Source organism: Tinamus guttatus, unplaced genomic scaffold (genome assembly GCF_059628265.1).
Source record: "Tinamus guttatus ecotype Peru unplaced genomic scaffold, ASM5962826v1 Tinamus_guttatus_pri_ptg000115l, whole genome shotgun sequence".
In the NCBI taxonomy this organism is placed as follows: Eukaryota; Metazoa; Chordata; class Aves; order Tinamiformes; family Tinamidae; genus Tinamus; species Tinamus guttatus.
The window spans coordinates 9,669,104-9,724,757 of NW_028288649.1; the positions used below are offsets into that span (position 1 = coordinate 9,669,104).

Sequence of the window (55,654 nt, forward strand, 5' to 3'; positions counted from 1 at the left end):
TGGCGGAGATTTGTCCCCCGTGTGATAGTGCCGGCCTCGCCGCCGTGTCGTGATAGCCCCTCCGTGACCCATCGGTGCCTCCCTCCCAGCCCGCCTTTGGGCGTGGACAGGACCTGCTTTGTGGCTCTAAGAGTGACCGTGGCTGAAAGTCAAGCGAAAACGACCGTTTCTGTGCAGTTCTTGCATTTGCTGGTCTCTTCACTGTACTCACATACCACTAAAAAGACCCATGGGCTTTTCTGTGTGTCTTCCTTGGTGTTGGGGAGCACTGTGCTGTGTCATCTCACTGGGTTACTTGTCCTTTATATTTCTAAATGTAGAAGATGGCTGAACACCTGAAAAAGACCTTCAAAGACAGTCTGGGTGATATAAAAGAACGAATGAAAGAGAAGAGAAATCGGAAATGGATAAAGCTGGGTAAAATCAACTCAATCTCAAATGTGAAGTGCAAAAAAGCAAGTAAGATATGAATATCTTATCACAATTTTTATAGGCTTAAAAATAATAGCTACGTCGAAACACTCTTTGGTGTTGTTGTTGCAGCCACCAGCTCTGTGCAAATGAAGAGTATTCAAGCAAATAACAGAGCTCTAGCAGTTGCGTTACAAGAAGAAAAGCTCAAGCTCAAGGAAGCCCAGGATATGATCCTTCTTTTACGGGAAGAGTGTCAAGATCTGAAGGTTCAGATGTTTGATTTGCAGAGAAAGCTTAGATTTGAGAAAGCACAAGGATCTTTCAAGGTATTTTTAATAATATCTTTATAACCATAAATAAGCTGTTGGTATCTTTAAGAATTTCAGTGTTTCATGAAAAGTTATCTTGATATGCAGAACAAGGTTTTGTTGATTATTCTTTTTTCCTCCCCACTCATTCTGATAATTACCTGTGTATTTTTTGGTTGCACTTGCTTTTGTAAGTAAAATCTGTGCTCTGTGTACTCCAAGCAGTTGAAGGTACCAGGTACATGCTTAGTTATAATCCTGGTGAGGGGCTATTACGTGGTAGCTGAATAAAATAGTAGCAAATACTATTTGCCTTCTTGCTCTGCTAGACTCGACTGTCAGCCTTGAATGAGATAATTTCCAAAGTTTCCCGGAATTTACTGGACTCTGTTGATCTCCTTCGTCCGGCAAAGGACTTGTGTTTCACAGATGTAGTAAGTACCTCTATGCGAGGGAGACTTCCTGTTAATTATTTCCCTTGCCCTACTTTCCTTTTCCTCTAGCATATGTGTGCGGGGTTTTTTGTTTGTTTGTTTGTTTTGTGTGTGTGTGTGTGTTTTGAGATTTGGGCTTTAGGTTGGATGCAAAATTAGTCCCAAATTTCCCAACATGAGGTGGGGTCCCACTGCGGTGGTGCCTATAATAGACTGTGGGACTGACATCCTACTAGGAAGTGATTGAGGCACCCTGTTTTTCTATGGCTTCCTGCCTCATGTCCCCTGTGTTTTCTTCCTTTTGCTGCTGACTGATTGGTGTGGTGGTGGTTACTTAGTGGAGCTGACTGTGTGAGATTTCACAACACTTGTTTGCCAACTGGTTGCTGCATAGGCAGATGTTGAAGAGATATGTTGCCAACTTTGAAATTTTTACTTTTTTTTTGGAATTCACTGGCCACTATCAAGCAAATATTAAAAAACAGGATTTGATTAGATAGTGATAACTGCAATGTCTTTAGGAAATAAGAGAAGAAAGTACACACTGTCATGGGATTCTGGCCTTTCTGTGTTTAACTTAGCTCTTGTCTAAAATGTGTGTATGATGCACTCATGCCTCAGGTGTTTAATCACAGCAAGATCTATTTTGTTGACAGAACCAGAGCGTGTTTTCTTCAGTGCTTGAGAATAATTCTGGTGCTATAGGACAAATGTGTTCTGTGTAAGTACCATATGTTAATGCAAACTTATGTTTGAAAAAATGGGTTACAGTAAGGCTTTCTGACTGGAAAGGGCAATAAATCCAGTGTAATATAAGCAACTCATTGTTCTATTTTCCCTTTAAAGAAGGAGCCCGCCATTTGTTAATGGAGATGATCATTTACTTCGAAGGGAGGTGGAGACTGCTGGTGATGGAAATGAGCTGGCTCAGTCAATGTCAGAGATCTGCCAGGAATCTGAGAATGGCATTTCATTAGTGAAAACATTTCCGGACAAAGGTACCTAAATCTAAGTAGGAATTTGATATTATTCCCTTTTTAAGCTTTTTAAAAAAAAAAAAAAGGCATTACTGGTCTTGAAGTAATTTTGAAGCAATTTTCCATTGTTATTGTAAAGGGTCAGCAAAAGGTAAGCTTTTTGAACAGAGATGCCTACCAAAATGGGGAAAGAATTTGTAAACGTCTTTTGTATGCCTGCAATTGAGTTTTATTATTGAAATGTTCTCCAGACTAAATTGATCCTTACTGATGTGTTAGCATTTATGCAGTCAGTGCTTTCGAGCAAAGAAAGACGTACAGGAAAATAAATATAAAACTAAACAAACATTTTTAAATTTTATATATTGTCATGTAAAATATTACAAATATTAGCCTAAGTACATGTATATTTCTGTTCATTTATAAATCTACATTTCATAACTTATTTATGGATAAGTAAATATGAGGAACCTTTCCAAACTCTAGAAGTCTAGAGGAAAAGCTTCAAGCTGCAATGTACTTAACCTTTATGGCAGCCTGCGGAGAGCAGGTCTTATCTTGGTTGCAATATACTGGGTTGCACAAATCTGTTGATAAAGGTTTAATAGACTAATTGTTGACAGTATCAGAACCTGAACAAGACTTCTCTAGGGTGTTAATATTTAGTTTAATATGGCTTTTCATCTTCAATTACAAGGACAAACCTATGATTTCCATCTGGATAATGCAATGTCAGAGTTGGAAGATGTTCCTTCAAGTGAAAAGGATAAGCAGCTTGGTAACATGTTACCAAAAAGTGTGTCCACCAGGCGTCGCTATTCAAAAATGAGAACTCAGGATGAACTTTGCACTGGTGCCTTGGACCATACCGAAACCCCTGATTCAACAAGAGTGCTTTCGAAACAGGATGAAACTAGACTTCTGGAAAGTCTAGAGGAATGTACTGTGGAAAGCATAAATTCAGCTATTTCTCCATTGAATAAAAACACGGTAGATTCAGAGCTGGTCTTGAGGCAGGTACATTCTGCAGCTGCCCAGGTCAATTCAGACAATTCTGATTTTAAACAACATGAGCATAAAAGCAGAGAAGGCTCTCAAGCAAGGAGAGAAAAGCGTCCAAGGAAGAAACCGGAAGAGACTAAAAATACATCCAGACCAAGATCAAAGAAGAGGCAGGGTAAAGAGGCTTCCAAGGAAAAGTCAGATTTCTTGGGCCGTTGCAGTGATGCTTATGACTTTCATTTTGAAGAGTCCATCCATGTTACACCTTTTAAACAAAATAGGGTGAATGACACAGAAGCCAGTATGGATGACAAAAAAGCCTTACCTGAAAATGATAGCAGTGAATTGAGCAATACTGAGGAAGATTCAGATGATAGCATCTATGTTCCTTATAAATCGAAAAAACGGAAAAGCTCCGTGGGCCAGAATGACAAGTCACCAATCCATCCAAGACCAAGATCTAAAAGATGCCTGGCACAGCGTGAGCTGAAACTCCAAAATGAAAAAGAAGCTAAAAGTAGTAAATCAAGTGACAAGTCTCTCGGTAAGTTTGGAAGTTGTTTTGTAATTACTGCTTTATGTTTTATCGAAGCATACTGTTTCAGGGGTTTGAGTTTTTAAAAACTAATTTATGTGATAAAAATACTTGAAATTATCTTATAAAAATGATTAAATTCTTTTATTTTTCGTCAGAACAAATTAAATCAAAAGCTTGAATGTTTTTAAGTTGATCATTTTTCTGTTAAAGTGAGAGGAAATAAGAGGTGTAAGTAATAGGTACTGCTGAGAGTTTAGTTCACGTCTAGTTTGCTGGAATTATCATAAATGGTAACAATACAGTGGTGTGGGGTTTCCTTATTTGTTCATTTTTCATATTTTCAGGAGAGTCTTTTGAACCATCTCGTGGTCTCTGTGATGTTACCAACACTGCTTCATCACTCCTCCCAGGAAACGCGCTCGCTGTCCTACAAGGCCAAGTGTCTCCAGCTCCAAAACGCAAGAGGAGCTGTACTCTTGCTGTGAGCTATAAAGAACCAAGCATTGCAGGGTAGGTGTCTGAATTTCAGCTTGATAGGCAAGTTAAGGGGGTTCTTATCAAAACATTCGAAGAGGGGGTCTGATGTTAGTAATATAGTTATGTAAAATTGGGCATGCTAGTTGGAAATTAAAATGCTTTAAATGGAGTGGGGAAAGGAAAACTCAATCTTGTTGTATTTTTTACAGGAAGCTTAGGAGAGGAGATCCATTCACAGATACATACTTCTTGAATTCTCCAATTTTCAAGCAGAAAAAAGATGCTAGACGTCATTCTCTTAAAGCATCCTTGTCAAAATATAATGAGAAATTTGTTGGTTGTCGTTGAGAATTTCTGTCACACACGCAAAACCATGAAGAAAGGAGTTTTTGACCCAAGAAACTATCACACAACACCTGATAAAATATTCAGTTTTGTTGAGATGTCTAATACTAAGGATATAAAATTAAGGTCTTGTGTTTTTAACCAAGTGAGTTGTTCTTAAATGCAATTTATCTTGAAGACATAAGACTATTTCTGTCTCTTTAGATGATTCTGTTCACACCCTTTTGGGAGAAGGCATTCCTGCAATATGAGTCTGTGGGTATGTCAGAAATAAAGTTATCTTCACTGTTCTTTCCCTCAGATTACTATGTATACCCTCCTTGATGTCACAGTGACTAGCATGAGTGAATTTTAAGTGGCTAAGATCACTAGATTTTTTTTTTTAAATCATGTTGTGCATATTTTCTTTATACCAAGCTTGTAGTTTCATATTGAAGCTCATAATAAATGTTTTAGTACTGAAAACTCAGAATTGATTTGCATTCTTGCATAGCTTCTATTGCTGCTACAACTGTAACATTCTAAAGGGCACCATCCGCTGTAGATACACTGCAAAACTGTATTCTCCTTCCCTCCCACACTTCATTCAGTGTAAGCGCATTCAGAAGTAATTCAGTTGTGTAGTTGGACCTCAAACAAAACAGTTGTATGGGGTTTGTTAACTCATGTTCACTGCAGTACCAACCAACTTACACAGTTGTTTCATCCTGGTTAATTTTTGGTAATGATTGTGTAAAGAGTGGTGTGTTGTGGTTTGGGGTTTTTTGGTGGTGTTTTTTTTTATTATTTTATTTTATTTTTTTATTTTGAGAGACTTGCAGGCATAGGGTGCATTACTTCAATGCATTTTTTTTTTGCCCTGAAATTGTAAGTGCCTCTTGTTTAAGATCTACCACTGTTACCAGGTGCTACTGCAGTAGACAGTTTGCTTAGAAAAATTCTTACAGCACCTCCACCACGATGTCAGGGTTGCACAACACTCAAACTGGTATTTCTTTGTCTATTTAAAAAAGTTCTAAAATGTATAAATGGGCTGCAGCAGGAGTACAGGAAGAGGAAAGCTGCATCCCATTTCCAAGTAAGTGGGGAAAGTCTTGCCAACCTTACTTTAAATCTGATCCTAAATCTTTTGCACTGTAGGAAGTTGGGTAGAATGATTTCTCAGCTTTAAGGTATTACATTAGGAAAAAGCCTTGCAAGGGTTGTTTACTTAGTGCATGAGAAACAACTCAACATACAGTGCATGAGAAACAACTCAACATACAGTGCATGAGAAACAACTCAACATACAGTGCATGAGAAACAACTCAACATACAGTGCATGAGAAACAACTCAACATACAGTGCATGAGAAACAACTCAACATACAGTGCATGAGAAACAACTCAACATACAGTGCATGAGAAACAACTCAACATACAGTGCATGAGAAACAACTCAACATACAGTGCAGCTCAAAGCAGGTGGACTTATTTTTGGCATGAGGAATCACTGCAGTCCAATCTCATGTAGAAGGATTTCAAGTGTCAGGTGGGTGGTGTTCCTAAAACTGTCCTAGAAAAAAGGCTAAGCCTTTTCTGAAAGCTACTTGCTCTACTCAAGCGCCATTCAGTGTATGGCCTGATGTGACATCTTCACTGGTAGATTAAAAGAAGGGGAGGGGGGGAAATCTTTCTACTCCATCATTACTTGTCAGGTAGTGGACAGATCTAGCAGTTTATAATATTCAAAATAAGTGTACCCCTTGAGTGACAGTAGCTGATGGGAGGTAAGTATAAGCTCAGAAGGGACAAGATTTAACTTTCAGAGCTCTTAATAGGGGGTACTTTGGAGGGCCACCAACAACAAGCATTTTCTGAGAGAGAAAAAAAACCCAAGCTTTTGAATAATCTTTTTTCTTCTTTTTCTGAGTTAAGGCAAGTGTGGTAAGAAAGCCCTGTAAGAGCACTGTCGCTCAGTTAGTTTGAAGCTGGAGTGGTAACTGGATTCTTTTACAGTATTTTATACTGAATTCTCAGCTTAGTTTATTGACTGCACTCATTTAATTGATCCCAGTGAACTCCTAGGCTTCCTGCAGAGTTCAGCTGCTGCACTCTTGTGGCTTCAGTGTGTTCAGTTGTGAAATTCAGTGCATGTGTAGTGCAAAAAGCAGTTAAATAAGAGACCAAAAATAGGGTTTTGTGTGTATATATATATAATTTAAAACTATTCTGTACCAATACAATATATTAATTTTACAAATGTAAAATTCATCAGCTGTTAAAGCATTTGCAAAAACCACATCCTACTGTAACTTTATTGCACAGTATCTATGAAAATATTAATTTTTAAATTAGAAAACAAATGTTCCAATATAGAAGAGACAATCTGATTGAAAGACAATAAGAAAATCTACTCTGAAAATAACAAAGTTTCACAGGATACCAAGCTTAACAGGTGCATCTGTAGGCCCAATCTACAAAATAGGATTATAGTATCCAATACTGGCTATAAAACAACTCTCTCACTGTACCTTAGTTATAGATCCAAATGTAAGTCCAGCTAATTTCATATGAAACACTGAGGCAATTCTAGTGTTAACAGTTTGAACACCGTGTGTACCACACTACTTCCAGGTAGGTTCTGACATGCTTACTGAATCAACTTGTAATTTAACATTGCACAGGCATTTTACAGGACTATATTCTTTGATAACAACATAAGGTGTTTTTTTCCAACCTTATCACTACTGAACTTTACCAGTGTAACACCTGTAAATACAAAACACCAAGAATAAAAGTAAAATTTATTCTTCACAAAAGCAGTTATAAACTTTAATTAGAAAATGTCAAGTGACAGATTTTTGGCCTGTACTTATCTCCATGAGGAAGTTAGTTAGGTGTACCTCTTAAATGTAGTGTAAGCAACAAAATATATATTATATATATATATGTGCTTCATTTAATGATATATGATGATTTGTTAACATGAGTTGTAAAATGTTAATATGCTCCTGGCTCTAAATAATCACAGTTACTAAGTATTTACAATAAAGCTTGGTAGAAAATCCAGTTTACCACAGAGGGAAATACAACCTAGAAGCTGTCATATATTGACTAGTTTTGTGTACAATCCTCTTATCTCTGCTTTCACAATCTAAAGAATTTACCAGTTGAGAGTAGGAAATGGCGTGAATCGTGAAGTGCATCAAAACCTTATCCCCTACTAAGCCAATTAAAACTAAGCCTAGTGTATACCAACCAGATTTTCTGAAGTTATTTTGGGTACTTATGTCCTGCATAAGCCAAGTCACTAAGACATTACCCATCTAACCAAATTTTTACTTCATTAGTGGTTATGAGATTGGAATTTGCAGGTAAAATGCTTCTCAAAACCCCAAGTCAATAGAAAAAATTGCATCTATCAACGTTTCCAGCAGTTCTTTCTCAGAAGTGCCTGCTTTTCTCTCACAGCTGCTGCTTTTTTTTTCTTAGAAAAAGTGTCTTACTAAAAAGCAAAAAAATCTATAACGAAACAAATGTTTCAAACCCTCACCTTAACTTATTTTTCCTTTTTATTTTTTTTTAAACTGGAAAAAAAATTTTTTTTCAAAGAGAGATTGTAAGCTAAAACCTTCACATTCATTGTCTAGGAATTTTCTTCATATTCCCCCAAACATGTGCACTTTCCCACATGTTCTGAGGCTGTAGCTCATACTGTAATGGGCACACAAAAGAAATTTTCATTGATTTTAAATACATCATAAAGCATTTTAATAAAATAATCTTTCTAACTAACTTCAATATAATACAGGTTTGCAAAACTAAAAGGGTTTTTAAAAGTGCTAATTATTAAACAGAAGTTTCTTGAAAACTTGAAGTCCCAACAGCTCCAAAATATAACGGCTTCCTTTGCCCATATAGGAGGCACACTGATTGGTTGTAAAAAAAAAAAAATAAAAAAAGACAAAGTGTCACTTGTCAATTAATCCGGCTTCTTTAATTTTTGTGTAGAAGAATTTCTCCAGTATATTGGCACATTTGTAGTATTCACTCTCGGGGGGGTTGTACTCTCTGCAATTTGTAAAGACTCGCTGCAAGTCTGCCATGAATAATTTCTTAGACACGTAGTACCTATTCTTGAGTCGTTCACTCATTGTTTTGAGATCTGTACAGGAGAAAAAGAGATTAGCACTGCTTGATTCATATATTTTGTGTAGCAATAACCTTTAATATTTCTTTGTCCTTTAAAATGAACTGATGGCAAAGTTAGGAGCTGCAATTATTAATTCCCCTCATCTAAGCCTTGATCTTGATACCTTGTAAATTCACGCAAAAACTTTTAACGTCAACAGCATCAGTTGCACTCCTAGAGATAAGGTTTTTATTATTTTAAAAAAAAAACCTATAAGAATGATTCCACGGAGATCTTAAAAATATAAATAAAGCATCACATTTCTATTCTCACACTTTGTGTTTTCTGTATCAGGTGTCCTTAACTGCTGTGTGAATATGTGGGGCAAAGCTACTGCGAGCTCTGCTGGAGGGGTCTTAGGAGTATATAGGAATTCGGATGACTTCACAGGATATACATTAACTATCACATACTTTTCCACAGTCTTCATATATTTTAGTTACATCTTCAAAGTTACAATTATGCATCCCTTTCTGAAAATGACACGAGAATTGAGCTCTCCCACCTTCACAGTGCCATAAAACTACTATTGATAACAAAACATTCTTTAAAAAATGTTTTCCTTTATACTAAAATCTGTCATCCATAAAGCACCTAAATCACCTCTGTTCTCCACACAGTTCATCCTGGTAGCTCCTCCGAGGCATCTGAGAACTTGGTCTACCCTGTAAGTGCTAGCAATGAGTTCTGCTGGATGCCTTGGCATTTCCCAGCTCAGAGGCTCCAACAACTCTTTCACAGCAGTATTTGAGCCCAGGCTACAGCACCACATTTGTGAATCTTAATGCAAATATCTAAAATAGGAAGATCTTAACGAACACTGCTAGCAAAGCAGAGACTGAAGACCTCCACAGCAAATAAGATACTTCCCAGACCACAGCACAGTTTTAGAAGTGATATGTCTATGAAATTAGAGTGATAGTCCCTTTATCTCCTACTGTCTTTTCCTTTTTTTACAATTTGAATTTGGAAAAATAGAGAAAAGCATATCAAGATGAAAGCGGGGAATTATTTAAGAAAGGAAACTGGATGCTCTCAAATTTGTTAGATACTCTGAAATACCTATTCCAGTGATATATAACTTGCTATGCGCTAGCTTTACACAATATTTTGCAAAAGGAAAGGCAGTCTAATTTTTTTTTTAATGTGTAATAGCAAGCCAGAAACTCTCAGTTGATTCTTGATACTGTCATTCTGCAACCTAGTAGACTGCTCTGCAGCTGAGGACTTACTGTTCTTGGTAGTACTTTCAGGCGGAAGGAGGGAGGGAGGGAAGAAGGAAGGAAAGAAGGCAGGAAGGGAGGAATCCTTAGGACAGTCTCTGACTGACTTTGCAGACTGTATTCTAGAACACCATATCACTAATTCAATCGCATTTGCCTTAAGTAAGAGTTGATTAATAAGCATCTATACCTATCAAGTAAAATATGTAATTAAAACAGAAGTTTTTGCTTGCATATACAGTTAGCATACAGTTAGGCTTCTTCTAATCAGAACCAATAATTCTTATGTAGGTCACGGATTTACAGTGATAGACTGAGCTAGGATTTCAAGTATCTAAGCAAAATGAGAACAGCAAACATCTGTTTGGGAAAGTGTGAAGCTGCTTAGATGCTAAAGTTCCCAGATTCATAAACCACATGGACCTTTTCAGGTTATCAGATTGCTTAGGTCCATCTCTACAAAAAGTTTGGAAGCATTTTTGTACTTGGCCCTCGAAAGCATTTCTATTTAGCCTTTGAATAAAGCTCATTAAGGTACTAGCATCTGGGAAGTACTAATGCAGTGATTTCAGGTCTCACATAGCCATTATTGGAGAAAAATAAAATCACAGAAACAGAAAAAAATAATGACTCCTCCAATATGTCATTTACTGCTTAGAAGGAAAAAAAACATCCATTCAAATGTGGTACTAGCTCTCAATAGAAAAAAAAAAGTTTTTTTAAAAAAAGTCAGTGCTAACGTGTCACTATTTTTTCAAGCATCCATTCATGCTGAATTGTAATATGCAATAAAATAGCACAAAATTATGGTAATGTTTTAACAGTAACAACAGAGCCATTTTCAGCACATGTAAGCATAATAGAAAAATAACACTTTATTATGAAAAGCACATATTAAAACAAAGGTTCTTCACCTTTCATTTTGCAAGACCCTTTCTTTTAGTTATAGGCCTTTGGAGTCATTCCCTGGAATCCCAAGAACCAAAATGAAAAACACGGTATAACAACTCCAATTTCTGAGCAGAATTTAGGGATTATTTCTGGGCGTTTAATGAGGTATTTGTCATTGAATAAATAAAGAGATTTCTACTTTAGTCTCATCTCGTTTCACTCCTGCTTTATAGAGAATCAGAAACTCAAAGTCACCGAAGTTAGATGCTGCACTGCATCATAACTGCTGAGTTAAATCTGCTACGTTTGTCCAGAAGTTCTGTGTACGGACATTGAAATCAGTTTAGCAGTGATCGATTTAAGAAGATGCCTTATCATCAGCAAACACAAAGCCACCTGGCATTGCTAAAGCATCATAAAGGGGCCTGCTGCAAGGAACCGCACTGATGTAGCTCAGTGAATGCGAATGGGTGGGCCAGTAAAGTCTGAGCTTGTGAAATAGTTGCGTCAAGTCTGTGCTTCAATCATCACAAATGCTTTTCATTTGAATGTCTAGCTAAACAGTTCTCTCCCTTAAAATTGTCTGCAGCCATTTTTTGAGAACGATGTTTATACCTCAAAAGTTCACGTTTCGCCCCAATATGCTTGTCTGACCAAGGCTCAAAGCACACTTACAGCTGTAAGGAAGAAACTGCAACAGAGATCCAACTCCCACTACAGCACAAATGTAGATGCCTACATATGAACTATATGTCTAATGCCTAATCATCGTATGGATGCTGGAAAACTTCATCACCTCACTGTAAAGCAGACACTGGCTGCTCAGTGAAATCTCTCTCCACTGACTACAGTGAGAGTTTGGCTGCATCTCCCGCTTAACCCCACAGCTTTCATAGCACAGATGAACAAGGGGAGAACAAGGGGATAAAACAGCACTCCTGAAAACAATAGACTGCAAGAGCACTTAACAGCAAAGAAATCAATAAACACATTAGAAGCCTACGGACATAAGAGGTGACCTTAGGAGGTAGTTAAAAAAAACCTTACAGACCTTGCAAACATCTTATAATTTAGTGTCTGCAGAAATGTAAAGGCAAAAATTAGCTTTTCTATTAGTCAGCATTGTTACTTTTTAGATGCTTTTGGGATACTGTTTGTTTTTCACTGAATTTACGTCATGAGCTTTGTACAATAGCAGCACACTGGTAATGAGCTGATCATGAATCAAAATGTGGGTTAGTTGTGCTGGGTTCCTTGGTTGGAAAAACAAAGGAAACCAAACAAAGACCTCAGCTTAATCCTAAAATGAGAGCTGCTTTCCCCCTCCCCCCTTGCCTCTCTGGGCAAGGAGAGCACAGACAATAACCCAGGCAGCAAGTTCTTCATAACCACTGAAAGGTTTATTCAGATTAAACAGCCATTTCGCCTCTGCTCAGAAAAACAGAGGAGGACTAATTTGCCACGTGACGGCGCAACACGGTTCTGCTTCACTGGTGGAGGATCCGTTTGCCTCAGGGATGCAGGAAGCTGACTGCGGCTCTTATAAAGTACGCATCTATCTGCTCTTTGGAAATGATTAGGTGAATATAACCACTAAGCCAAATTAGTAGGCACAATCAAGGACTCTACTAACATTCTCCTTCTCTGAGAAACTGATTGATAATAATCTGTACTGAACTCGAATTTCATTCTCTAGTAAGATTAAAAACACAGAAACTGTAAATAGAGAGATGGGGATGAATATTACACAAACAGTGAAGAAATACCAGGATTCAGTTAAATCTGTTACAGTGCAAATCAAAACAAGTATCTAATTAGAACTGCACTGAATCATCTAAATTATCTAAATCATCACCATCTAAATTATTTGACATACCAGTCAAAAGAAAAGTAATTAGCACTTGTACACTTCCCTTTGCAAGCAAAAATGCATAAACACTAGCTGTTTGCAAAAAGAAAAAAAATCCAAAAGGTGCAAAATACAAAACTGAAAGTTGTAAAACAGGTTCTTATAACTAGTTGCATAAAGCATTTTGTTAAACTTCATAAATGAACTCTATACTAAGTGCCAATTAGAATAACCAGTACTTTGGAAAGGTTTCCTCTATGTGATTTAGGAAGCTTAAATACCCTTATACCCTTTCAAAGCAATTCAAACCCTTAGTATTCCCGAAAGTTTGCCTCAAGATTCTTTAACATATCAATCGCCCCTGCAATGACAAGTTACCACACAAGAGATCATATTCTTACAGCTCTCAAACTAGCTCAATCCCCAAAGCTTCTGACTGCATGGTTTAAGGGGACTCTGTAGGGTATACACTAAGATTTCACATGAATTTATCATAAATGCTTCACAAAGGTCACAAAATAATCATAAATTTCAAACAGCAGCATTGTATTCTTGGCACTTCAGGGCTGCAAGTATCTTTTAACATATGAACATATGAAGTATGTTAATATCTTTTAACATATGAAACAATCATATTGCTATTTGCCAAGTCTCTGGCTATAAAGATTTTTAAACTCTATACTTAAAAAACGTTAATGTCATTACCCATGGGAAACCTTATAACTTCATAATATCCAGGAGCTTCTGTTCTCTTCACAGGTTCCATGAAGGGCCAAGCGCTTTGATGGCTCTTTGGTAAAGAAAAAAGTAAGGTATCTAATATGGAAACTCTATATTATAAATCATTTAAAAATCTTTACAGAAGGCAAACTAGAACTAGCACTCACCTTCACCTGCTGCAGGATAGTTTTTAATGTGCTGTAAAGCTGATCTGGATCCTTGGGCTCTTTACTTGAAAGAAAATATTAATACAAAAAGATTAGTTTGAAACTTCATTCCTAGAATCTACCTCTCACCTGAATGAAATTCCAGAACTTTATGGAAAAAGAAAAACAAAACAAAAAAAAACACTTTCACCTCCTGCAGATTATTTCTGTCTTTCAACGGATAGAAGAAAATTTCAAGTCATTTTTCCCAATGTCATTTAAGACATTTCTCAAACTCTGGAAACTGCTTCAGCACTTTTCTTTGGGCAGCACTTACCCTCTCTCTTTTCCACTTGGTTTCCAGCCAGTCTCTCCTGTACATCAAAAACATTGAACAGTATATGAGAACCACAGGAGGTCAAAGCATTAACTGAGTTAATGCAACTCTAAAGCATAAGCCATTTCTGCTCTCCCACAAAATAAAATTGGTTTGTTTTAATAAAAGCTAATCCTACTAAAAACACAGCAATCTAGCTTCCAGGCCCATTTCAATTCCTACAAGACCCTTTCTTCAGGCAGCTGCAAAAGATTCTAAAATATTCCTACAAGAAACACACTGGATTTAAAAAAAATACATATTTTATTACAGTCTTTGTAAAGATAAGTGATGTTAAAATCATCTTATATGTTTCCACAGAGACATAGAATAAATTGCAGAAGAGACAGCTGAAAAAAAGATGACACTTAAAATTTAATTCTGTTTTGTCCTGTTCCAAATAGGTCCCTATTTAGCATGGAATTCGTCCCTGTACAGGAGCTCAGTGCATAACAGTGGTGCCAGAGGGAATTTGCTGACTATACTGTGGTACAAAGCAAGAAGCATCACATGTAAACAAAATTAAACGTGTACATAAAAGAGCACTAGTCTGGGATGCCATAATACTTGAAGACAGTATTATGGGTAGAAACATAACAATCTTGACAGAAATCAAATTAACAGACTGAAACAATTATATCTTATGAAAAAGCAATATGTGGTTACATTAGTGTTTGTAGTCTTGAATCTTTTTTTTAGGCTATTCTACTTCTGTTCTACATCAAAATAAACCGATACGTACGAATTCCAGGAATGCTTTCTATAGGAATCTGTCGTACTCCATCTTTGAAGCAAGAAAGGCCAGGGTAGACCTTCCGAATCTGAGCTTGTTTCCTTTCTATCAGCTTCTTAATTATCTGCAATAATGAAGCAGAGAAACAAGAAAGAGTTTGAGAGGCAAGACAAAGAGTTTGCTAAAAGGTGAAGAATTCAATCTAACACTGACTGAAAACTGAAAACACTGACATTTTAAAACTAAAATAATCCTAAATGTGACATTTTGGAAATGTCTGATGATGATATTGTTCAGTTTTTCATTTCAGCCTTTACCTCTTTTTGTTTTTTAATGATGACAGAAAACTCTGTGTAGGGAATCCTTGGATTTAATTCACATCCCATTAACGTGGCACCTTCATAATCTTTGATGTAGCCAACATATTTTGCTTTTGGTACTTTAATATCTTTGGAGAAACCCTGCAGAAAAAAAACCCGATAATAATAGTAATAATTTGTGATTATGCCATTTTCCTTTTACATTGGTTTGAAATGAAAAACAGGGAAGACTTACAACATCATAATGTTAAAATACAGAGGATATTTTGCAAAAAAAAAAAATTACAAACCATGGTTTACAATATTGCAACAACCTTCTTAAGGGAATCACTTGATACAACAATTGCTTTTATACACAGGAAGAGGAGAAAGGAGGTAAAAAGATGGAAGAATAGATTTTTACTCCAGACAAATTTACTGGAGTTTTCCAATAATTTTATATTTTAATATTAAAAGATCCCAGTACTGCAGCCATGAGTTAAGAAAAGCCTCTGCTGAAGTCAGTGAGCCCTCTGTCCAAAGGCTGCAGTAATATCTGGCTCAGAAAGAACAATGACTATTGTACATGTGTATTTTAAGTGGGGAAAAAAAAAAAAAAACAGACTCTAAGTTCTATTACAGTCAAAAGTTCAAAAGTTAAATGAAAAGAAAACAAAACAAAATATCTACTCTGAGTTGTACTAGTTATATTCATAAAATCACAGAATAGTTGAGGTTGGAAGAGATCTCTGGAGGTCATCCAGACCCACACATTGTTCAGACAGGGCCTAATGACATCAGGTTGCTCAGGGTTGTGTCCAGCTCAGGTCTGAACACTACCCAGATATTCCACAGCTTTTCCAGACAATGTCTTCCAGTATTTCTCCACCCTCACAGTTAAAAATAAAAACTAAAAGAATCCTTATACCTAATTGGAATTTCCCATGACCCAACTTGTGTCCGCTGCCTCTAGACCAGCTGCCGTACGCCTCGGAAAAGAGCCTGGCTCCATCTTCACTGTATGCTCCAACCATGGATTTAATCTGCTGAATCTATTTGACAGATTAAACACCATACTCTTTCCTGAACTTGAGCCTCATGATTCAAATCACAAGCAGCTGTGAGCACAAGTTGAGCAAGTAGTAGCCTGTAACCAGTATGTCTGGTCCAACCTCACACTTCTTGCAGAATCAGTGAAAGAAGCAAATGAAGCAGGTCCAGAGGCAGCCTAGCCATATTTTACTCTGTCGTTAAGTAAATTACAGGCTATACAGTACACTTACAGTCATAAGATTCCCTCAAAATAAAATGTATTAGAAGCCAATGTCATACTAGATAAACACAGAGTATATTTTGAAGGCTTAAAAAGAAGTATTTCTTACACAAAAACACAGCATGTATTTTATCCAACTTCTGCAGTATGCCAAGTTGCTTAGCTCGTCATTACTAGACGTTTACTTCTTGCATGGAGTTATTTCTTAGATTGACTTACTTGTTTTTTGAAGTAGCCAATAGCATATTCATCTGCATACGTGAGGAAGTTGAGAATGTTGTGCTTAATGTGGTATTCCTTGAGATGATTCATTAGGTGAGTTCCGTAACCCTGTACGAAATGTATGAGGAAAAAGCTACTATGAAACCTTTGTATATAGTAGAAGCTGTGGATGTGGAATATTACATACTACAGAGCTTTCAAAACGCAGTCTTGCCTCTAAATCCCTTTCTAAAGACCTTCTGGTATGTAACTTAGTGAGCTGTGCCCAAGCTCAAACTGTTTTCAGCCTTGAAAGGGTATCTTTATCATCCAATAGGGAATACAAAATGTCACAGTCTATAGTTTCTGATTCCCTTTTAATCTGAAAGGGACCACAGCCCTGACCCTCTCTATGTGCAAAGTGTGACTCTGAAGAGGTATGTTGCTCTGGAATTTGTACTTCAAGGTAGATGCAGTTTTTTTCTCCTTAAAGTTATATGTCAACTATTTATGATCACATATATCACTGTTAGCAAAACTACGTATCCTTTAATAAGAGGGCATTGTTTCTTAGCCATATCATTTCCAAATTACAAGGCAGCTGAAATGCCAGAACAGTTGCTTCTCGAAGAACCCCAGTCTGAGATGCAGCTTCTGTTTTATCAACTTCTTCACACCTGTGATAGAAATAGCCTCTTCCCCAAAGATTTTATTAACTTATCATAAGGCATAAAAGGCATACTGAGACAGTTATTACCACAATAAGCAGCACAAAATTATTACGTCCACAATCAAATAAATGCCTTCAGACTGCACACGGGAATGATTTCCATTTTAATTTAGTCCCCGAGTAAACAATAGGTTCCGCTTATTCATATTTCCAAGTAAATTTAGTTCTCTCCTCCTTCAAGATGAGGAAATGTAAAACACACAGGAAAGATGTAAGAATGTGCTGTTCCTGTGTATGTTCCAATTGTTAACATCATGGACAACAATTGGTTACTTACAAAAACAAACACAGAATATTTTGGAGTACTCTCTTCTTGAAAGCTGGGAGAAGTTTTTACTTATTTACACATTTACTTATTTTACTTTTACTTATTTACATAAATTTTCCTTAAATTTAAGCTAGAAGTACATGAGTTAGCCAAGTTCTCTATTTTCCTCCCATAAAAGGGATGAAAAGAATAGTGCATGACACTGCCATTTTATTTACACCTGAAACACAGCAATGCACTCCAGTAATCCTCAAGCATCTACTCTCTGATAACAAATGTCAACTTTGTGGCTCAAGGAAATTCCAGAAGTGATGACAATTAGCTCAAACATTTTCTGTTCATCCTTTAAAAATTAACTGTAAAGCAAAACAGTACTCATTTTCCTTAGCCCAGCCTCAAACTGAATGAAAATAGGAAGTTCTTTCTGCCTAGAGTAGACAGTGAGACCCAGGAGTGAATATCTACTTTTTTTTCCTCATGTACCTGCTGTTAGGGGCCACCTTGCTCAGAACGGAATGAGGGAGGGCCAGCAAACACACTTTGGGCAGTTTAACTTGTAGTGCAGTTGGTTTGTGAGTTTAAAAAAAAACACCATTCATGTACGATTTAGGCTTGGAATAGGCGTACCTAAAAAATGTTCTATTATTGTTCACCTTTGTTAAAACACTTTGGTTGCTTTTATTATAAGACCGCTGCTAAGTATGCATTAGTGTTTCTCTCCAGCATTGAAGTTTGATAAAAAAACAAATAGAACTACTAGAAGTTGTTACAGGCTTTCAACTCCCACTACATTACTCTTCCACATCCAGAGTTCTTCCTTTCGCATTCATCTGTTATAAGCTCTGAAATAATTCACATCTCAGCTATACCAGTTTCAACTGAAAAAATACATGGCACCATCTAAAGGTAAAATCCTGAATCAAATAATCAAAGTTAGATCTAGCTGCAGTCCTCGGCCAAGGAGACAACGCTGAATGTTTCCTCCTGTATTTAGTGTGCTCTATCTTTTTTCCAAATGGCAGTCACTTCTTTTGAGAAGATTTTGCAAAAATGAACTCAGAAGAGTTTATAGAATGGTGTAGGTGTTTATTCTGAGATGCAAAAGTATCCTTTTTTGAAAGGAACCTCATTTTCACAGACGTTATTTAACATCACAAAGTAGTTTAGCATACATTACTATCACACACAATCAGTACCTATGTCAGTCAACCCTGGGCTGTTGCACTACAGTGAGAGGCAATTGCTGAAGACAGAGGAGTGAGTAGTCCGGTAATGGCAGATAAACTAGCACTATTTTTGTGTCAAGGAAGATGTTTTTAATACAGTTAATCCTGCTAGACTGAAGTTTGCAGATATATTTAATCAGCGCATAGTACGTTCGGTGACACTCTTTCAAATTCCACTTACATACTAACATATTCAATATGCCTAACAAACTTAGGAGCATATGCATTGGTGAGAACTCAAATATATTTAATAAAATCTACTTGTTGAATTGTTTTTACCTTGACTTGCTCATTTGAAGTCACAGCACAGAAAACAATCTCTGTAAATCCTTGAGAGGGGAACATCCGAAAGCAGATGCCACCAATAACTCGACCATCTTTTATTAATGCAAGGGTCTTGTGCTTCCTGAGTAGACAAATATAACAGCCATTTTAGATCATGCAAGTAACCCAGATATGTCATTTTTTTTACATAAGCTTTATTCACTTCCTTCTGTGACACTAGTGCAATTGTTTGTACCTCTGTTAAGTTAGTTGCTTGCATCTACAGAAGAGTATTTTATCACTATGTTTTGAATTTACCATAAAATTCATCATTAACTTTCTCTTTTAATAACATTAGTGCGATTAAGTCCTGGCCTTGCCAATACTCCTAGATGTTAGGGTAATACAAATAGAGTTATATTGCCTTCATTGACTCTGATGCTGACAGCTATACTATTGCACAGTTTTCAAAATGATTATACCCTAAATTAGAAACTAATGGAGTTGCAGGAAAGAAAGACTCTTCTAAAACATTCTTGTACTCTGCAATAATGATCAGTCTTCAGCAAGCAATAAATTATATTTTGTATTTCTAATAATCCATTTCTAGTGGAATCAGTACCAGAAGAAATGTCCATTTCTTGCACTTACATTGCTTGCTAGGAAAGACATAATGAAGTTCCATGTAAACAGTTAAGGGAAAATTTGAGCTATATCTGTACTGTAGCTTACTCAATATTCTTTAAGTTGTATAAGTAATAAAGCAAATTTACAGCAGATAGATAATTTTTATGTTTGGGGCAGATATTGGTGCCAAAAGTGAGCCCCTTCCAAAACATGGGCAGCCCAAAGAGGAGTTATATTTTATGTGTCACTTCTGAAGGAGATTTTCTAGGAAATTCATTTTGCTGTTATAAATCAAGGTTAACCACCCATACTTGTTTTTCATTTTCTTGCACTTATTTTACTGCTTTTTATCGGTGGAATGACAGTGACAAAATAATAGCTTGTGCTTTTAATTTTATTTCTTCATGCTTAAGCTGCTCATTTTTCAGTTGTTCCTAGGATCCAGTGAAGATGGCCATTTTGGAAATAAGAGTATGACAGATGGTAATAAGGTAACAGCTGAAAGAAACTTGGAAAGAGTTCTGCTGCACTCCCCCTCCTACACAACGTAGGTCTGTGTGTACTGCTGCTCAGTGTAGTAACAGTGTTCCTACACTCAGTTAACTCAGTATGTTACTCAGTGCAGTAACATGAGCCCCTGGAAATGCCGCAGATACTGGAGTTCTCCGCTGTCCACCCGACGTGCTTTGCTTTTTCTGAGTGAACTGCTTGCCAAAGGCATAAGTAAGGGCATTTTTTTTGCAATAACCACAATAACCAGACCTCTTTCTCAAGCCCAGACTATTCTCCTGACAAACACCCAAACAGCAGCAGTTAAATCCCAGCAATTCCTCTTCATCCACTAAAAAGCAGTGTCGTCCAACAAAGGACAGCCTCAAGAAACACGAGGGAAGGCCGTGGCTCAACATCTGCTACTTCAGCTTGTTTTGATGTTTGGCTGTCCCTAACCCTGGCTTTTTCAATCAGTGGCCTATCGGTTACAACTGGTCTTCTTGCGCTTCAGGGAATGTGTGGACCCATCAGCTACAGAGTCTGCTGGCACTGAGGCAGTATCAGAAGGGAAACGCCAGCAAGCCTAAAAGCAAAGGAAACGGTTGCAGTGTTGCTTTCATGAGTAACATACTGACCACAAGGACAGAGGCTGGTAACACCAGTGGTGAAGGCAGAGCTCTTGAACAGACTGGGCAGAGCAGCTGGCAGGGGTTAACTCGCAGTTATCTGTGAACCTAGCGAAAGAACCTCCTCCTTGTCTGAGCAGCTGAGGCACAGTCAAGCCAGGACACTAAGGCTGGGCAGAGGTCCAAGCGCACACTGTGTGCGCTGCTGCAGCCCAAGTGTCTCTTTTCAAGCTCCCGCGGTGTACAGTTGCAGCCAAAGCAAGAAAGACAATGTACGCTATGACTGAAAGAGAAAAGCAAGATACTTCTGTGGGGAGCGATCCTAAACTTCCTCCAGCATTCACTTACATGTCGTTGTTCTTCACAGATCCTACAAGTTCTTCTCTTTGAAAAACTTCAGTGTCTTCTGCCATGTAGTTCTCCCTGCTCTGTCTTTGGGTTACGGACAGAGAATGGAGCAGCCTACAAGTCAGTATAGGGCCAAACACCATGCACAGGTACCACAGTTATTTCCCATTTTTTATTTCTAATATCTAGAAGTATAACATATGTAAGGATTCTTCTTCTGGTCCTCTTCCCATACTAACAAACCACTTATTACTACAGTCACCTAGATTAGACTGACCAGGAGTTACAGGGGCTTGAAAAGGTGGGAGAAGATGGAAAAGAGTGGCACACGCAAAGCTCCAGGTCACATCACCTTAGTATCCCACTTCTACACTGCTTCCGGGGACCAGGACCAAGTGCTCTGTTGAACTTGCCTGTGAAACTCCTCTCAAAAGGTACTCACGGATCAAAGACCAAGCGTGTGATGTACTCCTTTGGCATCCTGGGTAGCTGATGGGAGAACACATTCTGTAAACCAACCAGCCACATCATGATCTTTTTGTTCGGCTTCTGATTCAGGGAATTTCCCACCACATGGAACTCGATCACTCCCCGTCGTTCCTCCAACCTCGCTGCTTCATCCCGGGCTGAATGAGCGGAGAGGAAGTTGGTCTATGATAGAGAAGAGAAATAAAAATACCCTTTGGATGTTTCATATGCACTGACAGAACAGCCTTAGAAGAACAAACATACACCCTTCCTTTTCAAGCTACCCTTTTATAAAAATAGACAGAGCTGTCTTTCATCTACCTTTTTTTTTTAGATGAAGTGACACCATTAAATAAGCTGATTATAAGTCCAAACCACAGTATACAAAGGCTTACACAAGTTTCTTTTAGTAAAAAACAGATAGCAGCAGTGATGGTATGACTGAACAAGTGACAAAACCCCATGGAGGGCAACACTTGTGCAGTTGAAGCTTATTCCAGTCTACCATAGCGGTTTCTTTAATCTAGCTACTTCAGACACTAGCAGTAGGAGTTCCTTACACATACTGCAAATTGCAAATGATAACGGCAGTGCAAGTACTATTATGCCTTTTTTTTCCCCTCATTTTAGTTGTACTTTCCACTATCTACACAACTATCTTAAGAGCTTAAAAAGAATATTTCAATTCCTGACAATTCTGCTACTATATCTGGCAATCACATACACATATATCTGAATGGAGATGAAATTAATACAATTTATTTAACTTTTTTTTTCAACATCATTTTACAATGCCCAAATATGTCTTCATGCATGCTGACATCATTAAATCTGGCAACAGAAACTGCTAGAGAAATAAAGGAAAACATTTTTGAACAGTTACAAGCTTGGCTATTTAAAGAAAATGTTACAATATAATACTATATTAAAAACAGAAAAGTAATGCTCTGTTGTTACACAAGCCAAGCAATCTTCAAGACCTGATACACAGACATTATCAGATTTCCCTCAGCTCAAAGAAATCGAAGCACAATTATTGGTAAAATATCTACATTATATTCGATTTTGGAAAGTAAGATGCTTATATAGATACATGAAAACTGATTCCAATTAATTCACCACTCACACAAACCTCCCCCAACTACAAGCTGTCCCCAAGCAACATTTCTTTTGCAGGCAGTAAGGCCATCTTTCCCTTGCTGTGTTCTTTTGGGGGCAAAGTTTGGCTTCTGGGTATCTGGTCACTGCCAGCCCCACTGCCCAGCTCGGGACAGTGTTTGTAACACTCAGCCACGAGCCGCAGTTCATCGTTTCAGTATTTCGTTAACAGTATGTTGCTCCAAACCTTCAGCAGCCTCTAGCTAAACTTGGCAAACATAAAATGCTGGCAAAACATCGGCTGGCAAAGGAAACAGTAGGAGGAAAAGCCAGGCAAAAGAAAAAAAAAAAAAAAAAGTAGCAAAGTGCAATTCCGCACATGGCACAACTCTGCAATTCTGTTTGTTTTGTTCTCCAAACACAGGAAAGAACAACTGTGGAAAAAGGGGCAAATAACTGCTTAGATTAGCCCTTCTGCATTAAACAGGGGTTTAAAATTTGGATCTTCCATTCTGCTGCAAGGTTTGCACCCAATTTACTGCGTCTTACATGCTATATCTGGGATTAACAATAAATAAAGAAAGAAACAAACACACTATATTATGGAACCGTCTTGTGACAAAAATACCATGAAAAACAACCTGGGATATACTTCTTCACTATCACTAATCTCCAAGTCTCTTTACAATCAACACAAAATGCATTTAAAAAAAATGTGGAACCATTCTTCATGCTAATCATATATTTTTTTCAGTATTTTCTTCCACACATTTCTATTATCTTACTATTCTCACTCACAACATGGTAAGTTTTGTGGATGCATAGCTTATCTTACATGATCCACATGAAAGATTTATTAAAAACAGACAATTTACAAGATGTTTCTCACCTCTGGCCCAAGCATTGCAGCAGGATCTGTAATTGTTGACATTACTTCATTGATTAATTCAATAGGAATATCTCCTACAACCCTTGGCCTCTTAGAATCCTCCAGAGAATAAGGTTCATTATTTTTTCTCTTTTCCCCTATAAAGCAAAAACAGGGCAAATTTAAAACCATTAAATGACCAGGGACAGTTAAATCATTGTATTTATAAAACAGGAGCAACAAGAGCAGAACACTAACACGGAACAGCTTAAACATTATCAAAACCAGAGGTTAATCACTTTCTTAACTAACTGTTTTCTGATAAAGAACTAAGATTTGAAGTTCTCTTGTTGATCCAAAATTTGATTTGCAACTTAAATACTAATACTCCATCAAAGTTGTTAGTAGGCCTGTCAGAAGAATGCATTAGCTATTCAAAATCCTGACACAAGCCTTGTGGGTGAAGTATTGCTTTGAGCAATACCAGATAACACCACAAAACTGTAAGTTATTTCAGACTCCTTTTCTTTGTTATTATGAATGCTGGAACAGGACACTTTCTGCTGGAGGGACCCAAAACAGAAGTTAATCTCTGAAAACCACTACTCAGGGTAATCTAAAGCAACACTAACAAAGTTTAGACTCTCTAGCTCAGCTAAGATGACTATTAATCCAGGGACAATACTGGCATACAGAAAAAAAAGGATATGTATGTGACTTTTAGTAAAAACACCTCCACGTTGCTATTGCACAATGAACGCAACGATCACCATCTAATAACTACCACCATCTGTAACTATTGACAAGAGAAGCCAAAAAGCGAGTCCCCTTCCCTCTCCATTACCTAGATTTGGATCAAGGGCAGAAGAAACTTTGCAAGCTGGACTCATATTTCCACTGTTGGGTTGTTCCAGAGATGAAGGACTTGCACTGTATGAAACAGATCTTGCAACAGGAGGAGGACTAATGACTGCAATGGCATAAAAGACAGAGAGATTCAGGACAAAGAATGAACTACAGTGCTAGCTGAACCACTGGCACTACTATGGACCCAACTCCACAGCCATCCACTGCAAAGTTACAGAGAACCTTGTGCAACTAAGCAATGTCACTGGTGGGCAAGCAGAGACTCTGGAGTATCATCTCAGTGGATTTTTCTAGACTGGCACCTAATGCAGGTCTGTATCGACAGAGTTAACTGGTTGACTGGGCTGGTTTTACTCCATTGCAAGTATCAGACTTTATTATTCTGCAGTGCTGGGCACAAGTTAAGAAAAGAAACTTCCTTCACATACCTGCCAAGCCAGCTGGTGTTCAGCCTTATCAAAAGACTTTTTGTAGGGGTCTATTGAAAAGTAAGATCTCATCATTCAACTTCAGCTGTCCGCTTAAACAGTGTTCAAAGACTGGCTGCACAAACCAAACCCAATAAAAGGGGGCAGCAGTTAAGAGGATGAAATTATGCTTTTTAAAGGCTACACACTATCATCTCTCTCACTACATAAAAAAAAAAAAACACCACTCATCCCAAAATATCCATCTTTCATTTGTGTCAGAACTTTGTAAGGGCGATAAGGTGCCAGCTCATACTCTGAACACCTGCAGTCTCTCTCCTTGCATGCATTTATCTTGATGGCATCACCAGTAACAGCCAGCCTCATGAGCAGCCTGTTCATGTTATAATCATGCTGAGAACCCAGTGCCTGAGAAGGATACATTAAAATCTGAAGCACTGTTGGAGACTATATGACGGAATGAACTTTGTGAGAAACATTATTTTAGAGTTGTACTGAACATGTGCCTAAGGCAAAATTCATCAGTTTATGAAGCAAACCAGAAATTTCTTGCAAAAATCTCTATCTGTCACAGTGGAAGTTTTTTCACTATGCTAGAAAATCCATTATCAGATAAAATGTCAGCAGTCAGCATGGTGAGCATGAACTGATTATCAGCAATTGTTACAAAATATGGAATTAAATTTCTCCAGGCTTCACATCCTAGCATACTAAAAAAAACTGAAGTCACAGCTCCTGAGCTGTATGAATGAATTGTAAATACAGTTGATCAGAAAGGAGAAGAAGAGGGAAAAAGCAGAAGAAAACCATGGTCTTCCTGCAATTTTAAGTATGACTTCTAGACCTCTGAGGCCTGACCCTAACTCGGAGGGTGATTATAGCTGCAAAATAGCTGATGGGGTAAACACAGCACACATGAATAGGAAACAAAAAAAGGAAAAACTCCACAAAAACAAAAATGTCACAGGAATGTGTGTAAAGCATATCTCATCAATAATAAGATACTGCTAGAGAGCTGAGGAAGTAGCAAGGGTCATCGTGCAAATAGATGATGATTTGTTTCCTATTCATGTCATCCATATCAGCCATTGACTTGCTTATAATTCTCATTTGCCAGTATGCATTGCACTTGCACCACCTGAATGGCATGCCTCAGCAGCCATCCTGCTCTGCAGACACACTCATATGAGTTGCATTTCATCATCAAAATATGCAGAAGCACCAGAGATTCGAATACCCATGCCTGCTTGATATGGACTGATTTTAGCACAGCCTACATGTAGGAAAGCAGCACATCTAAGATGCCTTGCGTAGAATTCAGTACTTGCACAGATGGATTGGGTTAGATTTTATGCTCTCAGGTATTCCCCAATCCTTCGCTAAATGCAAATTACCTGTCTGAATTCCCAGTTGGCCAGTGCGGGAAGTAGACACCATGAAATCTTGATCCCAGATAGGAGAATTCTGGCTGTACACTTCTTCTTCCAACATGGACAGAAACCTAGGTACAAAAACAGATAAAATATTAACATAATATCTTTAAAATAAATAAGTAAATAAATAAAGCCAGACTAAACATCCGGCTGGGTACTGTACTTCTACCTCTGAAAACTGATCTTTGATTATAAGCAATAATTATTGAATTTGAAAATGCAGAAGTAAACAGAAACTAACTTACAGAACAAAAAAGTGCATTAATAAGAACAAGTTCACAAATGGGATGATACTGATATCATACAATGATGACAAAAAAACCTCAGATGTACTTGCTTTCTACTGCAGGCAGATTTACAAAATCCAAGCAGTGTTAGTCATTAGCAATGCTCTTAGGAGGACATTTTCTCTCCTTTAAGTGTGCCACCAAAACAATGAATTGCACAAGAGGGCTTGCAGGACAGTATTTTTAATTTTAGTGTGGTACACTTACAGACGGTGTGATTTTATACCGCTCTTCACACTACACAGGAGAGCGAACCCACAGATCAACATCAACAGGACCGCTCAAGTAAGACTTTCTCCATACAGCAAGGACATTCAGGATGAAGTCCTACTGTTAGATTTTACATACAGCACGGTCATACCTAAGCATAGCACATGAGGCATTAGATGCTATCTACAAGCTGACAAGAGCTTAAAAATTTACAGCAGCTGCTTGACCACCACCGAGGAAGCCAAGGTGCGAGCCCCACCTCAGCAGGGCCGCACTGCTGAGCAGGAGCTGCTGCAGCCTGCACTCTCCACAACTGCTTTCCTGGGCACTGCCAGGCACAGCATGTACTTCCCCCAGCACTGCTGGGCAAAGGGGCTTGGAAAACCCCAGTCCTGAAAATCCTCCTCTGTTAAAGCTTCTCTTTTATCTTGAGTGTTTAATGTCTGGATCAGTGAAATGGGTATTAGTCACCTGCGCTGCCGACTGCCCATGTGCAGCCGTGTCACGTTACAAGTCTTGGAAAGACCATGAAACCCCCGTCGGGGGCTGATGTGGGGAAACCTGGGCTGGCAGGGCTGCTCCAAAAGCGGAACCTGGCTCTGCACCTGCCATGTATCTGTTCTTCACATAAGCACAATGTTACACCCTTCCCACACCTGTTTCAGGACAAGATCACGATCCTACAACCAAACACTCCTGCATCCATAATCACCCCACACACAGTTTACCCTCCTTGAAGTGGTAAAAGACATTATTAATAAGAGTAAGGAACAAAAAAAATGTCCCTACCCAACATTGGCAAGTCCATGTTGTTTTCATTTCATTATCATGAAGCTGCTCTAGCACCAGGGAGCAATTTGCCTAGACCCAGAGTCACCATCCTGCTTGTAGCCTTGATTCCCTTGGTGTTAAGAGAGGATAGGTCTATAAAAAACTGGACGGGGGAGCCAAGTCACCCTCACAAAACAAGGATATTTCTGAAGAGATAGACTCTTTTGACAGAACATGTGCAATAAACAATCTAGTCACCAGCCCCTCTTCTAACCACCACCAAAACTTTTGCCATTGAGGTTAGCCAAAGCTGAGGACATCCTGAGACAACCCACTTCCCACGCAGGCCAAGATGGGATTATTGTTGTTTAATTGTGGGAGATTCTGTCATCAATACGTCAGTACCCAAACAAGCTGTTCCTAGTTTAGGGTTCATAGATCCAGCTTTGTATTGACAACTTTGTTCTTTGTTAAATAAGCAGATCTTTTCTGAGGGCAGGGAGAGGAACTGCTTTGTTCCCCATTACAATGCTGAATGGAAATGAAATTCTTCACTGTAAATAAGCTGCAGGACAACTCTTGAATTATTTTCTACTGTTCTTTAATAAAGAAGCAGAACGAAGAGAGAGATCTGGACATGTGCTGCTTCCAAGGTCTGCTGAAATGAATATAAGTGACAGCAATAAATTCTAATTGGCAATGATCATAATTCCTCAGGCACAATAAATAATTTTACTTATAAAGTAAAGCCCTATGATAGAACCAAACAGCCATCATGTATTCATTACATATATTACAAGCTATTGCATATATAAAATAGACCAGTTCAAGTGACAGAAAAAAAGATGCAATATCTATTTGCCTCTGAACAAATTAAAATAATTTGTAGGTAAGAGAACTAATCCTTTTTTTTTCTTTTCTTTTCTTTCTCTCCATTTCCACATCAAAACTGCAAACTACTGGTTAACTTTGAATACAGCTGAGCTGTGAGCCCTTACTTTGGAAAATGGGTGAGGATTAGTGTTCGTTTCTCTTGAGGAAGTTTGTCCTTCTCTTGCCTAGCCTGCTCCAACAGTTGCCGTCTCATTACAGTAAAAACAGAGCGAAGCAACGTCCTACCAAACACCTGTGTGGTTTCATAGCGAGGTAGACTGTCGCAGAACTGAGGGACATTGCAGTAACAAAGCCACCTGTAAAGGAGAGAAAAGCCGGATAATTACCACCACCTAAAATACATATTAATAGCCTGCTGCGATGAAACCACTACCTGCATCATTTATAATGCAAGTGAAAGTTAAATGACTGTATAAATTAACTCCACATCATGTCCACAGAGCTAAGAAACATTTATATTTTGGCCAGCTTTTTAGAAAAATGACAGCCAAGTTATCTTAAGTCTCCATATATTCTTTTTCTCTGCACTTCAGTTTCCGCAAAGTGCTTTTGGGCCAGACAGCAATTATATATAGCACAAAATTCATGTTGATGTCAAGAATTTTCTCCACAACTCATTCATTTGGCTTCCTGAACCTGCCTGTGGCTCCGAAGACTTCACCCTTAGTTTGCTCTGTGCCTTGTTTTCTGCCCTTTCAACTCCCACATGTTCACAGCTATATGTAGAAGGGGTGACACTTCTAATTACTTCCAACCCAATCTGACTGGACTTCCAGCCTGGCCTCCCACAAACTAGCTTCTTCCTATTACAGCTTGACCTGATACTCTTTCATATACTACCATCTCCCCACAAAATGAGTTTTGCATTATATATAATGGCCTGTTAAAGTTCTTAGAAAGAGATCATGGCACTGAAAAGGTACCCTCATTATGTTGGGTCACCATATCTGTTAATTCTACAACGAAGATATTATTATCTTGGTATGAGTGAACAGAGTCAACAGCATCTCAAGCTTTAACAAAATGAGATAGTAACCATTACCAAAACTCTATCCATGACAGAAGAAAATATATATATAAAGAATTGAATATCATTGTGTGAACAGATTATGCTGGATTTTGCACTGTGTTCTTCTCATCCAGATCCACAGCAGTGTTTCTCTAAAATCTCTGAAATTATTACCTTCCACAGAGCTGTATCCTCTGCAGCCATAGCAGTGCCTCTAGCAATACAGTGGGGAGCGAATCTGGGGAAGGGGGAAGCTCAAACTAAAATGAGAATTAGATGGAGAGTAGCAACACTGCAGGAGCTTTAGGGACTGTGAGCATGAAGGTTTGAGAAACTGCAGTTGACAAAATAATCAGCAATAAAATCACCAACTGGAGCCCAATGTCAACTACTGATTCTTAATAAAAGTTGAATCCTACTGATCCGGGCTACCAGACATCTTTATTACAAAAACAAATGGAGGACAAAAACACAACAAGCAACATTTTAAGGGTCCCATTAGAGTATGAGCCCTTATTATAAGGGCTCTCTTTTGTGCCAGGTAGTTATTTGAAGTGATACATCTGCACATGGCCACATCTTCCAACATCACGAATGCAATCTGGACCATTCGGTAAACTACCGCATTTTGTTCTAATTACTCAGCATACCAACTTCACACTGTGCTGCAGAGATGAATCTCGCTGGGTTAATGCTGCCCCGACTGGCTTCATGGTAGGTGAGGGTCCACCAATAAGCAATTAACCTTCAACATTTTTTTTTGAAATTACATGGATGAGCAAAGTGAACAAACATAGACTAGCAACTTGCCTCCTAGCATCACAGATTTTTACTGATCTGATACTAGAGAGCCAAAGCAAACTCTACTGCTACCAAAGACAGCCTCAAATCAGCTTTACTGATACAGTTGATGGAGCCTAGGCTTTACAGGAGAAAGGTCACCGGAAAATGGATATAAGTCCATACTCTTTGTCATTCAGAAAAAATATTTCTAACCAGTTCCTGGAATATATTTGCTTGTAGAAACATTATGTTAAGTGAATAAGTTACTATGCTATTTTTATGACAAAAAAATAAACTTCAAAAAGATGTATTTTTTTTATACTAGCTCCTCTTCTCACAGGGATGAAGTTGCTCCTTCAAATTCTGAATAAAGTATTAAAAGATCATATAAAAACTACCATTTTAAGGAGCCTAATAATATCTAACAGTTATTTATAACTCAAACACTTGTGAATTCGTTTTCATTTTCCATGCCTGCTGTGGTTTGGTTTCAACCTATAATGCTTTTCAATGATTCATTTGTCTGTTTTATTTTAAGTTGAATAGCAGCCTTCTTGAATTTTAGTACATGAAATAAGGAGTTTATGAGGCACATACCTTAATCAGAGGGAAAACACCTTTGCAAGCACTAGAGTGCACAAAATTGTTCGATATGGCTGACAGAGCCCTGTTCCGTGTTCTTGGCTAATAAAGCACACACCACAAAGAAAAGTGCGTGTAAAACTCTGATGGCCAATGACCACGAGAATTCACATGGCTCAACTATGGTTCACAGGTACTGGTGCATTCCTGAAATGCACATACGGTGTGGTTGTAAGCAAGACTTTTAATAAGCAAAAGCATCATTACCTGGTATAATTCACTTTATACTCCGCAATATCATCATTGGGTGACCTCAGTCTTCGCTGAGAAGGAGTCTCCAAGTGCCAGTAGTTAATGCGATTCAGAAACATTTTGGCCAGTTCAACTATTGTTTGCCTTTCCTTTGAGGGTAAATGGCTGAATTTGTACTGCACAAAGTTATTTACACCCTTGAAAGAGAAAAAGAAACTGCCATTCAATTATTTAAACATATTTTTAGTAGGCATGTCCTTCAACTCCATTCACTTTTATTAATCCCGAACTTGTACTGCATGAGAAAGAAAACAGACATGGGAAACTGAACTCCTTGCACTTACATATGTAACAATGTAACAAAAAAAATCTCCTGTACAGGCCCATTCATTTGTTTTCCTTCTATTTCAGCAGTTGACTTAGAAGTAGAGACAGAAAATTACTTTCTCTTGCTTTTCAAAGCAGAAAACTTTTGATGGGAAATACAAATCAAGAGGGCTTTTTTCATGTTCTTCCATCTGCACAATTTTGCTGATAACCACACTGCATGTTTTATTAATTTCCTCTGTAAATAGAGTATGCACTTTCTCATCACTTAAAAACCTCTCCAGCTATCTTTAACAGTACACTCAAGCTGGGGGATGTCTGCAAAAGTTTTTGTCTACAGTGTGTATTATTTCTTCAAGAAATGTCAGTATTGCACAAGCATGTCACTTGATTGCACTTCACATACTGCCAATTTCAAAAGCAGTATTAAGGATAATTAAAATGTGCAACCATAGTAACTTGCTGCAATATGTACATCTATAAAACACATACAACACTGCTGCTTAGCAAATAACTTTGTATGAGTTTGTAAAGTGCCAAAAATAAGGGGGTTAAAATATCAGTCTATCGCAGTTATTTTAATTATTTAACTGTAAAAAGAGTTACCCTTTCATCTTTACCCTCTTAGGCAAATTGATCCATATGAAGAATGTGGAAACAATATACACACACAAACACACATACACACGTACAATATGTATGTGTGTTAGTACAAAACCTTTTTAGTAGTATATTTTAAAGCTTTGTAGTGTATGGTATTGGAGACGCACCTCCTTTGTTCAAATCAAAGAAGAACAAAAGATGAAGTCCTTGTGGCAATTCAGCAAAAAGCAGTCTTGATTTTACTGAGTTACAAAAATTGATAGTTGTGAGGAAGCATTTCTGCATGTAAGAGTCTTCACATTTTAAATACCACATCTACCAATGCAAAAACATACAGTTCCTAATTTAGTGAGGTATTTAAGTCTCTGCATAGTCTCACTGGAGTTAATGAGTCCACTGGCATGTCAAAAGTACATTTTTAGACACTTAGTAAATCAAAATCTGAACTTGTCATAGGTACTTTTTCCACTGAGAGATTTATAAAAGCCTCAGTTATTCTTTGTTTTTAGCTGGTTTCTGCTACATACACTTTGAAAGAGGAGACTATAATCTCGCTAAATTGGATTGTAACATTTTCATTGATTTCACTGAAGACAAAAGTCATTTTAATATTGAATTTCAAAGTCTCAGCAGCATTTTTCATCACTCAGGACAGAGAAAGATTAGAACTGCCAGGCACAAAAGTAGCATTTTCAGTTTCATTATTTAAAACTACAGAAAACTGCCAGTTTTATTAAAGCATAAGATGAATGATGAGAGAAGTCAAATAATTTAACTATTCTACCAGTATTAAAAGAAGAGCAGAGGTTTCCTTCATATTCAGTCTTTCTCTGCAGTAATACACAACAACAACTGCAAACTACCTAAAACACTGTATTTTCAAAATTAGTGGTTACGGAAAAGCACAGCATTCCCATAAATAAATAAATAACACCCAAAAATTCATTGCTTACCTGTTCAATACTGGGTTTCTCAAACGGGGGACTTTCCAAAGATCCTTCTACTACAGGTTTTCCCATCTGTAAAATGCACTTCCTCAAAAGCTGTTAAAAACATACATTTTTGAAAATAAGCATATTGCATTCATAAGGCCAGTAGAAGTCACAGTTGTGCAACACTTCATAAACAGTGTCGAAAATCTGTTCTGCATCTGTCAGCTTAGTCATCAAAATTTGCAGCTGTGTATTGCTTCATATACCCCTTGAAATGCATTTAAAAGGCTGCTTCGTATACACTTGTGCAGCTATGTTAGCATTTACGTCTACTGACTTTTCTTGATTTGTAAGTGAAGAAGGCAAGGTTGGTAGATGGAAGCAGACCTAGTTTATAGGTGGGACTTAGGATCAGCTGCTGACACCATCAGGATGACTTCTGGTATAAGATACGGTACATTGCAAGCACCTCAGTCTAGCCCAAGGTATAGCTTTACACCAGAGCAAAGAAATACTCTCACAAAATAAAGTTAATGCATGCAATAAGCAGTCAGTGGACAGTGCATTAGATAGGTGTGAAAGAATGAAATAAAATGTCAACTTGCCATGCAAGTTCAGCTTACTTTGAATAGGTAGAAATAAACTTGCTTAGTGTCTGCATCTTCTTCCTTGTGGACACAGGTGAAGAGATACTCCACATCCAGCACAATCCCTAGGAGCCTGTTCATCTCCTCTTCAGACACGTTCTCCAGGTGAGAAACATGAGCAGCTACACAAAATAATAAAACAAGCCAACCTGTAAAAAGCCTGAAAGAACCAAAAGCATAACTATTCCCTGAAATATCTGAAACTGAGACACAATTTGTGAGGGTATGTATCCTGAAGGAGCCTCTACAACAGAACTTGTTATTAGAGGCTCCTCAAATATGTCATACCTCAGCAGTTTGGAAAGATAGTCCAAGGATGGCAATTCCCACAGACAATTGACTGTGGGAACGCATCCACGTAAAAGCAGATCCAAAGTCCTGTGTGATTGTATTCATACGTGGTAATACAAGTAACTACTTATAGAGAATTCTGTCCAAGAGCAGCTATGCTTTTGAGACAAAGTTTCTTGATAAAATCCCCTTCAGTTACAAAACCCACCTGCTGATACAAGTAGCCCCCTGCTCTGTGAAAATGAAAAATGAAAAAATAAATCAGCTCAGCAAACAGCGGACTGTTCACATACACTTTCATATCAGGTAAGATGGAGTGATGCTTTGCGCTCATTATGTTGACAAAGCTTTTGCAGCTACACGTGCCCATTTGCTGAGAAGCATCTCTCAAGATTTCATAATTTGCATATAACAAACTTTTCCTGTCACCCTCAAAGGCAAACGTAGTTCTACATTTGCAGTCTTTTGAGGTTTGAGGTTTAAAGAGGGACAAAGCTAGTTTGAACAACTAGCCCCAGGAAGAGAGAAGAAAATTTAAAATAAAAATCAATTCCTGGAACAAGACATTACAATAAGTAATAATTTTAGCTGACTCAGAGACAATGGAAATGCCATGCATATCTTTTCCTCTAAAACATCAAGAAAATATCCTTTAAAACCAAAGGAAAATGATTGAAAAAATTAAACATGTTGATTTTTATATCTTTTAACAGTAATTACTTACTGGATAATTATCATATCATTATAGACATGACATCGTTGCTATGGCTCGTAAGACATTTTCAAAACAAATCTGATTCCTTAAGGAGAAAGGAAGTGGAGAGAAACAGATTTGACTTGAAAAAGATCGCTTTTGTTGGCCACTCAGCAAAAATGTTTGTTTTGGAAAGTTTAGTATGATATTTGTCAAAACATTTAAATTCAACAATTTTGTGCAGCTTCAAATAGCAAAGGACAGCTTCTATGGCTCAGAATATTAAAAAGGTACCTGTATTCATTTCCGCTTAAATAAGCATTTATGATATAATCTCTTAAGCTCTGAACAATTCCATCTGTGAGCAAGATGGTCAGCATGGACTTTCTTTAATTACAAATATTCAGCATTCTAGGCAGAATAAAATGATTTCATTTCAGCCCTTGAACAAGATATGAAAGTTTAATAATCCCAGCTGTCAGTACTGATCTTGTTAAGGTAATGAATTCCCTCCTAGCAAAGCACTGCATTAGATAACATGGTAAGGAAGTCTTGGACTCAACTGGCAAATGGAAAAAGCATCAGCATAAGAAGTCATTTCCAACCCTTTTCTGTAACATTAGTGAAAGTTGCCTTGGCTTCTGCATGGCCGTGTTTTAACGTTTACTCATACTCTGGAGTTAATATTACATTCTGCTCTGCAATTTATACTATATTTTACTCTAGAATTAATACCCATGCAATGAATCTAAAAGCAACATAAGCCAAGAGCATTACCTGCACCTATTAACTACAGGTGATCATTTACCACAGTCAAGATACTTGTACATCAGTCCAACAAACTGTCTTACTTGAGATATTCACAACTCGTTCCCAGATTCTTGTGGCTAATATTAAACCTTTCATTAAAGTAAAAGATTTAGTATGTTAACATCAAACACTGTGCCACTCTTGACTTGAGTTGTACAACCCTATTCACCTGCACTGCCCAAACTGCACATTGTTCAGCTGTGCTTGAGCTTAGACTTGTGATCTTTGTTTTTTTTCTTCTTCTTTTTCTTTAATAAATTGCTACTGCGCACAGGAGAAAGAAAGTGGAAACAAAAGGACAATGCAATAAAAAGAAGACCTGAAAAATAGGAAGCTAATTATTTCAGTTTTGCAACTTCAGTAATAAAGTACTTTAGTGCATGAATAAAAAGTCCTTAAGAAACAGAGTAATGGGGAAGATACCTGCAGTCTTTCCCAAAATTAATGAATGTTTGCATACAAATACTAGTAAACTATGAAGGAGGACTGGTAAATAAAATACCTAAAAATGTTACATATAGGTGTAGAGCAGGAACTCAACAGATCGTATGAAGAAAGTGGGAGTCTGAGTATACACTTGTGTGCATTGACACATTAATTAATGAGTTTTAAGAAAGCATAATAGACCAAAGACTGGAAAACATGCCCTGTAGCACAGAAGAAAGCAATTAAATACCAAGAAGAGAAGAGCCTCTCATACATAAACACCCGGGCTTGAGGCTGCTGTACAGCACGTTCTCCCTGCCCACAGCTCAGTTTCCAGTTCACAGAATTATGTTCGTGACTTAACACACTGCCCAGATAAAAGAAATATCTGTAACAACTTCAGAACAGAACCAAGCTGTATGGCTGAGGAAATGCTGACCATAAAGCAAAGGACATGAGAAGCAGTCCAGTGGCAAAACTGAAGTGCTAAGAGCAGATGAGGGTTCCAAGAGTCAGAAAACTCTGGAGCAGTGACAAGGAACAGTGCAAAAGGCCAGCCACAGAAGCAGTGGCCAGCATATTTTGGTGCCACGATAAGTCAAGAGGTCTCAGTCAATAGCAGAGGCAGTACTTGTGCAACGCAACGTGAGCTATGCACGTCAACTACTGTAATTGCTTTGATGAAAGAATGCATGCTGTGCGTAGGTAAACAGAAATAAGCACAGCCATGCACCACTAAGCCCACTTTTGCACCAAAAGCTGCACCATTTTAAAGAACAAACCAACTCCAGAAAGATGTATTGAGTGTGACAATGCACAAGGCTGCCCAAGATCAATTTCTGAAGAAAACAAAATGAACAAACAAAAACCTAACATCTTATTTTTAGAGTTAGCCCATAGAGGAATCCATAGCTATTTCAAAGGCGCCCTGAGGACAAGAAAATGCAGTAGCAGGGGACACATCTGAGTTTGTACATGTTCATCATTCTGGTTTCAAACACACTGAGAAGGAATACACTCTTTTAAAGGTGAATAGGAAAACTACCTGGGAAAAAAATACTGCTGAAAGACATTTATTTTCTTTTGCCCACTCTATGAGGAAGCAAGCAGTAACTCATTTCAGTTATTCCCAATGAGGCACCATGACTGAAAGGACAAGGAGGAAGTTTTGCTCCTGTTCAGAGCTAGATGCACGAGATGGATGCAGAAACAGATGCTGAAATGCAGATGTGTCTGTCTTTGGGCTCAGAACAGCCGCTAAATCCCTGTCTTTGGGTACCAGACTCCTAACTTTTCTTACAGGCTCCAGCAATAGCTTCCCCATTGCTCTGGCACATGATGATGTGTGAAAGCAAATGCACGGCCAGAGCATTTCCAGCTCTTTGCAGAGATGGTGACAGCGCTGCAGCCAGTGTCAGAAAACAGTATCATTAGAGGCAACTGAACTGCTCCTGCTGAGAAAGGCAGTTTTGCCAGAGCCAAGAACACATCCAAAGAGCTTTTGACTTTCCTCATTTCCTTCTGACTACGTACCACAGATTTGATTCAAAACACATTATGGGTATAAATTAAAACAGGAAGTTCCATCTCCATGTGAGAAAGAACTTCTTTACTGTGAGGGTGACAGAGCCCTGGAACAGGCTGCCCAGAGAGGCTGTGGAGTCTCCTTCTCTGGAGATCTTCAAAACCCGCCTGGATGCCACCCTGTGCCACATGGTTGGACAAGATGATCTCTAGAGGTCTCTTCCAACCTTAACCATCCTGTGATTCTGTGTGATCCTGTGATCCTCATTAGCTGCAGTTGGCAGAATAAGGAACTTTACTTTTTCTACAAATAGCAATAAAGTTGAAGTAAATAAATTACACTTTGTTCTTTAAGGCATATTAACAAAACATCTTGTAATACCAAAAAAAAAAAAAAAGGCATCTTTTTGTCATCAAAAGCCCAGGAATGAAAGCGATGGATTACACATGCTACTCCAACCGCAAAGTCAAGCTCAGAGAAAGTGCATGATAAAAATTTGAATAAAGTAAAATGGCTAGAGTCACTGAACTTTCTGTAATGTTATGTGTTTGATTATCTTCTGCAAGCAAATCCATAAATCTGGGATACGAGGAAAGGGAAGAAAACCACTGACAAGCCCATAAATAGATCAAGCATAATGAGGGCATACAATAAGAAGGGAGCAAAAAAGGGAAACAAATTCCATAACAAAAAATAGGTTGACTAATTCCACCCAAAGTGCATTACTACTTTCAAAAATAAATACATAAATAGCATATTTTAAAAATTTTACATTCCTCCCCTCTATTTCACTTTTTCACCAAATTTTAGATTGTATCAACAACAATTAAAACAATACTACTTCTTGGCAAGTTGTTTCAAATTTTATTATGGATTATGTAAGTCATCATAGTCATCACCTTTTCCCTGGATAACCACAGTTCTTTAAACAGAAAGTGAGAAGGATGTCTCATTCTTTTTCAGACTATGCAAGTAAAAATAATCATTATTTTATTCTGCTTAGAGAAAGAAAGGGGGAAAAAAAAGAGTTTGCAGTGGATTTTGAGCAGCTGCTTCCAAGTTATGCTAGCTATCTACACAGCAACTTAAGACAATCTGAAGATGTACAACTGCAATATCACTGCTTGTAATGCAGAAAAGACACAGTTCTTTCTGCGGATAAAAGTACTTGATTTAACAACATCCCAGAATATTTTACAGTTTTCTCTATAGCAAGAAAATGTAATACAGATTATATTCACTAGAATCACAATGTGAAGAACTAAAGCACTTGGCAGATGAAAAAATATGAGGTTGATGTTATATAAAAGATCACAATTATTGGGTAATTTGATAATGCATTTGCATTTTAACAACTTAAAAGATATGGATTTTGGAAGTAGGTTATGGATTTTTAGAAGTTGTATTTCAGTTCAATTTCTTTGAAAAAACACCTTAGGATTTATCCAACATATTTTAATCCAAATAAACTGACACTTGGGTCCAACTGTAACATCTTTTCTAACTCCTGCTATGTCATCTTGAATTTTAACTTGCAACAGAAGAGACTTCTGGGTGTAAACCCCTGGATTTGAGGAGAAAACAAAGGCATACCCAGCGCATGGCTACAGCTGCGACACGGCTCGGTCAGGCTAACGACGGTCTGCTGCAGGTCTGCCCGAGGAGGTGTAGGAGGAGGATTGGGGTTTTTCCAGCCATTGCACTTACAAGATTCCTCAGCCTGAAATCAACAAAAAAGAACGTCAATGCTGTAAAAACAGGAGCTTGCTGAACTAGTGTTACTTCAAAATGAACAGAAAAGCAGCACTATTGATTGCAATTTCTGTTTAGCTACCACATAAGTACACTTTATTTACTGGAAAAAAAAATATTAGCACCCCAAACAGAAAGATTGACGTGATTCTGAGAAACAAACACGGCTAACTCCTTTGCAGAAAGCCCTTATTCTACCTATTTCCTGCATAAAGGAGGTGCTTACTGACATATCGGCACTTACAGATTGTGCCATCTACACACTTATAATGACTTAAATCCAAACAGGACATCCAACAGGCAATACATACAGCATGATGTTACCAGCTGCACCGCCAGCAAGGAATCCTACTACTAAAAATAAGCACACAACAAAGCAAGCAAAAACCGGGAATAAGCACACAACGATTGCACTAGTCAGTGAAGCCATTCAGGGCCAGCTCATCGCAGGCAACGAATGCCAGAAGCGACCCCACCACCGAGACCTGCTGCTTAGGCTGGAAAGTGGAGTTACACACACACTGACTGTGAAACAACACCAGCAACTAAGAAAGAGGTGGCAAACTAGGTAATCAAGTTTCAAATCATTGAAAAGTCCGAAATACCAATTCTAGTCAGGCAAAGTGCAGCTTTAAGGGATGAGATTTTCTTCTGCGTATCCAAGGGGTTTTGGTTATTTTGACAGTAAGGCTCTTTTAACAGCATTCTTGTGCCTATCTGAAGGCCTAATTATAAGAAAACCGTCCTTTTCTACCGCTCAGAGATATCTGTGTGCTGGCCTGTAATGAGATACTCATGAATTTGCAGTGCCAGGACCTCTGTGAGGAAGGTATGCCAACTGCTGCATAATATTTATGGTTCTGAAACACTCTTAGTAGAAAAAAAATTGTGATGTTAATATACCCTGCACTGCCATGTCATTTTTCAAAGGGATTCATACAACCCATTTCAGGAAGCTATTTCATTTTCCTTTTGTGCTCCCAAATTCCATTTTACCTAAGAAAGAAGCACCTAAGAGGCACAGAAAAGAACATGGCCTGGCAATTCCTGAGACTGACAGCTTTGCAGAATGACTGCAAATTGCTCTTCCAAGCCAATTTCAGCATTCAGCAACCTGAGCACTAAGAAAGCTGCTTTCTACATCTTGCTGAGCATCACATGATGCCTCAGCCTCTCTAATTCTTCAGCATTCACCTGGGCAGACTTTGGTCCTACCTCCTGTGAAATCTGCCCAAATTTGGTGCAGAATTTGGCATCTAAGAAGGGAGACGAATAGTTTCCTGATGTTCCCAGTGTTATTTTACAATGTTTTTGTTTTGGTTTTGTGTCTTTTGCAGCTACACAGGCACTGAGCCAATTTTGCTCTTTGTTACTCAAGCCTGTAAGATCCATTAAGGTTCAATGACCAGAAAGACAGGTCAGTGATTGAAAGACATCTGCAAGGTTGGGGACTTTGGACATCTGTAAGGTGACTTGATGACACATTCTCAACTTTTTGGCTTGGGAAGTCAACTTTTTGGCTTGGGAAGAAGAAAAAAAAAAAAAAGCCAAATAAGCTACCCACATTTCCTTTGTGCAGGAGACAATGTTGCCCTGAGAGTTTTCGGGTTTTCACAGCTAAATCAAGGAGAAAAGCTGACAAACATATGACTGTCAGAAAATTTGCCAAAGTAAATTTAAGAGAATCATAAAGAAGTTCTTGGAAAAACAAATGATTGAATATTATTTTTAAGGAAGTAAAATTTGATCCTTCCCACACAGCTTTTGGGACAAATGCTCAACCCTATAAATAACTGACATAATATAACACTCACTGCTATTTGCCTGAGATCATACCACAATGAAACATAATACAAGCAAAGAAACATTACACACACATACAAATATAAGCGTTTTGAGCATTTTTTTCTATGAGGGGGAACAGCATTTCTCAGAAGCTCACCACATTATGTTTACTATAAAGCCTAAACTCTATAAACAGTGAGTAACTACACAAACTTTGGTGTCACACAATAATTAACAGCAAAGATGCAAACAAACAGATGTACGAATCCTGATAATGGCTCACTTGAACTGCCAAAAATAAATTTCAACCCACTCACAGAAGAAGTAAAAAAGAAAAAAAGAGCGCTCAGTGGCAGAATTTTTTCTGCTCTCAGTGGTATTTTCTTGCCAGATCTTTCAAAGCAGACATTAATTCGTACTGTTCAAGTTATTTCAGAGCTCTTTCTCAAACAACTAGCTTTTTTTCTTTTTTTTTTAATCTCCCTAAAACATGAGAATCAGCATAAATGTTCTGTAAACAAAGGAAAAGGACAACCTGAAAAGGTCCTCTTGATAGCTAAGTTTTCATTATAGATCTTGACAGTGCAAGAATTTTGTACTGAGTGCTTGATGTACATTCCTCAGTGGCTTAAATTGCTGAGTTATTTCAACTCTTCAGCAGTGTTTTGTTCATTCATTCCTTTCTTTGACCATCTTCAGCTTTTTTCTTTTTTTTTTTTTCCTATGCCAGTCATCTGCTTTTCATTAGAAAACAAAGTACGACTTCACCTCCTCAAAAACTTCATTTAAGATCAAAAACCGTTTGGAGGGAGGAAGAAAGAAGTATTTGAACTGGTGCATCCAGTCCTTGGAGTCTTGTTTTCTGGGACATCTGCAGTGCTTTGATAAAGTAACTGAAGAAAGTTAAAGACTTTTGCCTTAGTGAAGCTTGCAGGGTAATAAATGTCATCTTTGCAAGACCAAGGTTCATTAGCACTATCTTAACTGGCAGTTTTCAATAAAACTGGATGAGTGCACTATAATAAAACACAACACTTCTATGTTGTTTTTAGTGAGAGCAGCAGTGTGTAAGTAATGTACATTTTGCCTGGTATGCCTTTTTTTTTTTTTGTGTGTGTGTGTGTGTGTGTGTGACCTTCCACGTAATGTGGAGCACTGCAGTGTAGATTTTGGACAGTTTAATTTATTAAGGACAATGAAAACAGCAGGTCTGGGCAAAGAAAACCATTGTTTTCTTTGAAATACTGAATAAACTAGCACTGGGTTAAAATGGATAACAAAATAAAAGAACATATTTCAAGATACAGTGTTAACATCTTTATTAGAAAGGAAAGCATGGGGGAAAATTACAACATTAAACAACTACCCCCTTCTCAGGGGTGTTGGATGTTCAAAGAATGCAAAGGGGAGAAGCCTAAGTAATACATATGCATAATGTTACAGTATGTCTAAAATATTCTTTGCATTTTACAGCTAGTGAAATAAGCATAGGAAGATGCAAGCTTCAGGATAATTTACAAAGCAAAAGATCTGAACACTCTTAAAACTGCGTTTCAAAACCGCTATTGTACTCAGCTCTCAACTCAAAATCACACAGATTGCCTTGTCTAGTAACTGAGATGCAAAACAGACTCAACAGATTGTATATACTCAAGATCACACAGCCTATTTCCACCAAGTACAGATACTATATAAAAATTGTTCTTTTACCCAAAAATAAAAGCTGTGTGGCATATCCTATTATAAAACATTTTTCTCCCATAATCAACACTATCAAATTCATGTTTTAGCCCATAAAAATCACACAAATCACAGAAAAATATAAATTTATTAATATAAATTCAGCCATGCTTTGTTCACTCCAAAGTACAAACACTTAGATACACCTTAGAGATCTACTCATACATATCATAAAATTAGCAGATACAGCTGCATTAGCACTGGAAAATAATCAGTTCAGGGTTCAGCTCTAAGGTCATATTTTTATTCATCAATCCAAGTATTCTAGTCTCTATTTTAGTCTCTACCTTTTCCACTGTCTATCTCAGCTATAGAGTAGATGTAGGCTACCACATAAAGGTTTTTATAGGTAAAAAAGATTCAAATTCCACCCATTATTAAGTTAAAGATAGATTTCTTATTTTACTTAAGGAACTGTAACTGGGTCTGTAAGACATTGTAAAAGAGATCTGACCCACTTAAATATCCTCTGCATATCCTATATACTCCTGCAATTTCTCCAGAAAACAACCTTAATTCATCTTCAATAGAGTTTCGAGGAGCTGTATTCCCACCATGCACAGTCCTACGGTAAAGAGTTTACTTCATTTTAATCTGCTTTAAAGAAGGTAGGAAAAATATATATGTATTTGTTTATGGAAACAGTGGCATATAGTTAGAATATACACATTTTTTTCATATGTAGAAATGGGAAAACAGCAAAGAAGTCACTTCAGGATCAGGATATGAAGTGACAAGTGAGAAGCAGTGCACTCTACCAAAGTTCAGCTGCTGTCTGGGGGAACCAGCTTTTCCTTTAAACTCTGCCACTAACCTGCTGTGTGGCCTGGGCCAAATCACATCATGTCCTTCTCACTCCTTGTCCATGCTTGGAGGGATTAAAAAAACAAAACAAACAAAAAACAGCAGGAGGTCTTTAAGAACACATCCCTCCCTACTATTGTGCAAGTGCCTTAATCCAGTAGGCTCTTCATTACATCTGTAAGCATTGAGGCATTGCTGTAATATGTACAAAACGAGAAATAATCAATTTTACAGAAAAGACTAGTGTCTTTTCTATAAAAATAGCACATACTTGGACTGGTTTACAGGAAAAGCTCCTGGCAGGACTGGAAGAGGGACTATATTTTCAGATACAGTAAACCAATAGGGAAAAAGAAAGTCAGTAAAACTCTCTCCTGCATTTTCATTAAATTTATTTATGGGTGTAAACCACACAGTGCTGCTTTCATATGAATGTGCTGCAAGGGTACATGCAACAGGCTTAGTTTCACCCTGGAAAAAAACAAAAATCATGTGTGTAGCCATTCATATTTCTGTAGCCATAGCAGTGCCAAATACTGTCCAACAAAGCATAATGGAATAGTATGTATTTTCTAAAATTCATGAGAACTGTGCCAATTCTTAATATATAAGTTATTGTTCAAAATACCCTTTCTTGTTCCACTTCTGCCTCTTCCCGGATCATTTAATATGATATTTTACATAGAATAGCTTTTTCTCTTCCTTCTGTCCCTGAGCTCCTTCTTCACGGGGAGAAAAAGTCCAGCTTGACAACTACAACTCTCCTGCCTCAATTCAAGTAAGAACCAACCAAAGAGAAAAGAAAAACCTCACCCAAAAAAAAACAAAATATTTCTAAAGTTTTAGGCCAGAGCAGCAGCTCCCTAAGCTTAAAAAAAAAAAAAAAAAAAAGAAAAAAAAAAAAGGAAAGAAAGAAAAAGAAAGAAACATGGGAGAAGGCCCCCCAACACTAAAGACAGCATCACATGCTTTCCCCACACCAACCTAACTGGCTGTGCACATTTACCCCATTTCCACAGATGGCTGCTACTGGAATGAACACATAAGTTACCTCATTTGAGGACCGTGCGAGTGTTTGATTTCTCTCTCACAAAGAGAAACACAAAATAAACTGAATCAAAGTCTCAGCCCAACATACGAAAGCTCAAAGTTATTCCCTGCACTGCTGCAGCTTCTTGCAGGCCAAGAACGTGGGGAGCCAAGCGCCGCAGTTCTGGAGCACCTGCCAGCTGTTTAGAAGAAAAATAGCATGTTTTTCTGCTCTTCCGCCCCCTTTATCCCACAGGAGAAGCTGCGTGGTTAGTTCACAAGAAGTTTCCTATTTATTGGCTTGCTTACACTGTGCGATGCGGAACAGCGCTAGACGCGGGGCAGCGCTGCGTTCAGCCCAGCTGCCTCCCCTCTGCACCCACGGCTAGAGATGCATGAGGGGAAGAAAGAAGATCTCACCTAGGGAAGGAAGAGGGAGAACTGTCCCCCTTGTCCCTCTATGTACGCACACATCCCCAACAGCTCGTGACAAACCTCACAGCCTCCCTGTCCAATGCTGTTCAACAGCATCGCAAGGCTTGGTAACACTAAAATACTGGGAAGACTTCAAGTTCCAAACACATTAACTGCCCTTTGGAGTTACTGGCACTGCTGGTACCTTGCGATGTCCCACCCATGCCTCAAGCCTAAGGGCAGCTGCCTATGTATTTGTAAACAGCTCAGAAGTGTGTGTGTGTGTGTGTGTGTGTGTGTGGTTTCCTTAACTTGACCTAACATGACTCTGCATGTTAAAAACATGACATGCTAAAAACACCTCACACCACCAGACAGGACTACAGAGCCGTGTTGTGCGGCTTGCTCATGGGTATTAGCCTTTAAGTTGGCCTTGCACTTGACATTTGCCCTTCTGACAGGTCCAATGTAAGAGAACAAAGAACATAAAATACATTTTTTCCACTAACAGCTCAATCATTTCCAATGCCAAACACGTTGTTAGAAGACTTCATAACATCCCGAACATGCCAGACTCGCCGTGCGCAAACGGCCACACCAGCAACAAGGCAGCCCGTGGCCATACGCTGTGCATAGCGTGGTCTCTGTCTGTGCACAGGTGACAACGACAGTTATCACGGCCCTCCTAAAAGGCAAAGTTGCAGCCGCGAGAAGGCTCCCTTCTCCTCCAACAGCAGTCGGGTCTTGCTTTCCTCACCCAGAAGAAAAACCCAGGCAGAGGGAAAGATGCGCGGAGGGAAACCCAGGGCAGCGTCACTAAGTTGAGGGGAGAAGCCGGGGACCGGAGCGGCCACCGACGTGACGAGCAGGGACACCCTTCCCAAAGCGAGAGGCCGCGGTGCCCGGCAGGGCGGGCGCATTGGGACGGGCCCGGCCGTCCTAGCCTGAACCGACAGGGCAGGAGGAGGAGGAGGAGGAGGAAGAGGAGGGAGGTGCTGCGCGACGGGCTCGTTTGCGGCGTCTTTCGGGCTCCTTCTCGCTGCTCCTGCCTGGAAGGCGGCGGCAGGAGGCGGGGAGGACCCACCGGCGCCGCCACTTCCGCGCTTCGCGGGTGCGCGAGGTGCAGCCGGGCCGCCCCCCCGCCCGGCCCTTCCCTTCCCTTCCCCGCCGCCTCCCTCCCTCGCTCCGTCCCCTCCTCTGCCCTCCCCTCGCTCCCCTCCCTCGGCGCCGCGGCTACCTTGCACGCGGAGTAGACTCCCAGCTTCTCCAGCTTCCTGGCCCGCGGCGCGGCGCGCAGCTGCGCCTTCTTGCCGCCCGTGCGCGCCGGGCCGGGGCCGCCGGGGCTCTCGGCGGCGGGCCGCGGCGGCGGCGGCCCCCCCGGCGGCCGGGGAGCCCTGCTGCGGCCCGGCGCCCGCCGCCGCGGCGCCGCCAGGCTCCGCCATGGCCGCCGAGGGGCGCGGAGCGGCGCGGCGGGAGCCGCCCGTGCGGAGCGCGGCGCTGGAGCCTCCCCTGCGCCGCCGCCGCCGCCGGCTGCTCCCCCCGGGGCGGGCGCGGGAGGGAGGGAGGGACCGGCCGCTCCGCGGGCGGCTCCTGCCCCGCCGCGCGGGGGGAGCGCGCAGGCGGCCCCCGCCTCCCCCCGCCCCGCGCGGGGCTCCGCGGCGCCCCCGCGGGAAGCGGCCCCCGCGGGAACTGCGGGGCTCGGGCGGCCCCGCGACCCGCGCAGCAGCCGCGCGGCCCCCCGCGCCCGGAGTCGGGTTCTGCCCAAGCGCCGTTTCTGCCCTCTTGGTGTCACTCGTTTGTTGACTTAACTGCTGCGGTTCCCTCCCCTGCGGTTCTCAGCTGTTCCTGACCAGATTATTGCTATTAATTATTATTTCAGAATCAGTCAACATAAAAATACTGCTTGGCTTTAACTATACGAGAATACAAAGACTCTGCTCAGTTCCTTGCGGGGCGGGGAGTCGCATAGCGCTCTGAGGGGCCTTTCTTTTATTTCTTTCTGTGCGGGAACAGGTGCGAGAGGGCTCAGCCTGCGCATTCAAGGCGCTGCCTCCCGCTCGGCGGCTCGAACGAGCCGAGCGATCCCCCGCGCCCGCGGCGCGCGCGTCCCGCCGCGCGTGTGCGGAGCCGCGCCGGGAAGGGCCGCGGACGGCCCCGCTGCGGCGCCGCTGCCGAGGGAGCTGCGAGTCTTTGTGTGTGACCCACACGCAGCAACACCCCACGGAGGGGCATCCCAGCGTGCAGGGGAGCCCTCGCGGTGCACGGCCCGGCGGGGTCACGCGAGTAAACATGATGACAAATTTCTGCGGGGGGGGGACAGGGGACAGCAGTAAGTGTTCGGGGGGGAACAGTGAGAAAACATCTTCCCCGAGACCTGCCTGCCTTTCTCCTACTTCCATTTTCTCCCTTGATATTTTCAACCTTTCGAAATCTGCGGTGAGCTGGCGCTCTTCATTCAATGAGAGAAAAAAAAATGTGAAGGATGCATCGAGTTCCCTTTTCACACTAAAATGTTTCTATATTTTAATTAAAAAGGATGGAGGGGGTTGGGTTTTTTCTTTCTTTTTCTTTTTTTCCTGAGGTTTTCAAATGAACAAAAGCGGGGCGGGGGTGGGGGCTGATCCCTTTTGGAAAGATCCGAGCGGGGGGGTGACAGTGACCCTTAAGATGGCTGCTGCCATCCGCGGCTGTTTTAAGACAGACTGTTAAGGTGGCGGAGGCTCCCCAGGCGGCGGGGGAAACGGCCGGCCGCCCCCGGACCCTGTCGCCGCAGCAAATAAAAACACGTTTTCTTAAATTACACCCCTTTATTTTCTTCGAGAGTGTTCAGTCACTATTTTAGAATAACCGATAGCTGCTCTATGACAGCATGCCCCTACAGCAGCAGAATAACCTTCTAAAGATACTTGCTTGCCTTTCTTTATGACAATCGCTTCTTCCACTTTCCTCCCAGACTTGGCCACGAAAATAAATCGCTTGGTTTCGCTTTCGGCTTTTGCCCTGCTCTGCTTTGGTTGCAAATGAAGGGAATAGCCCAACTGTAGCAGGCAGTTCCTTTTCTGTCTGCCACTTGGCATTGCAGGCCATTGTCTGCTGCAGTTCTGGGAACTGGCCTTCAGAGACACTCTCTTAGTGTCTTTTCTAAATACATATATTTATTTATGTATATATATAAATCTAAGCAGGCAATTTGATTAGCTTCTCCTCTAAATGGTAAACTAATGTTACCTAACCCAATATCAAGTTTGCACACCCATATGGAAACAGATTATACATTTCAACCCACAAAACACATTTACCATATTTGTATATGCTATCCCATTGATGCATATTGGGACCGTTCAGTATGCATAGATACATGAAAGTACATATGCAAGTGTATCCACAACATCACAACAAAGGCAAAAAATCTTCTCCCAGGCTTATTCTTTCACTTTGTTTTTTGCCTGAGAGGTTTTTACTCCCGCCAAAATAAAGACAAAAGTCGTTATGACTAACTTTTGTTCCATGTCTGCTATTTTGGATCTCTGCTTACACTTCATTGTGTGTTTATGAGGATATAGGGGGAAGAAAGGTTGTTGTATGCCATACAGGAGGACACTGATTAGTATGAATGGAAAAAGAGATTTTTTTTTCATTTTTTTCCTACATCCCCATGTGAGATTGTGGCTCTTACAGTACCATGTCTTCCCCGGGCTCTTTTTTTTTTTTTTTTCCTTTTACTGTGGTGCTCACTAGATAACCAGAACAATAAATCTACCAGCCTGTGGCTAAGGATACAGTTACTATAGTAACATTTATAAACACCAATTTCACTACAAATGCAGAACTGCCTCCTACTGCAAAGAGGAGCAGCTCAAAAAGAAATCACTCTTTAACCGCTAATGGTAAGCTCTATTTTTTTTAACTGTAAGCCTGATTTAAATCTATTTTTCTAAACTTGTTCTAAAATATTAAGTCAGGAAAAAAAAAAAGGCTAACTTTGACTTAAACTGTTCCAGTGACAGCTGAAATATTACGATCACTATTTCGGCAAAAATAAGAAAGGAAAAGATCATTTGCTTGCTGGAAACACTGGGATAAAACTTGGACCATATTTACTTTAGTGAATGTAGTTTTGCTATGACAAGTTACACTGTATTAGGAAAGCAGAAAAAAATCTCTTTTGACATATAACTATACATGTCATTCTCAGTTTCACATCTAAGCTGACTTTATCTGTTGACTAATTTTTTAAGTACCTCAATTATAATTTATGACTCAATATGAGCATAACAGAATAACTCCAGTGCTTATTTTCCTTATTAAATATTCAGTACGAAGGTATTAAATTGAAATTAAACTCAAAGCACTGTCTGAAAAGGCCTAACATATTTCAGTTTCTCTCCTCCTAGGCATGTCAAAGGGCTTGCACAAGTTCGGCTTATTCTGAAACTGGCTTTTAGCAAGCCACAGGAGTCTATCGGGTAGGGCTACCTTCTTCTTAATGGCTGTGGCTTAGCTTGCAAACTTAGGTGAGGCTACATTAAATACATTAAATTAACCAAGCCTGGAACTGGATGAGACACACGTTCCAGCTCCACTCTCAGGCCTGTCCCAAGCTGCTGATAGACCTGAGGGCATTTGTGTTCAGCCTCGGTACTCCCGAGAGACAGCGCGTTTAGTGTTTGCTGGCATGGCCCGATTTCAGTGCGAACTTCAGAGGAGCATAAATGATAAAACGTCCAAGTTAGTTACTCTAGCAAAGCAAACGGATGTGTTCTTGATTCCCAATTACAAAAGAGCAATCCCGATTACAAAAGAGGGAATTAATATATAGTTTAGGGTGTGCTCGACACCCAGTTATTACTAAGCTGTCATTTGAGGATTTGGGGACCTATCTCAGCCACACAGGTTGAAGAATGACTCAACTAATAGCAGCCTGTCCCTAAGCACTGCCTCTGTGGGAGAGACCTCCCAGTCAGCCCAGGGGCTCCAGAGACTTGTCTAGCTCCCCTGGCCTATCCAGAGCTCTGGCTTTCCTTTTGTTCCAGATAGGACTTTCCTCCTCAGCTCCCACCTGGTTTTATACATGAAAAGCAGAGCTCTTCTTCCCCGCCTCCAGGGATTTTTTCCCAAGTATAAAATTTCCTGAGTACTCTCGCATGAGCACATTCCTTGTGGGTTAAGAGGCCTCCCTCTTGGTCACTGCTCATTCAAGCTATCAGTATCTCATGAATCACTGGAAGTAAAGTTAGGTTCATTATATTCTTTAGCATCTTGTCAGCTTCCTAGAGGGATTACATGTGAAAATAATAATGTAGATGGCAGACCATACCATGACGACTTTGACTGCCATATGCAACCTAACAACGCAAGTAGCACTTTTACAAGTAAAAAGCAGAGGGAAAAATGTTATTGTGACACTCATGGTTGTTTAAGAAGCACAGACTTTTTGCTAGTGATTAAGCAGTTGGCAGTTTTTATTCACTTTCTACACAGAGCATGCCCTTCTTGACAAAGTTTTGCCTTACCAAAAGCCAAATGAAACCTAAATACTGGGCTCATGCAGCACAGGATATTATTACTCCCTTTGCCAATACTACGTGAAGTTGTCAAGTTTAGAAGCTGCTTGTCAGAGATATTTAATTATCCGCAGGTGTTACACAGCAAAATGTGGCAGCGAGAGCACTAAATTGCTTGATGCAGAAATAAGATGTACTGTTTATTCTTCGTTCGCTTGCCTGCCCATGGTTTTTATTTATTCCATTTTCTAGCACCAGCTACTCTCCTTACTATTTCGTGTGCTTACAATGTGGTGGGCATCTCAGCAGTTCTCCAGGACCCCATTCCATGTACTCTGGTTATTGCTGGTTTCTTTAACCACCCCAGCACTGCACAGGGGAGGTCCCCTCATGTTTGCAGTGCTGGCAACAGGACTGGAGACTTCTGGTGGCTGGCGTGGATGCAGCTGGCAGTGGGTTGGGAGTGAAGTGGCCTCGTTTCTCTTAGCTCCGTCTAAGCTGTGTGCAGCCTGCACCCTGGCAGTGACACCAGTTTAGATACTAGAATTCTGCACAGAAAATCTGTTTTACTTTCGTAGGGCAACATTACACTGGACAAAACACATAGAATCATAGAATCCTTAAGGTTGGACGGGACCTCCAGGGATCATCTAGTCCAACCCCCTGCACATGCAGGGTCATCTGATGGTCAGAGTCCTTTTCACAGAAATGAAACAAACTAGAAACCTCCATTCCACTTGGTTACAACTGTGTGTATAGTCGGGAAGAGGAGAGGAAAACCAGGGTTCCAGAAGTAATTCCAGCTGTGGATGTAGCAAGGAGAGAGGCAGGTTGTTACAGGGTGGAGAGCGCAACAGGTAGTTGCACCATTGCCTGCTTCCTTCTCAGCGGTTCTCCAGAACCTCACGTGTTGGAGGCGACCTTCCCTCCCGCATCGAGCCTCGTTGCTCCCAGACATGGGCAGCACTCAGCAGCCTCTCTGCACCCTAGGACGCTCCCACATGGGTGATTTTAGAAAAAAGCTAAGCAAGTTAATGCTTTGGCATCTATATGTACATTTGGGTGGACACTACACAGATGTTGCTCCACCGTAATATGCGCTGGTAGGAACAACCCCACACAAAGTGGCCTGGCCTACTGCAGACCCCCAACTGCATGTCGCCTGCATGGTGCGAGGCCCACCCCTCCCAGCTGCTTGGTGGCTATGGTGTAGGAAGACATTTGCCCTATTTTTTACTTAGTAGTTCCATTTCCTCCTTTGAATAGGCACAGTTGAGAGCTGTGGCCAATGTCACAGCTTACTGCCTTCTCTTACGAGGATCTAATGAGGGCAACTCTTTCCACTTCATAGGCTGTCACAAGAGCAGTAGGCCTGGAATTGCAGGATTCCAGTTTTGGACAACACTTATGGAGGTAAATAAGGAGACTAATTATTTAAATTTATTCCGTAATTATTTTAATCACTAATCATTTCCTTCTTACGTGCCTATTATTGGGCCCAGAGATGGGAGTGCTCCCAAGGCCCGAAGGCGGACGCCCCTGAAGGCACGCTCCTGTGACTCACCAGCTTCCTCTCCATCTCCTCCCACATTGTTCATAACAGGACTTCCTTGAAACTGCGTTGCTGCTTCTGGGGATACGGTAAGAAGAGTGCTATGCTCAGCTTATTTGGCTCACTTGGGACAAGACATCTGGTTCCTGGCATCCAGGCCTTTGCATCACTCCCTGAGAGGCTTTTGGAGGCTGAGGCATCCAGCCCAGCTAAAATTGGTGGAAAGTTTAGGACATAGCTGCTAGGTTCAGTGAGTTTGTTCTTTCAGTGGAAGAGCTTTCACAGATCTTACATGCACTAAAAAAAAAAAAAAAAAAAAAAAAAAAAAGTTAATAAAGTTTTTCACATCAGGCATGACCCCACTGCTGCTCTGGCAAAAGGAGACCATGTGAAACTGGGTCCAGATGAACATATGCCCTCTGGCTTGTTGATGAGACAACATCTGCCCAGGCAGATGTGCCCAAGCCCAGTGTGGACTGTGACACAGGGTGTGCATTGCACACCTCAACCACTACACCTGCACTAGCCCCTTGTACAAGCTCCAGAGCAGCATCAGCTCCAGCTCTGTGCAGGGAGAAACTGGAGCAGTGACACCGGGTGGGTGTTTCTCTATGCGGATGGAAGAGGTATGAAGCACTCACTAGCAATTTTCGAGGGAGGTGCCGCTGCCAGACTGTGACAAGGGCAGGGAGGGAACAGCAGGCGAAAGGAAGGAGCAGCCTGGGCAGCAACACGAGCAAAGGGACAACTGGCTGAGATGCAAGGAGAGAAAGACACCTCAGAGAGTAATGCAGAGAGAAAGAAACTGATGGGTGAGGAAATTGGTGCCTGTTCAGCAAGAACTTGCAACAGAGCAGCCTATTTATTTATTAAGTGATAAAATTGTGATGACAAGTTCAGGGAGACTGTGACCTCCGTTTTACATCACACAGCCTTCTCTGCCTCCTCCTGCCCCCTCAGGCAGCCAGGCACGTCCTCAGGGTCCAGCTCCAGCTCCAAGAGCTGACTGCTTCCTAAGACCATAAGCATGCAGCAAATGCTCAATAAACAGATTTTATGGAGGAGCACTTAACACAAGTTAAATGCTGAGTGTGACCAAGGTAGGTGAGAAAGCAACACACCCAGGTGGGGACAGGAATGACATGTATCAGAGGGAGGTGATGGCATATGGGACCCTCCCATTTGGATACAAATCAGATTTTGGATCCTTGAAGCTCAATTGATGACAGCTTCCTTAATTAAATGAATGAGATTGGAGTGTCAAACTGCAGGCACAGAAAATAAGCTCTGCTTGCTATACACACTCCAAGCAACTCCAAGTGCCAGGGATGGCCAGGGTTGTCCAGGAATACAGGATTTCCCGAGATGGTGGCATTTGCTGCCACAAGTCTGTGGCTTCAGGCAGCAGCCTTCAGCCTCGTGTCCTGCCTCAGCTTTGCCAGCTGCGTACATGGGAGCATTTGTGTAACGACACAGAAACTAAACAGCCTTCCATTTGCAGAAGCGTGACCAAGAAGCTCTTTTCTGTGACATTAACAGCAAATATGACTTTTGTCCCTGAAAACACATCTAATCTCAAACTGCGTCCTCCTGCCCCATGTCTTTTTGTCCTTTTTTTTTTTTTCTCTATTTCTATTTTTACCTTAGAAGAGTAAACAGTGCTAGCTTTTGGCTCCCTAAATAAGAACAGGGAAAACTGCAGGGAGCTATAAAGCTGAATTGTGCCTTCCTCTCTCTAAAGTTGAGAGCTTTAGCTTCTGTATGTTTTGATGTCAATCTCTTATTGTTATCGCTCAAGCTGACAACAAAAGTTTGTATCTTCCTCGAGAAGGTAAAAGCAAGGAGAGAAGGAATCACAAACTAGGACAGTTTTGACACTCTGAGCTTGTGATTTGTTAGCACTTACACCGAGTGGTAGAGATATAAACATCATAATGCATGTGAGTATAAAGAATTAAGCTTGGTGAAGCCAAATTAACATTTTGTTCAAAGTTTTTTATTTCCTTTGTATTCCTTTCCTTGTATTTCCTTTCTCTAATTCAAGGGACTGTCATGCACACTAATATAAAATGGATATTCATATTGAAAGGGCTGAAGAAAAGCAGCTTATTAGGTTTTCTGCATACCTTACCCAACCGTTTTTTAACATCTGCGCACTCGCCATGACAGAGTGAAAAGGCTTGTGATCTCCCAGTTTCAAATTCAGAGAGTACAGAATGAAGGAAAAGAAAGGACAGATCCACACAAGCATATCTTTTGCCCTTTTTTTTTTTTTCCCCCTCCAGTGTCTTCTTATTTTACCCCACTAAAGCGAAGCAGCATTTCTAGAGAAACTTGATGCTCACTTCATGTGGAGAGATGAATTTTCAGAGAGCTGTAGCTCACTGCAAGGTAGTCTCAGCAAGGACAAAGAACACTGTGCTGTGATAAAGGGTTTTACTTGCTTTGCTAATACTTCAGTAGATATAACTCTCTACAGAAAAGATTTTCTATTTAAAAATTATAATTGATCTACCTCAATGAATCTTGCTTGATTCCTTAAAATTAAGCGGAGCTGGAGGAGCTTGGGGCTTTTGTCTTTTAAGTCTCCATAATACTAAAACAGTTAAAGGAGTTTTGTTAAACTGCTGTCAAAGGAAATAAGTTAAAGCTTTGAAAAACAGCTCATGGCAATATTTATAACCCAGAAGAGTGTTATAAATAGCTAGAAGAAAATGTGCTTACCAGCTGAACTCCTGGCATGGGCAACAGGTGCAAAATAGTTACTACAGAGCGTGTGGCTGTATCAGTTGTAAAGAGATAGCTACAAAAAATGCATGAGATTGGAGCAGGATGAGTTTATCGAAGGCTACTGCTGTAATTTGGCTGTGAGGTAATACTGCGTCTACACCATGGCTGTTTGCTCGGGTGAAGGTGATTTCTTACCACACCACTACAAAGATTATCTGAGAGACAGAAATCTCTGAAAAGAGACTGCAATAAAGCCCCATAACAAACTCAAGCTTATTTAATATTTCCCATCTATATACAGATAAATATTATGCACTGTGTTTGCCTAGTCAGTGGACAGATGATGTATAGCTAAGCTTTCCACACTTCATCAAGACTTTTACATCTTCATGGCATCTGCACACTCATGTGTGTTAAGTGCTACCTTGATGAGAGAGGATGTTATGCATGGAGCAATATTGCCTAGCTGTATATCACACTATGGTACACACAGCAGCCATTCAAGAAACGTCAATTCTATCTGCTCATTAAGCAGCACTGATATTTCCTCTGCACATTATTTACATGTTTCTTGGGAGAATCATTAGCGCTGCCTACAAACAGGGTTGCCTGATGATTCCAGTAACTTAAAACTCTGCCAGATATTAACTGTTCATACTCAAACTTTCCAAGCCCGAAGCAGAATTTGTTCTAAGTTCTTCCTTTCCTACTAATTGGAGAAGACAGAAGGGGTCTTTACATGCACATATCCCACCACTAGCAGGAATGATGTTTGGAACTAGATGTTCAAGGGGATGAGGGTGCTTTCGGTGCAGGGTCCCATCATGCAAGTAGATAAGGTAGCAACTGATTGGGCAAGAAACCAGTTGTCAAGTGTCCAGGATGAAGTCAGGACTGAAGAAAGATGGAAACTGAGCTGAAAAGAAAAGGGAGACTTGAAGTTAGAGAACCAACCCTAAAGTTGCTATTAGGCATATAGCTGCTACTTGCAGTTGTTGTCAGATAAAGGAGCAGGGGTATTTCCTATAGATCTAAATGTTCCAATACCACTTGGCCCATTTGATCATCTTTTTGATTTATATTGTGTTTAACTTAGAAAAGCGACACATGAAGTCCATTCTACATTAAAAGAATATTAACACTGCAAAGTCCAGCTCTCATAAGCAAGAGAATATTGTT

At 39.9% G+C, this 55,654-nt stretch overlaps 2 protein-coding genes across 2 annotated transcripts; one reads left to right on the forward strand and one right to left on the reverse strand.

The window, feature by feature from the left end:
* The first annotated feature begins 322 nt into the window (after positions 1-322).
* On the forward strand, positions 323-4,538 carry SGO1 (shugoshin 1). Its single transcript, XM_010223334.2, has 8 exons — positions 323-459; positions 544-740; positions 1,052-1,156; positions 1,813-1,877; positions 2,003-2,154; positions 2,831-3,679; positions 4,018-4,183; positions 4,360-4,538. Exons 1-8 carry the CDS (start codon positions 324-326, stop codon positions 4,496-4,498), a joined length of 1,809 nt encoding a protein of 602 aa, XP_010221636.2. The 5' UTR covers position 323; the 3' UTR covers positions 4,499-4,538.
* Positions 4,539-8,284: 3,746 nt separating this feature from the next.
* Positions 8,285-46,131, reverse strand: KAT2B (lysine acetyltransferase 2B). Its single transcript, XM_088521182.1, is given in 19 exon segments — positions 8,285-8,641; positions 13,337-13,421; positions 13,519-13,582; positions 13,835-13,871; positions 14,616-14,730; positions 14,924-15,067; positions 16,398-16,508; positions 18,883-19,009; positions 21,403-21,611; positions 23,416-23,552; positions 24,239-24,364; positions 26,084-26,190; positions 28,389-28,580; positions 30,926-31,107; positions 32,794-32,883; positions 33,396-33,541; positions 38,759-38,885; positions 45,927-46,056; positions 46,058-46,131. Coding segments are annotated over 19 exon segments (2,397 nt in total). The 3' UTR covers positions 8,285-8,447.
* Between the last annotated feature and the right edge of the window lie 9,523 nt (positions 46,132-55,654).

Excerpts from the sequence above, each read along its gene's own strand:
- SGO1 (XM_010223334.2), top strand. The coding sequence starts at position 324 with ATGGCTGAACACCTGAAAAAGACCTTCAAAGACAGTCTGGGTGATATA. Across the intron at positions 1,157-1,812 it reads ACTTGTGTTTCACAGATGTA|AACCAGAGCGTGTTTTCTTC; the intron begins GTAAGTACCTCT and ends TTTTGTTGACAG. Across the intron at positions 1,878-2,002 it reads ATAGGACAAATGTGTTCTGT|AAGGAGCCCGCCATTTGTTA; the intron begins GTAAGTACCATA and ends TTCCCTTTAAAG.